Here is a 72,089-nt window from a genome sequence, read left to right on the forward strand (position 1 = left end):
AGAATAATTCATGAAGTTTTATGCATGACTGATATTCATTAGAAAATTTCAAAATGAATAAAACATTTTCATTCATTTTGAAGAATTTTAATTAATATCAGTCATGCATAAAACTTCATGGATAATTCTTGACACATTGATCATGAACAATCATGAATGTTTCATGGATTCATAAAACTTCCTGAAGAGTTCATGGGAGTCATTTGATAAATAATCATGACCTTTTTTTCATGAACCACAATCTGCTAATATTATTGAAAGTTCATGAATCATTCATGAATATTCATGATGTCATGAATACCATCTCGCAGGGGGTAGATCGGAAAGATATATTCGATTACACACAAATAGCACAAATAGAAGGAATGAGTCGGTAACATTAACATTGTATCCAATATTTCATGAATTTAACATGGGAGTCTTTTACATGTGAATCACGACATAATAATGCGTCTCAAAGGTTAAAAGATACTTACTGTAACAAATTAATGTGTCGTGAGTACAGTCATATTTAACATATGGCTTAAATAGATATGTATTTCGCCTACAATTTGGTTCACTAATAAGCGCCCACTTTGTTACAATTGTAAATCCGCCTGGGGCTCATTACACGAATACCGTATTTGTATTAATAAACAAATGCAACCTCGATATTGAAATTGAAAGCATGTGCTTAGTTAATATTTAACTGTCAAACATTGTCGTAATATCTCAGCAATGGTAATTTACGCAGGAAATAACTTCTTTCATTTAAGTATTCTATCTATACTATCAAATAATCATAGTCTCTTGCTTTCTGTAAGAAATTCCCACTGTAACACAATTTCTGCACTCCGCTAGTTATTTAATGCACGAGTTCACCACAAATTGTGAAAGCCCGTGCCTTTAGATATTCACAAACAATTCTTTCCTAAAAATACAAGACTTGAGAATTAAAAAAAAAAATATATATAAAAAACTATTCACATGATTACATAATGACAGTTTAGATAAATACGAGACGTGTGCCTTTTTTGTCCAATAAACTTCCCTACACTGACTTTGTATCGTAAAGATAACCTTATCAGACCTCTGAACTACACATGTATCTTCTTTTTGAAAATCATAAGAGACACTGTACTAACATCAACTTATATTTTACAAACAATCACACGCAATATGTTATACTTTTACAGTACAGTAAGGGGACTGCATACTAATGTATTTATCATTTAAAATAAATGCTAAAAATTAGGTTGACAGGTAAACAATTGGTACAGTACTTGTATGGATGGAAAATGTTATATGGCTGGTAAAGAGCCCTACAGAATCTGTTTGAACACCACGTGAGAATCAAACTTTAAAAGATATAAGAGGTCATCTCCATTAGGATGGAAGGTCATTTGAAAGGTAAGACCGTTAGATGGACGTTACTGCAAAACCATAAAAACTTAACTCCTAGTACACATTGGTGGTAACATGATCTTTATGTATTCTCTTCCTTCTGACAGTATAAACGGGGCCGAAGGACAAACTAAAAGTGGAAACCAGTCAAGCGGCACGGGAAAAAGGTAACTTGTGAGATTTACTGTGCCCTTTGGGTAGTAATGCTCTGTAAATGATATATTATTTTACAGAAAAGTCGAGACAATTATATTTTGATCAAATGTCGGAGTGCTTATCAACGTCGAGATGTCATACATGTGAATCTTCTAATTTTATCTGCTGCTGTACAAAAGAGGTTGTATGTGTCATTTACCCTCATCCCCTGCAAACATAAGGATGGCAACCTCAACACGTTTATGCAGGGATGTAGTTGGATACCAGCTTCACCATTGTTATACTGTAAGTAGTGTATACTGTATATACATAAAATCACAGGTATCCTTCGTAACTGCCCAATTCGTGTGGTGGATTTTGTGTTTGTTTACCACCCGTGTACATGGAACTGAAATCAAAAGTACTTCGGAACGTTGAATGAATATTTATTTGATTTTAAATCCTGTCAACAGGTTCCCGGTTGCACATAAAACAAATTACAACTTCTAATTACTTAAAATAAAAAGTAATGTATTTACTCTTAAATAATACTTCAAGAAAAGTTGAGTATTTGCTAGTAAATTGATTTTAAGTAATTTTCAAGTAAAACAAATACATACTACTGAATTTCCACGGGCAAGCGAAATTTCGGTATTTGTTTTCCTTATGTAAATATAAAGTAACTTCTAATTCATTACCTATAAAGTAGCTTCTAATTCATTGTAATTGTCTTACAATTAGTAATTGTTTTACCTGTTTCTTGGTATTTACATATAATTAACTCATATTCTGGTACTTTATTTACTTGGTAATTCATTTTCGTATTTTCAAGTAATTGATTTATCTTATTTACTTATACTCTGCTATGTTTACTTGTGTCCTGTTTATTCATTTATGTGGATGGTATGGCGCAATAATTTTACTTCTAAGCATTACATTTTTCTATTGTATATATCCCTTCCTATAACAATTGATTACTCTCGTTTACTAAGATCCACACCAAATTGTTGGTTTATCATCTGTACCGTTGTTTATTTGGTCGGGTGCTTATGTGATTGTGATATATCAATTTATTGCTGTTGTTTATAACATATAAAATTCACACCAAGTCGTTGGTTTATCATCTGTACCGTTGTTTATTTGGTCGGGTGCTGATGTGATTGTGATATATCAATTTATTGCTGTTGTTTATAACATATAAGATTCACACCAAGTCGTTGGTTTATCATCTGTACTGTTGTTTATTTGGCCGGATGCTGATGCGATTGCGATATATCATGCACAATGCTGTTGTTTATTACATCAAGAACCACACCAAGTCGTTGGTTTATCATCTGTACCGCTGTTTATCTGGTCGGGTGCTGATGCGATTGTGATATATCATGCCCAATGCTGTTGTTTATTACATCAAGAACCACACCAAGTCGTTGGTTTATCATCTGTACCGTTGTTTATTTGGTCGGGTGCTGATGCGATTGTGATATATCATGCCCAATGCTGTTGTTTATTACATCAAGAACCACACCAAGTCGTTGGTTTATCAACTGTTCGGTTGTTTATTTGGTCGGGTGCTGATGCGATTGTGATATATCATGCCCAATGCTGTTGTTTATTACATCAAGAACCACACCAAGTCGTTAGTTTATCAATTGTTCGGTTGTTTATCTGGTCGGGTGCTGATGTGATTGTGATATATCATGCCCAATGCTGTTGTTTATTACATCAAGAACCACACCAAGTCTTTGGTTTATCATCTGTACCGCTGTTTATCTGGTCGGGTGCTGATGCGATTGTGATATATTATGTGTATTGCTGTTTGTTAATAAGATGATATAATATACAAAATATACGTCGTGAAATAGTGGTAATGATACCACTTTCATTATTGTTGTTTATGCATGCTCCACATAAAACTCGACACAAATGTGTGAATTGAAAATGGCCATCTTATAAAGATGATAACATCTTATATAAGATGACGGTTTATTAAAACTAAACCATGTTATATGTGTAAAAATCACATGAAAGTTATCAATTAACACATACAAAATAATGGAATGGTCATAACATCATAATAATTAGTACTCCATATCCAATTAACACATACATTGTAACTGGAGACTCTAAAAATGACCATTCCAATAAACATAGCTGTTCTCTTACAAATAGAGAACAATAAAGATAAAAAAATTAAAATTTACAAATTATTACAAAATATTTTCCCTATTGTGGGGATTCGTCAGAATTACGCCTCAGAATTACGCAAAAGAGTCAGATTCGACAGAAATACGCCAAAATGACGTCACCCAAGATGATGCAAAAGAAAAGCTTGTATTAAAGGGAGGGAAGTAGGGTGGGTTTAAAACTTTCCGAAATTGTAAAAATTAATCGTAAAATGAGGTGAAAATGATGGCGCCTGTGAAAATTTTTTGCAGAGATGAAGCTTAATATAGCAACCAATCAGCAATCAGTATTAATATAGCAGCCAATGAGAGAGCGCCTTATATTGGGGCTCTACACAGGGTAACTATAAGAGGCCACATAAAGGGTGCACATATGTATATATGGCTTAAAACAGAAAAATACAAACTTTAATTATCAATAATAATGGCATGTGTCGCTGCATAAAATAAGCTATATGCATAGCTCGCATTTATGCATGCTCCACATAAAACTCGACACAAATGTGTGAATTGAAAATGGCCATCTTATAAAGATGATAACATCTTATATAAGATGACGGTTTATTAAAACTAAACCATGTTATATGTGTAAAAATCACATGAAAGTTATCAATTAACACATACAAAATAATGGAATGGTCATAACATCATAATAATTAGTACTCCATATCCATCAATTAACACATACATTGTAACTGGAGACTAAAAATGACCATTCCAATAAACATAGCTGTTCTCTTACAAATAGAGAACAATAAAGATAAAAAATTAAAATTTACAAATTATTACAAAATATTTTCCCTATTGTGGGGATTCGTCAGAATTACGCCACAAAGTGAAAATGCTGTCAATCTTGCACTTGCAAAAGAGTCAGCATATTCACTGCCCCACAAAAAAGGGGAATATTTATAAAGCAAGCAACTGAAAATTGACAATTACTGAAGACAGTATAAATTATATAAAAAATTATCAAGTTATAACATTTCCGGAAAGACTGGCCAAAATTGGTCAGTGAGTCTTTAATTATAAAGTCTTAATGAGTATACATGTACAATAACTGTACATAGCTGCCATGAGACCAAGATCCGAAGAAGAAACATGACGTGTCGACGTGCCCAATGAAATACTGAAGCGTTAAAACAAAGTTCAATGACTGCATATGTATAACTGACCGGCTCAAGCAAGACAGTCCACAGTTGCAGTAATGCACAATCATATTGTAACCGCAAAATTGCATAAATGTTTATAAATGGACGTCTGGCAAAGTCACTGATGCAATTGCACACATACACAAATGTCCATAATTCTTTGCGTGTTGATAACTTCTCGAGACAGGTGCCATGATAATATTTATAAAGTAATGAGAATTACACAATAAGAAACAAAATAGGAAAAAACTGAGATTATATATAATAATCATAATGCACATATAATGAAACATTTATACAGCAGAGATGTACACATAGATCCGAGACCGGCTCAAGCAAGTCCCAGGATCACACAAGAAAATAAGCAGACAATTCACAGTAAAATCATTTTGATCCTAAGAATACTAATACATGTATAAAAACATATCAAAGAAAACAGATAAAGTTAACAAAATGTACCTCAAAAATTAAAGGTTTCTAATGCAATGACCGGCTCAAGCAAGTCAAAGCAATCACAACCATGGACCAACCAATAATAACCCGCTTTCAAGAACCAATATATAGTTGTAATGATTACGTAACTATATTAGATCTGACATATTTCCTGAACGCGGCTGATTTCCAACGACCCATTGAACAAATCTTGGCATCAGAACACCCCTGCTCTGCAGCATATGAAGCTGCTCCTATTCGAAAACTATGCCCCTTGTATCGTGAGCTGTCCAATTTACAAAACGCTAAGCAAGCATGTAATTGTTTGTCAAATTGAGATCTGGTGATTGGAGAATTATCACTTCGAACAAAGAGTGATCCCGGTTGGTTTCCTCTGAGTGCTAAATACTGTATTAATGATAATGCTGCTGACACACGAGTTGGACCATGACCAAATACAATTTCATGTCTTGTGTTGTTAGTGTTATGTTTGAAACGTTGGAAAATGACATGGATCTTACTGTTATGAGAACCGCCTTCAATCTTAACATCTGACAGAAGAAGATTATTGGAAGAAGACGTTGAAAGTGTAATTTCACCTATTCGCGCGAACGCATTAAAAGCAAAAAGGAACATGGCTTGAAACAAAATCTTAAAATATACAGTAGTAGAAGTCATAGATGCAGCATGAACTATATCATCAAGAATGTGTACAGTGATTGGCAAACGCATATCAGCAGTGGGATGCAAGCGACGAGCTCCCGAGATGAGTTTTTTAACCAAAAATGAAGATGTAGGGTCAGCATTGTGCAAAAGTTTATGAGCATAGCCTATTGCAGATAAATAAGTTGAAATGGTTGAATGTGCAAGCTTTTGATGAAATAAATGTGCTACAAAAAGTGCTATATGTGATGTAGCAACATTATGACCAAATGGGTCAAAATGGTGAAGGAATGCAAATGTGTGGAAAGCTGTTAGGGCTTTATTGTACACTATTTGAGTAGCTGGAGCTAAGGACGAATTCAATAAGTGTCCAATGATGGAAAGAAGTTCTCGGGTATCAGGTGGACTGGAATTGCAGTCGCCAGTGGGTCTGCTTTTGGAGCAAGATCCTTGAATCTTTGTATCTGTAACCGAGAAAGGGAATCTGCCATAGAATTCTTGTGACCAGGGACATGTTTGGCTCTAAATGATAAATTTATCTTTAAGCATTTTAAAACTAAGCATCTAACCATCTTTAAAAGCATGTTATCCTTACTGGTTTGCTTATTTATAACTGAGACAATGGCCTCATTATCAGTATAGAAAATTACCACATGATTTGCCCAGAGATGACCCCATAAAAACACAGACAGTAGAATTGGGTAAAATTCGAGAACAGCAATGTTATATTGCTGGTATTTCCCAGGGAATCTACCACATAGCCACTTGGATTTGAAAACCGCTCCAAAACCAACAGTAGTAGAAGCATCAGTATATAATTCGAGCATAGCACTAGTTTGAAATTGTTCATTCATAAAAATTGTACGCCCATTGAATGTTTGCAAAAACTTCAGCCATAGTAACAAATCAGCCTTAACTTCAGATGTAATCCTAATATGATGAAAGGACTTAGGAACACCTATAGTGAGATTTATTAGTCGTCGCAAAAAGGGACGCCCTGGTATCACTACTGAGCAAGCAAAATTCAGAAGCCCTATTAAAGATTGAAATTCCTTTAGAGTGGATTTGTCCTTTTGTAAAAAGGACTCTACTACATTTGTAGCTTTAAGGACTTTATCCTGTGGTAGGGATGCGGTAGAAGTGAGGCTGTTAAGCTCTATTCCTACAAAGGACATGCACTGGCTAGGAAGAAATGTCTTTTCTTCGGCTAATGGTACACCTATGATTTCACACATATGCATGAATGAATTGAGGGAAGACAAGGCTTTCTCATATGTAGCTTCAATAAAGAAAAAATCATCCAATATATGAACCACGTGAGAGCAACCTAACTTATGAATTGCAACCCATTCAAGTGCTGAGCTAAATGTTTCGAAAATTTTGCATGATGAGGAGCATCCCATTGGTAAACAAGTGTCATAATAGAAACTGTTACGGAACGAAAAACCTAAAAGGTCATGATCCGATGGATGGACTGGGATGATTCTAAAAGCAGATTTTATGTCTGTTTTCGCCATAAAAGATCCTGAACCACATTTTTTCAACTGATTAATGGCATCCTCAATGCCAGCGTACTGAACAGTGGAGAATTCTGAAGAAATGCCCTCATTTACTGAAGAATTATCTGAACTACACCTAGGGTATGACAAATGGTGTATCAAACGGAATTCACCCGGTGTCTTTTTAGGGACAAGGCCAAGGGGAGATAACTTAAGATTTGGCAGAGGAAGAGAGGAAAATGGACCCTTAATTCTGCCTAAATCAATTTCTTTAGAAATTTTTTCCTGAACTAAACATGGGTTATCTAAAGCAGATTTTAAATTTGGGCTTTGTTGATATTGTCTCTGACCTTGATATTGTAAACTAAAACCTGATTTAAAACCATCTATCAAATATTCATTGATTGATTCATCATATCCCTGTAAGTAAGAAGCAAGCTTTTCTGGATTTACTGGGGTAACAGTACAGTGTTCAGAAGAAGAATCGACCAAATTTTCATTTGCTATTGTTGTAGCTTGGTTTTGAATTGGAAGACTCAGAGTGTTTTGATTTTGTGTTGTCGCATTTAATTGCAGAGTGTGCTCCTCCACATTTGGAACATGTGTGTGGATATCTGCAACCTCCACAGTGGACCCCTTTGTTAAACTTAAAACAGTAGCCGGTTTGGGGACGAAAATTATTGTTTTTACCAGAATTGGTAAATTTGCGTCCAGACGATATTGTCTTGTGACGCGAAGTCATTGCTACGCAATACAGCTCTTGTTCTAAGGCCCCCCATTCCAAGTCCGAAGCTGTTTGCTTCAAACGCCTAAAATTAACATCATAAGTATACCAGCTACCGCCTGAAGTAGCGATATTCCTGACCACATGTTGGTATGTGGCCAGACCCTCAGTACATTCTGGATATTTCTGTCGATAGACAGACGAATAAATGCTAAAAGCATCTGTCCACCTTTCGATGGTCAGATACTTTTTGTTTGAAGCCTGAGACAGACCAACACTACCATTATTGTCCAAATGAATGGTGTATTTCAAATCGCCAGCTGGCTCTTCTAAAATCTGGGACATTTCAATAAATTCCCCATTCCAAATTTTTTGTTGGAGTTTTGGAGCAACCTTCTGATATAAAGGTCTGCATGAAAGTTGTGGTGGTCTGGCCACAGGCTCGACAAAAGTATCAGTAATAACATGATTAATCCTATTACTAGAGGCAAACTGATCATTGGCACCTGTCTCATTTCTGTCTTCAAGTCCAGAGGTAGGTACCGGTTGTGATGAAACGGAGAGCCTGGCTGTCTCTACAGTCTGATCCTGAGTAGCTATAGTATTAGCATCTTCAAGCTGTGATGCAGATCCTGCAGCAGCTGATACAGGAGCAGATGACGAGGGTGCAGCATTACGACGCATCTCCTGTAATACTGCAGATGTGACGTCTGCAGTGATTTGCTTAGTCACAGCTGCCAAGGTTGCCACGGTAACATTATCGTTATCAGCCATGGATGTTGCTTTTCTTTTTCTGGTGCTGGCTGGGGCTGTTTGCTTCTTAGGAGCCATAATCAGCTGTTAGAAGAAATACAGAAAATAAGATTTACAATTAAAATGCATACAACTCAACCGAACTTGGAGAATTGTGTGTATTACACTAAACACATAGTACACTAATGACTAATTAAGTCAAATTAATAAATATGACTGTGAAACAAGCCATATATATAAATATATATGTAATGTATATATACAGTCACTGTGCATAATTAATCTTTCTGAATTGATTACAACAGAATAAAATTATGAATTAAAATTACTGCAGGAACTTAAGACCTAACGGTGTCCTGCAGTTTGAAGTATATATATCTTACATGTATACAGGAACTTAAAACCTAGCGGTGTCCTGATCATGATTATTAATATATAAGCAATATGGATATACAGGAACTTAAAAACCTAGCGGTGTCCCAATTGTTAAATATATATAACAGGAACTTACAACCTATCGGTGTCCTGTATGGTATATAAAAACATGTAAACAGGAACTTAAAATTTAGCTGTCCTGATCATGATTTTTAATATATAAGTAATATGGATATACAGGAACTTAAAACCTAGCGGTGTCCCAATTGTTGAATATAACAGGAACTTAAAACCTAGCGGTGCCCTGAATATTTAATTAGCTAGCATTGTAAAAATGTCAGAAATATCAGTCATATCATGTTACAGGAACTTAAAACCTAGCGGTGTCCTGATCATGAACATACAAGTGATAAACAGCTGCTATGCTGAACATGAATTGTACATCAAGGCCTATGCGATTAACCACATAAGCAAACACTAACTTATATTTAGGCCTATAGGGCCTATATAGCATGGTTAATAACGGACCGTAAAGTTATTAATCAATTATAAATAAATTGTACGGTTGGTATATAAGATATAATACGTAACAGAGGTATGAATAATTAATCAAAACCCACCTAACGAGCTAAATTGGGAACATGCATGCATAAGAGCCAGGCGTATGCTACGATAGAACTTCTTAGTCCCTTCTTTGTTTAGGTGGCAAAGGTCATCTAAAAATAGATTCAGCGGACTGTCGTGAATCCTCCTATGTCCCCAGAAGAATAACCCCGGATATACATGCACCGAATCTTTAAGTATACAGTTAGTAGCAGCCCTCCTGTTCTCATAAGAATTAGGGGAAATTCCCCTTGGACCAGGTCGTCTAAAAATATCACAAATAAACACAACCGGAACTCCAAAGTTATCACGTAAACACAGGGAGAAATCAATGATATCCCTCGCTATTGAGTGCGGAGAGCGACTCTCTGTACATAAATCATTTCCACCGACTTGTAAAATTACAATATGTGGCTGCCAACGACGAAGTACAGATGCTAATTGCTGAGAAGTTTGTAACTTAGGGACAGTACCCCCTGAATATCCAAACATTTGAATGTCACACTGACACAAATCAAAATCCGGAGAAAGGGTTGAGTCATGGTGCATGCTATCGCGTAATCGTCTCACAAAACTATGTCCAATAACAAAACAACGGGGTTTGAAATGTGCCATCACTAGCAGGTGAGGAGGAAACACATGCGATTAATTAAATCAAATACTTATGGTATGTTCGTAGGCAGGTCAGCAAGTGGACTGTGTCGTCGACATCGTGGTCAAAATGTAAACACACCAATCAAGTCTTCCACAAATTCCCGAAGTTCTTCAAAATAAGTGCTTCATATCGCTGATCAAAGTTCTTACAATAACCTATGATATAGGTAATCACCTCCGTAAGCAGGAAAGATTGAATATTGTTTTAAAACTTTCCGAAATTGTAAAAATTAATCGTAAAATGAGGTGAAAATGATGGCGCCTGTGAAAATTTTTTGCAGAGATGAAGCTTAATATAGCAACCAATCAGCAATCAGTATTAATATAGCAGCCAATGAGAGAGCGCCTTATATTGGGGCTCTACACAGGGTAACTATAAGAGGCCACATAAAGGGTGCACATATGTATATATGGCTTAAAACAGAAAAATACAAACTTTAATTATCAATAATAATGGCATGTGTCGCTGCATAAAATAAGCTATATGCATAGCTCGCATTTATGTCAGAATCTTGTTAATTGGTTTATCATACTATAATGTTGATTATTTCAGCGCCGTGTTGCTGTTGTGATGATCTCTTTAGCTACAGTGATGATCATAGGACACATACATACGACCACCACCGTTGATAACAAACTACTGGATGATTCATTCAATGAGACATTAGAAAATATGAAATGTTTTCAAGAAGTAGTCATCACATCAGACACAACTGAAAAAGAGACCTTACCTGGTTTGTCAGTGATTCGAGAAAATAACCATGACACAAAATACATCGTGTATGACTGTAGTGATAAAACAGGTGTATGTGGAGGCTGGTCCGATAGAATCTCGGGTATACTAACAACATTCATCATATCCCTACTCACACAAAGACGGTTCTATATCAATTTCAACAGTCCGTGTACATTGCAGAATTACCTCATCCCTGCACAGTTTGAATGGAGGTACGACACATCTTTTCATTCCAACAGAACGCATTTTTATCAAGATCTTTTCTTCCATGAATACAAAAATATAAAAGCTTATTTCAATGGCAGTAAGGATATCAATATGTACTTCAAGCATGATGTGAATTTTCTTCGAACGAACTGGGACTTTACAGAAGACTTTAGAAAAAGACCAACCATTGGATGTGAAGTTCCGTGGATAACGAAGCTCCAATATGCTGATATGTATCAACAGTTATTCAATTTATTATTCAAACCCGCACCAGTTCTAATACAGGCTTTGCGAGATCATAATTCAAAGCAGCGTACACGTCCTAAGCTTGCATGTGCTCACGTACGTCTAGGTGGTACGAAATTCATGGCAGATGACAAACGAGAGGACAGGCCTTTAGGAGTTTTATGGAAATATTTTGACCAGCTGAACAAAACAGAATATGATATGTTTGTTGCCTCCGATACAAAAATGGTGAAAGAGTTGGCTAGGAGACGATTTCCAAGAAATATAATAGATACTCCGGGGACAGTAACACATATAGATAACCCTGATAACGACCATCCATGTGAAGGATTTCTGAAACAACTGCTGGATTTTTATATATTGGCAAACTGTGATATACTCATCATTACCAGAAGTGGATTTGGTATGTTAGCAGCCTATGTTAGAGAGGTTGATGCAGGGTTATACTGTTGGAGTGGAAGGTATCTCAGACCCTGCTCTAGACACACCATCCATAATGTATTTCCTGGGGAAATGTTAGCACCTTCTTGATACCACGGAAGGTTAAGCAAGCAATCCTGATTCTTTAGGATCGTTTATACGTCAGTGCTTTTACTGAGAGTTTAGACATTATGGAGCAGTTTGGACCAGGATCTAATAGATGACAATCCCATTCTGGTAAATCTATGCTGTAGGAACCCTGACATAATCCACTGATTTAAAGTTGTATAGTCTATAACTTTCGCTCTTTTTGTGATAGTGAAAACTGTTTTAGTGTTATACACATTTTTCTCCGTCTGTTTGAGTTTAAACTTTCTAAATTTACCACATTTTATTTAATAACGCTGCAGCACAGGAAGTATTTTTGATTATAAAAGTAAAACATCTTTTGAATGTGTACACGTGAAAAATAGGCTCGAAAGAAGCCGAATCATTCCGAACTCTTCCGAACATCGTCACGACAATTTCGAAGTAAAACGAGAGTTGTGAAACCAAGAGAAAATGTCAACAATTGTTCAGAAACAAAACATGTGGTCGAACTCAGCAGACTCTATCTACAAGGAAAACAATACTTGCACATTACAATGTTTGATACACACAATATTTTACGGCAATGTGTAAATTTGATGTTACCAGCATGATTTTCTCATATTAGCCAGAAAGAAAACGTAAACAAACACATGTGCGCTTACGCTAGTTACCTGGCTCACCACGTACAGGTCGTGTCGAGCGTCAGACACGCTATACGATTCTGAATCAGACAAAAACCGAAGTTTTTTTAACCTGGCGGTGATTGAAGGCGCTTTATTCAAAACCAGGAATATATGATCCCTAGATTTCGGCTCTCTTATAGGCCGACATATGCTTTCGGGGAGATAAATCATCAAGTTATATGTCAATGTTTAAATATCAAATGTTTTTGTTACATATCGTTATAGTGAAATTAGCAGCAGTATAACTTTAACAAATACTTCTACTAAAATTGATAGTATCAACTAGGAGTACAATAACTGTTGATCACTTACTTACTAGGTAACAAATACTACTACTAAAATTGATAGTATCAACTAGGAGTACAATAACTGTAGATCACTTACTTACTAGGTAACAAATACTACTACTAAAATTGATAGTATCAACTAGGAGTACAATAACTGTTGATCACTTACTTACTAGGTAACAAATACTACTACTAAAATTTATAGTATCAACTAGGAGTACAATAACTGTTGATCACTTACTTACTAGGTAACAAATACTACTACTAAAATTGATAGTATCAACTAGGAGTACAATAAATGTTGATCACTTACTTACTAGGTAACAAATACTACTACTAAAATTGATAGTATCAACTAGGAGTACAATAACTGTTGATCACTTACTTACTAGGTAACAAATACTACTACTAAAATTGATAGTATCAACTAGGAGTACAATAACTGTTGATCACTTACTTACTAGGTAACAAATACTACTACTAAAATTGATAGTATCAACTAGGAGTACAATAACTGTTGATCACTTACTTACTAGGTAACAAATATCAAATATAAAATCATTAATTGTAGAACATAAACGGACCGTACATTCGTGATATCATTCTTATAAACACAGGATGATACTATTGGTGAATCTGAACATGCAATGGTTAAACAACAGAGTATATTCAAACAGATATATTATGTGCATCTTATAGAAATTGTTTGCACCCATTAAATAGACAATCGGTTCTGTCAAATTCAAACTACGAAAGCATATCTACATAGAAATATTGAGATTACATGATTGTATGTATATATATGTATATATATATATATTTGCAATAAAAAGATTAAAAAGATAAAAACGTTTTTCAAAACCGTTCGTTTTACTGTGATATAATTTTATCGTGAATCACAAATGATCAGTATGAACATGTACAGCAAAAACAATACTATGTATATCATGTATATCATCTAAAGTTCATGCATGATTACATAGGGGGCACTACAATGTCATTTGCTTTATCACCAACTGGGTTATAAAATGGTACATTACTTTAAAATATAATTTGATACAGTATCTTACCAACTGGTTTATAAAATGGTAAAGTATTTAGTATGTTATAGTTTTATTTCATATGTTACATACACATCCCTATAGGTTAGATTTTTTAGGTTATTTTTCCATAGACCGAAATAATTGTAAGTTAAGTTTTCTGACGCCATACATACAAAACGTTTTCACGGGAAATTTAAAAGCGGCACAGTCACTGGTTAAACTGAATTATTGGATAAGATGTCAATGCGCCAATGAGTGTGATAATGCTTAAATATCTCAAGGGATATAAAATGGTACACTATTTCCAAGAATTAGATATCACCATTCAGAATGATTCACTACTTTAACATCAAAATAAGATTGTTTCCTGTTGATTAAAAGCGTGTTTATAGCATGTAGTATGCGCGATTGTTTGATTTCACAAAAGCATACACATTTGTCAGGAAAATATCGGCTGTAGATTATCACATACAAATATGGCATATATGGGACGTTCAGATTGATACCAATGTGTAACACAGCAATCTACGAATCAACAGTAATATTCAAGTACATCGGTACTTTAACAAGATTTAAAGTCAACTAATTTTTCATTTGTTTCAACCTTATACGTCCGTCAAATAGGTGCTCTTGCAGCAATTATAAGGAACACGTTTATGACGAAAATCCTTACAACAAATCCGTGGTCATAATATGTGGTTTTATTTCCCGTCAATGTTCTTAAAATATGTCTGTACTATGTGTATAACGAACTATGCTTCTAACCCGTTGTAATTTTATTGGTCCCCAGAAGTTTGTTATATCCCTATAACTAGTGAATATACAAAAAACACACACCAAAATCATGAAAGTGTATACAATTTAAAATGAGTAAATTAGTATTATAAAGATAAAGAAAAAACCCACTATAGGATTGTTGAGGAAATGCAATAAGGAATTGATTGTATTATTCTTTGTAGATCCTCATGAAATGCGACATTTTAATTAGGAAAAAAACCAATGTTCAATATTCCCAGATGAAACGATAAAAGGAAGACATGATCAGAAATAATTTGGATCACCAGTACGCTAAAAATGCCTAGTTTGAACAGATCGCCTGGAGGGGAGAATACACGATCTAACGCTAGAGACGGACAACGACAACCCGGCAAACAGTTTAATACCTCATTGATTATCACTATTATTAAAACATATATGATCAATTAAAATTGATAAATATCAAATATTTGGGTGTATTATCTCCCCTGACGAATGAGCAAATCTGGTGATAGTTTGTACACTTAGAAGCATACAAAATGATGCTGGTGAACATATTTGATTGATCGTTTGCTAGTACATGTAATCTTTTTACACAATATTATGAACATGTATTATAATCAATCATTACCTTTGATTTTGGTAAACATTTATTTGACGTGATTCTACTACAATATATACAAAATTGTCAACACTTTATGGTACCTGATAACGTGTTAGTATCACACAAGTATGTCCTATAGGGAGGCATTTTAACGATTAAAATACCTTTCGTAGACATAGATGTGTTTCGAACTCAACAGAATAGAGTTTTTGAAGATATAGTTCAAACCCTATATTTGTGTCATGCAGATTTATAAAACAACCCATGGCCACTGATACTTAAACTCTGTGGTATCGTTATTTCTCTGTATAATCGATTTCCTTTTATTTAGTCTATTTCCTTTAAATTTGCATCGATCAGATAAATTATATGATTCATTTAAACGATACTGATGACTGCGCAGTTTACTTGTTGTCAAAAAGTTTTAGTTTTGTAGTATTTCTGATGTGTTTATGCGCGTTATACAAAGTTAGTGTATACACTGTAGCTTAAACGGGTCGTAAACCTTAATTGTAAATATCACGAATGTATTCATGTTTCAATCAGCAGCCGTACCAAAGAGTATTGAAACCGGGTATTAGAAAACACTTCGTGAAAATATTATTAAAGAGTTACTTTATTGGTCAAGTCATCGTCTTGTGAGCAAAACTCACGTCGTTTTCTCTGACGTTATACTCTCAAACACATGACGTCATAATCAATATCCATTCGTTAGAAACGATAACTCTCTAATATGTTAATACCGAATCCATGGTGTTAATAAACAGATCTAAGGTTTTTGATGGTGTTGTTGTTAGCCACAGACACGACCATTCGTCCAGATGTAGTATGTTAACATGATGACTTGTAGAGTATTTCATGATTTGTGATTCTGATTTGTAAAGCAAAAACGCACTTCCACCCTATTTAGATCAACCACCAACCCATTTTCCTCGAAAACAATGAAAAAAAAAACAAAGATGCTACAATGTTTGTTTCCTACTTTGAAGTTATAAAGTAAGAAATTAGACAGGCGGAATCCACATAAAACCAACTAGGATATATGCAAACAATACTGATTTTATTGTTTAAAATATTGTCGTGACAAACAAACAACCTGAATCTCGAATCATATCGTGATACTCAGACATTTTCTTTTTTTACAGATATGTTGTAAATAAAAAGACGTTACCAATGTGTAAATGTTTAAAGATAACATGCTATTAAATGTGATTCTTTATTCCGATTTTAATAAATAAATATCATTGTTTTAAACAAGGATATACATGTTTATCATGGTCATTATCCATGAACATTCAGACTAATATATACACTAATGATTTAGACTACCTAAGGAATGATATAGAAGTTCGATATAATCATAAATATTGATAATGATATAATGATTTACAATTATGTTTATTGACAGTAATATTATAATTTGAACAATGATTTTTAATGATAATGATATCGCAATTCGCTATAATGGTTTATTTTGACGATTATGTTATAATTAGCTTTTGATGATGATTTATATTGATAATGATGTTGTAATTTGAAACAATGAAAAGTCGAATAATTCGTCAATCACGATTTAGACAATAAGCGTATGACGCAGCACATACAGAAAGAAAAGGTGTGTGACGTAGGCATTCAACCAATAGTAAAGTATATCTAGCTCATAAATATATACAAAATAGGGAAGCCAAATAATGCTTATATAGATGCAGTTACGTAGCATTCCACATATGAGGGCAATTGACAATCAAACCTTATCAGGTTGGAAAATGGTTGGTTCCTATTTTCCAATCAACTATTATTGAATTCATTCATTAATCCATTATGTACACTGTAAAGTGCTTTTATTAGGCGGGGATTTCTATGTCGCTATGTTCGCGATTTGTTTCAAAGCGCGGTGTCAAGACCCCAGAGAAAATCAATAAATAGTGAATGCACCTACATTGTACATGTAACAAAAACGATATAGCGCGAATTGGAGACCCCGCTTATTAGAAAACGCGAATTTATACATATAGTACACAATTTACAAACAACATTTAGAACATTTTGTAAAGGAAAGCAAATGAGAGAAATTACCTAAAACATGTTACACTTTACTCTACTAGATGTAACATTCTTCTTGGAGTTAGTTTCGGTCAATTAGGATGCTTCTCAATAAATCTTTGATACCTTCGTTGGCAAAACATTCAAAGAAAGATAATTTCAACCTGATTCAACATGTAAGTAAGATATGACCATTAGCCTGATAAAGTCCCATACATTCCGACACAATTTCCGTCTTGAACAGGCCTTTGTTTACTACGTCATCATATCCTAGTTAATGAATAAACAACTTAGTGAAGGCAAAGATGACGACTATTATGGGATTGTGATATGCAGTGCTAACATGCGCTGTAGATGCCGGTTCTCGATACTCGTGTCCATAACATATAGGGGGCGTTATTCCTCGAAGGAAGTTCCCGATGATGTCACCAGTCTTTTGGCCGCACATTTTCGTAACCGGTTCTGTACTGCACTTATATGCCATTTCAAAATTTCTACAAAAGTAAAACTTATGTAAAAATATATTCTTAAGCAATGAAATCAATGAATATACTAGGATATCAGTGTTTCATTTCAGAATATTGTATTGCCTGGTTATATGACAATAGGAATTGCACAACAGGTTAATCCTATAAAAACCCTCTTCTTATAGAACATAATTATATGCAATAAAATATACAATTGAATATATAGAAATGAATATTACAATAAAAAACCATTTGACCACCAATTTTACTTGATAACATAATTGTTTCCAGATCCATGAAATAATTCTGAAAAAAGTTACATTTACCTACAAACCAAATGAATAGGTCTGAGGGGTGCCAATGTTTTCCTCTCATCCGTGTGGCAGGCGTGAACAATCGCTTCCTGGGCGGAAATACATCCGCTGTTGGACCTATATACTGTAAAACACGTCACACAATTGAATAAGTAGTATGGTTATCATTTGGGTCTCATATAAAATAACCAAGAACAATTATGTGATTAAATACGGATATACACAAGCTGAGAAAGGTTTGGTTTTTAATGTCATCCTTAAATGAAAATGCATTTAATATAAATCAAACCAAAGTAGCGTTGTTATCAAAAGAATATGAGAGACTTTTAGATGATCTGGAAAAATGTTGTGGGGATTTCTCCTACATTAATTTGTGTATTAATCCATTTACTCAACTGGCATCATAAAGAGATTTTCAACCTTTAATAATATGATAAAAGTTTTAAAATCATAGGAAATAAATAAAGAAATATCATGATATCTACAAACTGCATGGAAATACATTAATGTAGAATGTCGAAAACAATTATATATAATGGATCACTGGTTTGATTTTCATTCAAAAATGTAAAATCGACCCAGAAAGCCCCCCCAGAATATTAACAAACTACTGTCTTTTACCATCCAAATCTGCACAGAACAGCGCAAATGTGGCATTCAGTCTCTTTCTGTCCACAAACTTGATAAGGATTTGTCTGTCGTCTGCTTTCGTGCAGTTATCAAACAAATTGGTAATGCAATTTAGCATACCGGCAGAGCCTCCAGTTCTATAAAAATACAAAATAGTAACTATATATGACGGCAATTGATCATTTTGTATATGATAATGATATATTTCAATACATATTACAGATACAACTTCATTTGCTGCCCATAAAAAATTACAGGTTGTGTAGGAGACAATATGTAAAACCTCATATATGAAAATAATTGTTTTTATTCCTATTTCTAGTTACATGCTACATAACTTAAGCTAATTCAAAAATAGGAATTTGAGATCATTCAACCTAAATAATGATGCCATTTGAATAGCTTCTGCGACAGTTCCTGAAAATGTATTCATATTTCCATAACCATTATGTCGCCGCGGGGCTAGACTACCGATAATTAGTCTTAAATTCCTTAACAAAGTAGGTCAAGTGCAAACCAGGCTCTGGGGTCAACGAAAAAAAGCGTGTTTCCATAATTGGTCGGATATAGGAAATCAGCTACAGTTTGCATCAATAGACTCTTTTAATTACCTTGTCATGCCAATTTCTAGTGAATTAAGCGACGAAGGCGATGTGTCTATATAAGTCTTCGCCTTTTCTCTAACAATCTCCTTCCTCATCCCGTATTCATGCGCGCTACCTACCGACAGTACTTTTCCATAGCCCCAACGTCTCGGCCAGATAATAGCACTGAGCTCGACTCTTCATGCTGGTCAACCGGACTGGTCAAGCAGGCAATAACTCTCCCTATCTTGTCTTCAGGACATCCATTGGCTCTAACAAGTGAGCACGCCGATCCTGTAGAAAACACATAAAGAGGTGACTTGGAGGTATATTGCTGACAATAATGAGACACCCATACTGGGATCAATATACCAGCGGATCCCGATATAGCCGAGACTATAAAATACAGGACTTTTCTCATCCTAAATTGTCGTTTTCGTTTGTCTGCTTTTACTGGGATGTAGCAACTTCTAGGAAAAGTGGATAAAAGTACCAGTAATGACGACAAATAAAAAATTATAACATCTATTGTATTTTACTCGTTTACATTAAGTTTCCGTAATGATATATTGTACATCTTTGTTTTTTCTTTATTGTTTTTTTTTCTAATTTAATTTAATTCTGCGAGGAAACTATTTCATAATCTCCTTTTTGATACAAATCTACAAGAAATTTATATTCCCAACTGAATGTCAACACAATAAATTAGATCAAGACATTCATAGACAAAATTAAGAATAAATATGCGTTCAAGGAATATTATTTAACGTTTAAATCCCAAATATAGTCACTTCTTTTGTTTTACAATGGAGACCACATTTAATACACCAAATATGAAGGATTTAGATAAACGAAATAACACATCCTCCTCAAAATAAGACACAATACAAAGCGATTCTATAAATACAATAGCATTTATTCCGTCTTTGCATATTACTAGAGTTAACTCCATTGTGGGTACGTACCGGTTGTTACGTCATTATTTTGTGAGCGCAATTCACGTCGTATTCTCCGAAAAGTATGATGTAACGCTCGCAAACACATGACGTCACAATCAATACCTACCCACAAGGACAGATAACTCTGTAATATGAATATACTGAATAGACAACACTATACATATTTACATTTATCTTGCATTGATCTCCGTCATATTGCCATATTTATCATCCACATGGTTTATATTCATATTGATTGTGTAATGGTTTAGTTAAAGTATGACTTTTAAGTTCTTTATAGTCGGGAAGCTGGTTGTGATGCATTAAAACTATATGCGAAATGAATATTAATGAAATACGTCAACAATCTACAAAGTAATGAAGGTACGGGACCAATAGATCATCATTAACATTATTAACGGCAATAACTCGGACATTATTAGAGCTTCTTTATATGCATGATCGTTCATTTATCACCCGAGCTTAAATGTAAGATTACATGTGCCGTAATGTTCATACTAGTACTCACGAATCAAGAAAAGCAATTATTATGGTATTCATTACCAACAATTACCAAAATTGTAAGATAAGAAGTTGACACTACATGGGTTTTAATTTTACACAGTCAAAACAACAGTTAAAATCAGTTTCATTTCACACTGTAAAAGTGACTTCTGCAGATATGTTTTTCATTTAAACATACACAAAGTTTAAAAATAATTTTTACAGTGAATAAACTATTTGTTGTTGAAAATCCGTCATACATGTTTCTCTGTGTCTTAATTATTTCCACAGATTAATTCATTAAGATTTGTGGTTTTCAATGTTTACTGAAAAAACCCCGATATAAAATATTTTCGCCCAGTTATGGAGCATATAACTTTAATGTAAAGTTTAACAGTAAATACCGTTCATAAGAGCACAACGCTTACTACTTTGGAATCTTTCATTCTTCTTTTTAACAGAGAGAAGACTTGTGTAGCCAATGTCTAATGCTTGACATTTGTATGGTCAATAAAATGTTTAATTTTTTTTCTCTCGCTTCGTTCTCCTTGCAAACTAGTTCGCAAAGTTTTTGCCTCCTGCAGATTACCCTCGGGTTTTGTTATACTGGTATAAGCATTGATTGTATCATTAATTGTATTGTCGACAATTCTCAATTATATCGTGTATATTTATTAATAGTTTAACTTCCTGGGTCGCTGCCGTAAGGGGGTGCACTTTTCGTTATCAATATATGTATATATTAAGCTTAACACTCTTTTCAAAATAGCGATGAAATCAGCGAAAATGCATTAGTCGAAATCTTCAGATTATATCACTTTACATCAACTGTTGTCCAAATTATTGACAATTCGCAAGAGGAAACCTAATATCGTCAGCGTGATCGAAATGTATCTAACATAGCACCATGCTTTAGGAAATTGGATATACACAGGCAAAAATATGAAGAACATTAATTGCTATAGGGTTCGTTTGTAAACCGCGTGAAAATTGTATTTTGTCATCAACATTTGTGATATCATCTGCTTTGTACTGTATGACATGAAATAATAAGCACCTGCAATAACTGGATTTAATGACTGATTAGACGGCTTAAACATTTAAATGGTCTTAACACGTACTGGATATAAGATTATGTCACTATTCCAAATATAAGCACCATTTCTTTTTTTTACGTATTTGCAAATTACAAGTAATCTCCCTTGCGGAAGGGTGTTGATTGTGACGTCATCATTTTCTGAACGAAACGCATTCCGTTTTCACTACAAACTGTTATGTTGCGCTCGCAAAGAAATGACGTCACAGTCAAAACCTAACAAGAACTGAAAAGACAGAAAATGTTATTTATAGATACATCACATATATACATATATATACATCAGGTACAAATAAACACTGAATATTTGATATATCATTTATTTAATGGCTTGTTTGTTAATGGTTTTATTCTTGCTCTTTATCCGGGCATGTTGTGTTAAAATACTTTAATATGATATTACCTAAAGATGTGCGTTAGGAAACGGAAAGACATTTTTGATTTACAGCACACTGGGAGTGATATTGACATGCACGGCAATCCTTAGTTTAAAATCCCGCTGTGGGGATTCTATTATATAACACAAAAAAACATTTCCATTCTTTTTTTTATTGGTTTCAAAGCAAAATGCAGATATAATGAACTAAAAATTGATGTCCCATGAAAGCCTATAAATAGGAGCAAAGATCAATACTCAATGTGTATCATTCTATCAAAAATACATAAATAGTGACCATCTTGATGAATAACAAAGTGAAACGACTAGACAATTAACAGTTCAGAATAATGTGGCAAATTCGATTTTACATAAATCAGTTGATTTAAACTCAACGTTTTATTAAATATTCTATTCTTTTAACAAATCAAAAATAAAATTCAAGAATAATGTACATTTTAACAAAAAATAATAAAATTCATAATGGATTAAAACACTACAACTAACCTCTAAGGACCAATGAAGTTACATGTACTTCGTTATAAGCATAATTCGCCATACACATTTAACATACATACAGGATAGGAGCTTTAATGGGAAATGACACGTTCTACGCTATATGAATCTGTTGAATCTGTATTCATTCTAAATCACTTTGCTTCTAACATCTATTAAACAAATATACAAGTTATGAAAGACAATAAATCATTCAAATATTTTTGAATCTTACGTATGTATTACCTTTGCAGGACAGGCTGGAGACAACCTTTATATAATACAGGTAAAAACATAATAAGGCATGAGGAATAGATGGTTCGTGAAAAACGAAAAATTTCAATTGTCGTCGAAAAAGATAACTCAATATCATATGTACAAACATATTTTCTTTAAGAAGAAATTTTGCCTTATCTTTGGAAAGCATTTACCAAAACACATTTAAAAAAGGCCTAGTTTATATATCAAAGCCTGATTACATTGTTAACGGTTAGGTTATTCTGGATCATTGACTTCGTAGTAGAACTGATGACTTGTTCCATATTCAGTTATATTGATTGCATTAGTTTTCACAGTCGTTATACGCCATATTGTCACTAACACTTTCCCTCATTTAAAACAATGAGATTCTCCCAGTTGGTGTTTATATGTATCTACACGGGCTGATGAGATATTGACGAATTTACGCAACAAAGTTACATGCAATTCGGTACCGGTTATCAACAACGCATGTTCGGGAGAGTTACTTAAATTTATCCATTGATTTCATGACATTAATGGATGCTAAGTTTGGATAACATCGTGATTCCTTGATAAATGTGTAAAATGGTAAGACAGGTTAAGCGGCATAGCGCCGACTTGCTTACGTTTTAGATTTATCTATCATCTTTATTTACATCTCAACGTCAGAATGTACTGAATTGTCACATGACGTTTCTCCAACAATCGAAATACATGTTGATCGAAAATATTTTGCAATACTTCTGAGTCATGTAATTGCTCGTTAATACTAGCTTTATAACATGAATTGTAAACAAGCCTGTGTAGACCTTTATTCCTGCTAGGAAAATCAGTATGAAAGTGAGTTATATACTATTTTAATATATGTAATGCCAAGTTATGTCAAGGCCACGTTTACGATAACATAAACGATATCGAGGCCATTTCTTTAGTCCCTTCGAAACATCAATGCAAGCATTACAGTAATAAACCTGATCAGTGCATCAGTACACTTTAATAGATACTCTCAAGACCGTCTCCAAAGTAACATAAATCATTTCGATGTATACTCGATCACACGAAATAACCATGAGTACTTTCGGGATTTGGATAATTTCGTAAGGTATTCATTTTAAATTGATTTCATAGTGCCGTCTATTGTATAAAACCATTAATATGTTCAACAAAAACAACGAACATTTCATGTTTAACAGTATCTAAACCATACCAATATCACATTAATGTCGAGGGCATTGTCTGTGATATTATTGTGCGATTGGTTTTATAAATTATTTACATTCATTATTTTTCTTCAAAATCAGTTTTAAATAAATATTTTGCAGAGAACAAATGTAATATCAAGGTCATTGTGACAGCTAAATTTATGTAATAATTTGCGAGGACACTTCACATTAAATGTAGCGCATGTAATATCTCGGCTCTCTATTGATCTATATGATTATCCTGTCCCTTGTCGTATTAAGCTCCGTGTAATAGAAAGTTAAGTCTGTGTTCTATTAGCTGCCACCATGGCGTTCCATATCGCTACTGGGTATACGACCAACCAGGCGACAAAGAGTTACAAACAAGCTTGCTTAACAGGCCTGAATGGGACATGTGATCAACGTTTACAAAAAGCTTGTACCATTGTCATATCTTATGTAAGGAGAGCATAACGCTTGCATGGTTATTAAAAAGTCTTGAGTGAGTTAGTAACCCGAATCTTTAAACATCCACAAGCAACATTATAAACGAAAGAAGGCTTCAGAACGGTACCATGGTCACACTCAAAGTCAATTCAAAATCTGATAAAACAACAGTGGACACAATATGCTTTGTTAGATTAGGTATAATATGCTTCATCGATTGCACCTCCATGTCTGGGCAGCAATTAATGCTTAGCGATGGTACTTACAGAGATTCAATTAGGAATTTAACGTTTTGTCTATTTTCTGAGCGGATTCGTTTTGCCTATATCAACTCCTACACAGTTACCTTAATCGCTCCTCTCGGTAGGCGGGTGTACCTATCGGGGGTAATGTGGGTTCTGCTACATTGCAAGGTAAACAACCCGGTTATTACTTGATATCACGTAAATAACTTTTGCTGTAAAATCAGAGAGCAGTTACCTGGTAACCACATGGTCCCCAATAATGGGATCATCACATGATAATTATCTGATTATTACTCGATAATCACATGCATATTTTTCACTCGGGTAATTTCCCAGGTACATATCTGGCAACAAAGTAAGGTAGATAACTTGAAAGTTGGGTACAATTTAAGTGAGATTTGGATGGAAAATATCAGTTGAATTTATTAAAAGAAATTTCACCTGTGGAAACAATGTCAATAAAAATTGTCAATATTCTTGTATTTTTATCGCTTTGTCGAGATTACTGAAATCTGTATTGTTTACAAATTTACAGGAAATATTGGTTTCATATAGGATAGAAATAAAAATCGGATCATGATCATCAAGTTAAGAGTTAAACTATGACATAGTCCTTACCCCAACATTTTCTATATATCTACCAACAACAGATATCTGTGATGAAATCCTTGCTTTAAAAACAATGGTATGACTAACATATCATCACATCTTGGTTATACGCGGATTCTATGAGTTCGCCGTAATGCTAAAGAGTCTGAAGCGCCCTGGATTTTATCGCAAAAGCCAAACAAAAACTGTGTGTTAGAAATTCAATCATCGTCAAGATACTCTCGATTTTATCTTAAGTGCGGTTTCTATTAAATATATCCTCGTGTCGTTCATATATGATGTACCTTTATCGCCGCTTGTCTCTCAAGAGAACGAAGCCGTTTAATAGATTTGGGAACACTCTCTTCAAACGCAGAGGTTTTGGATGGTATCTCGTATATATTCTCTTAAAAAGAATGCGATCTATGAAATAATAAAGTGAAATAAAGAGGTGATAGACAATTGTGAAATCTAATGCGATTAAAACAACACAATTGTAGCGACAAAATTAAGTCACTAATGCAACGAATTTCAATATACACATTTTTTTTTTAAAATTGGAAATCTTGAAAAACAGAGATGGAAGCCTTACATGAAACGTTACTTAAAATGTAGCTATTTTTTACGTATAAAACGCACTTTGTAATTTTGACTCTGATTAGATAATACAGGTTACCCCAAGAAAATTTGAATTTCGCGAAATTGTAGATGGAATTAGAAAGTATTGACCGCTGGTCGGTGATTTTCTTTGGGTAACTATGCTTTCCTTTACCACTTTAGCCAGACATGTCTTTGAATGACCATAGCTGCCAATAGGTCAATAGGTCGCTAAACAAATCAACCCAATTATAAATATATACACACCCTTATGATGTAATTTGCACATAGAAGTTACACAATTGGAGTGGTTGTTGGATATTAAATTTATTCCATACACGTTAGTTATTTATTCAAAGTTATAAAAGACACGAGCTTTAGCGAATAACTTACGAATGTGGAATAAATTCAATATTCAACAACCACGAGTAGTGTGACCTGTTTCCACCACAATCATATTTGTTTTAGCCGATAGAAATACGGCAAGGATACGGCAACGTGTGTTTATTGAAATATGCAAATAAGGTGTAGTAATATTTTTATCAGCAAAAAACACTAATTAGTATTCAAAAGTCATCGTTTGCTAAAGAATCCATCGATATCAATTTCCTCTAATTAGGAATATCTTTAGGGTTCAATAATACTCATTTAACGTCTTATTGAGTTCAAAGCATCATAGTTGCTTCCAGAAAATAAAACTCAATGAATGTCGGACTACATATATACATGTAAAAACATTCGCACGACACGACATTGTCTATTTCCCGCCAAATAATCATCAAGCCATTAACATGAAGGTCAAGTTCATTTCATACACGTTAAATCTACGAAACTCATCAGTAAAATTCTTACCCGTCAAGATGTATTATTAGTACTAAAAGTCAATTAAACATGTATGAAAACGTCACGTATTTTGACACAATGACCACGACGCATACGCTTTCCAACAGCGGTTTTGGACGTCAAGCGGCGATCAGAACATAGAATGACGTCATTTGATTATTGATGACGTTGACAATGATGACGTGACACTGAAAAATAAGTAGTTCGGTCAAAGTTCACCGTGTCAGCCAATCAGAATGCGTGCAGAGTTTATACCACGTGTAATATAAACAAATTGTTAATCAACAGCTACAATATTTATTCAATGTCCTCAGAGTTGAATGAAACCACATATTGTGGTAGAAACGTATACATGTATAAATTATATATGACTCCGAAACAAATACAGTTATCATTATATAGATACATAGATTTAATGAAGGTACTTTTGAATGCATGATATTTAAGAACTCTGAATCGATATTGATTATTCAAGATATCTACATTATATCTTTTTTGTGAGAATGTATATTATAATGCTTCTTTATAAACATCAGTAACACGGAATAAAATCTGAAATTAACAAATTTGTCATAGTTGACTATAACTTTCCAGTAAACACGAACAAACCTAACGATAAATATTGTCATAAGTTAATAATTCAGATGAAAACGACAAAAATGTTTGGAATATTACTTTACACAACCTTTGTAAATGCAGCTGTTTGTCTTATTATGTTAAATCAAACAAGGGGCTTGGGGAAACTAGGAACAATGCTATGCAGAATAAAGCATTAACAACCGTGGCAGGATTTATTCATCATTAAGAGCGGGAGACATGATACATGTAAATGTAATCTGCAAATTGTAAATTTCTCGGTACAAATATATCAAACAACAATATCAAATTGTTTTAAACCTTCATATTTGCTAACGGTTTAACTTTGCGTCCCAAATAACTAAATAACATTAATTCTGAAGACTAATATTGCGGTATATACTACTAGCATTTCATATAATTGTATCGACTATTACACATCCATACACATAGTCGTCTGATAATAGTTTTATCATTTTTAACATTAGTGAAACATTGGTTTGGATAATCGTTATCTACATGTAGCATATCGTTTTTCATAAAGTGAGTTAAATAACAACTTTTTCATTTCTGTATTATGTTTAGTTTTTATGTTTGTTGGCTATTTTTTTGGCTTGCGATGTGCGCCTCTGATAGCGAAATATGACAACTTTTGACTTAATACATGTGTTCAAGTTTGAGGAATTCTACAAAACTTGTCCGAAGCAGCTAACACTAATTGATCATCAAGAACACATTTGATGTCTACATGTATGTAATCACAATAAACTTACCGTAAATAATCACTGTCGTTAAGAACCGTTGCCACAAGACGTGTTCAAACGCCATATCGTCTGCAAGAACGCCAGGAAATGATCCGTCACGTGTGAACCTCACATGGAACCGTGGATAGGTATCTCCAGAATCACAAACGATTTATGGCAGATTTTCACGAGGTCATATTTAAATCCGTGTACCTTCTCCATAATCGAGTCCTATTGGGCATCACAAACTAGTACTGTGGCATTGAACGCATGTCTGGCCCCCCTTGCTGCTTTGTGGTATGTCTCGAGTCCACCGGTTGTAGTGAGCTTCAATAATGAGAATATATAGATCTGGGAGTGGTCGTCGAATGAGTGGATTCGCTATAATGGTTTCAGATAATTCAAAGGACTACAAATACAGATTTAGATAGATGTTGTGTGTAAAACTAGTATCTATGTTTTCGGTTATTACTGAATTCAGAAAATCAGATGAACAGAGAAGTGGGTTCTCTGTTATATGGTTGTTATGGTTATTCTATGAGACAGGCAGATATGCAGAGTAAAATGATGACCCTGTCCAACCGTCTGACCCCTTATATTATTTATTTCAAGTCTTTTTTGTCGAATTCCAATCAATGTTTATTGTAAACGTTCAAGCCGTAAATAGAAAATACTGACTGACAGAAAACTTGGGCACCGTATATTATGTAAAAATGGTTCAGTTGTTACAAAAAATGATAAGGCTAAGAAGATATTTTTTTTAACTCAAGAAAAATATTTCTTTGTATACAAATTGGATAGATTTCATATGCACTCTATTCTTCACTTCCTTGCCCATTTTAGATAAGATGTTATGATTTTGCAGCATATGATAAAGGAAAATTTCACTGATCACTGATTAGGCTAATCGTCTGTTGACTAACAGGGAGTTGGTTTATTGTTTATACTTTCATTACAGTGGAATTTTGTGTTAGTTTCAAATCAACACAAATGTTTATTTAATTACATTTCATACACAAAAAATTAATCATCATTTCATCATTATCTAGCGACACTATTAGAATTCTGTTTTGCTCTGCAACACGCTTACAAATAGTATACATCTACACTGCTGCTTGGCACTTCAGGCATCCAGGTTTGTAGACTAAGACATTTGTTACATAAAGATCATCATATTAGTTTTACAAATCTCATTAATTTTGCATTAGTTGCGACCAAACTCATGATTCATTGCCCGTCTCTTAGCCACTAATTAGCCCATTTACACCACTAGCCAGCATGCTTATTCCCATCTTCTAAAATTATCTGTTGTTTTGATATATTCGTTCTATCGCAGGATTTTTTTGTCATCCAGCAAATATATGCATGCCTGAGACCTTAAAATTTATGAAAGTTTTTGATCTTTAAAAAAATCAATATTTAAATTAATAATATACGAAAATAATAAATAATTCGAAATTGATATAGAACAAAAAATATAAAAAGAAAAGAACAAGTTACATTTTGATGAGTAAAATTTGTTTTGGATAAAAGATGAACAGGCGTCACCGAGAAGTACTTTGTAAATTCCTTCCGGAAATTATTATTGACGTTATTAAGAATTAGCGACCACAGAGTCATCACTGAACATGGTAACCATCGACATCTAAGTGATAGAAGAATGGGGGCCAATGCTGTCACAGAGTGCTTCAACACATTTCCGTCTCAAACGTGCACGCATTATAGGATTTCCAGTATTGACTACTAAGAACCTTTCAAGCGGGAGATTAGTGATCGTTCGAGGTCCCTATTGAGTACTGTCCATGTTGCATTGTGTTGATGTCTTCAACTTTCCTTCGCCATTTATATACAAACTGGTGTTTGACAAAACAAAAGGGAAACCAATTATGTGAAGAACAATTGGATGTTTCGATTGTCACAATTTTCATTGCATCAATACTTTAACATTTGACAATAAAATATTCTGAAATTAAATGAAAATGCTCATGTTTACCTAATTCAGTTACAAAATTAAATACTGTGTGTGCATACGAACATAATTTCGCCATAGGGTGAAGTTATCGTGTAAGCTTCTGTTATAAACTACAACTGGTTGGCACTTACTATAAGAAATGTACAGAAAGCATGTACTGTATTAATAGATTATAGGAGGGGAGGTAAATGTTCTCTTAGACCTATAAATTTCGGCAAAAGACAGACAGAATAATTTCCTGCTCATGACCACGTCATTCTATCTGTACCAGTCAGTTACCATTAAATCATATTGAACACAAGAGCGGATTCTATGTCTAGCGTGTGGAGAATTAAAATCAGATACTCGCCCAGAACAACACCCATCCATCCAATGCGTTTCTCATCAACCTTAGCGCACATTGCTACATGCATCACAGATTATAATTTACTTTTCTTCCAAAAAACCCAAAGACAAATTAATTCTAGTCGGATTCAATTAGATTCTCCTTGTATGCTTTCCCGTTAAGATGGTGTGTGGATGTTCTTGCCAATTTGACTATCTTTTGTTTCCACAAGATGATCTCTAATGTCTTTTGTCGTAGTAGCATGTTTCTGTTAGGGAATCGTGACATATGTCAACACGGTGAACCACTTTGTTTCCGCGTTTTTGTTGCGTTATTTCCATTTTCACGAACACATCAATTCGCGATCAAAGGCTCCTATTGACAATCGTACTTTATAGTTGTTCAATTTTGCGGCTGTAAATTTTAAGATTTCTTGTTTTAAGCTCAGTCGCGGAGGCTATTTTACAGTGTAGCAAGTCAGACAAAATCGTAAAAATATGATTTTGATAAGTTTTAAAAAAAATCTGCGCATTTGGGTGGAACAGCGAATTAAGCAAATTAAACCCACATAAATATATAATTGTCCGCGAGACATTTGAATTTGCGTTCGATCTCTTAAAATACTTTTTCGACAGAAATGAATTTCTTATTTTAGAAATATTGAATTTCGGAAATAAATGAAAATTCTTAATATTCAATATTTTTGGTCTTTGTTGATATACTTGAGATAAAACGTTACATGTTCACGATCCACTCCTTAATTGGCTTTGTCAAAAGTGAACTGTAACCATTGAAAAAGAAACACTATTAGTCTCAAATATTGCCGAAGGTGACATACAAACAGAGATGTTTAGTATTTATAAGAAAACAAAAGGGCATTGTATATGATGAAAACTCTGTAGAAGCCAGATACACTGTACAACGAATGCCGGACTGGAACCTTGTTGACGATGTTAAGCGGTGTAACTACCTTAGACCGAGGTCGTCTCATTACCACAAAAGGTACAACTGTCAATCATGGCAAAAATGTAACGGTTTAGACGATAAGTATTAACTTCCTGAACGACTCCTCTGTCAGACGGATTGGTTCCAGGTCTGACATGCAATCTTAATAAACCAGACGACAGGAACAGGAATGGAAACAGGAGTAGATATATCGAAATTGAACAGGTACATTGATAGTCTTTATTGTCTCTGTCTCGCAACTGAATCACGAAACAGTTGGTTTAAAATTTGTTTCATTCAATTGAGATATGTTCCATACATGGATATGATGATGAGGAAACACTAGTGTGCGTAACCATAGTCCATCTCGTCACGTGACTAGCTAATAATACATTCTTACACGTTTTAAAGAATAATCGGAGTAAAAAAAGGTTAAAACGGTAAATCCTACGATAATACGGTTTTTGGTTTTCATTTTTTAATTTCAGTTTGGTCACTGACTGAATTTCGCCGAAATCACACTAAAACATAGATTAAGCTAATAGACTTTGATATAATGGAACGAAAGGAAGGCGGTGGATGCTATAGGAACTAGTGATAAAGAAAATTCAGTTTGTGTAAAGAAAAAGAAACAGTTACTATATTTAGTTTATTACTACAATTGTTGTTACATAATCATTGCTAAATGACAAATGGCTTTCAATCTAAGCAGATTAGTGTAGTTCGTTTTTCTTTTCCTAAACGTAACAATTAAATGTTTATCACACCTTTCAAAAATCAAACAATACATTTGAATTTACCCCGTATAGTAAAGCACCAAACACTGAACCCTTGAAATTAATTTACCCCGTATAGTAAAGCGCCAAACACTGAACCCTTGGAATTAATTTACCCCGTTTAGTAAAGCGCCAAACACTGAACCCTTGAAATTAATTTACCCGTATAGTAAAGCACCAAACACTGAACCCTTAAAATAATTTACCCGTATAGTAAAGCGCCAAACACTGAACCCTTGAAATTAATTTACCCCGTATAGTAAAGCGCCAAACACTGAACCCTTGAAATTAATTTACCCCGTATAGTAAAGCGCCAAACACTGAACCCTTGAAAATAATTTACCCCGTATAGTAAAGCGCCAAACACTGAACCCTTGGAATTAATTTACCCCGTTTAGTAAAGCGCCAAACACTGAACCCTTGAAATTAATTTACCCGTATAGTAAAGCACCAAACACTGAACCCTTAAAATAATTTACCCGTATAGTAAAGCGCCAAACACTGAACCCTTGAAATTAATTTACCCCGTATAGTAAAGCGCCAAACACTGAACCCTTGAAATTAATTTACCCGTATAGTAAAGCACCAAACACTGAACCCTTAAAATAATTTACCCCGTATAGTAAAGCGCCAAACACTGAACCCTTGAAATTAATTTACCCCGTATAGTAAAGCGCCAAACACTGAACCCTTGAAATTAATTTACCCCGTATAGTAAAGCGCCAAACACTGAACCCTTGAAATTAATTTACCCCGTATAGTAAAGCGCCAAACACTGAACCCTTGAAATTAATTTACCCCGTATAGTAAAGCGCCAAACACTGAACCCTTGAAATTAATTTACCCCGTATAGTAAAGCGCCAAACACTGAACCTTTGAAATTAATTTACCCAATATAGTAAAGCGCCAAACACTGAACCCTTGAAATTAATTTACCCCGTATAGTAAAGCGCCAAACACTGAACCCTTGAATTTAATTTACCCCGATATAGTAAAGCGCCAAACACTGAACCCTTGAAATTAATTTACCCCGTATAGTAAAGCGCCAAACACTGAACCCTTGAAATTAATTTACCCCGTATAGTAAAGCGCCAAACACTGAACCCTTGAAATTAATTTACCCCGTATAGTAAAGCGCCAAACACTGAACCCTTGAAATTAATTTACCCCGTATAGTAAAGCGCCAAACACTGAACCCTTGAAATTAATTTACCCCGTATAGTAAAGCGCCAAACACTGAACCCTTGAATTTAATTTACCCCGTATAGTAAAGCGCCAAACACTGAACCCTTGAAATTAATTTACCCCGTATAGTAAAGCGCCAAACACTGAACCCTTGAATTTAATTTACCCCGTATAGTAAAGCACCAAATACTGAATCCGCGAATAAATTTACTCCGTATACACAGTGTATGAACGGAAGTGTATATTATAATCATTAGTTGCTTTTTGTATGGTCACTTGTGAGTATCGAAGCGGGATGAATGAAAACAGGCATGGCATACAGGTCGGTAAAACACCAAATATCGCCATTATTCGTAACTACAAATATGTTTAACATTATAGATGTCCTCATAACATGTATATTAACAAATTCATGAACATGATTTGTAAAATAATGTTAGCAATAGATAAGAATCGAAGTGTAATCACTGAATTACGATCAAAACTGCGATGTGTTTTCGGAGGAAATTGCTTTCCCCCCCGTTTTTCCTTAAATATATGTTACAATTGATACAATTTGATTATTTAATTACAGTTTCTTTATTCTACATCATTCGTAATTAGAAAGCGGCTAACACATCTCTTAAAATATGCATACACGAAATAGTTTTGTATAGTCGCTTGTTACTTTACTGTATAGCCGCTTTTTTAATTAAAAAAATACTGTATAGTCACTTGCGCAAACATCTCATTAAAAATCGCTCATATTTCTACTTTTCAGCAATTTTCCAGCAAAGGGAACTTGCGTTAATATAGTATTTTTATGATTTGATTAATGGAAAGCTCACTTTTTTTATCACGTGATTCCCGGGCGACAACGATATTGAACATGTACATACCAATCGATACAGACGCATAAGGGTAGATTAGATGCTCATCACTATCATCACTAATATCAATCAGCCTATATATGTTATCAATTTATATTAAAAAATGTGAGTATGTGTGCATTTTGACCATGACGTCATTAAAAGAACATTTTGTTTGTTCTGGCCCATTATCAAGACACAAAAAATTGAACATTATTTTTTTCTATACTAATGGAATTATTCTTTTCCCTTTAAGGTATATTTGAAACCAAAAGATGTTTACGAGTGCGATTAGATTTTACATATTTCGCTGGTGATGTACATGTAAGAAATTGCGAAAATCATTCGCCGCAACAATGGCATTACAGTAAAAACAAAAGTTTAAATCGCGAAATTGAATCCCCCGTGGAAGAACGTTAGACACGAAAATATGAAAATAATTTTGTAAGTGAATAGCCATTTCCGTCGTAAGAAATATGGAAAATGACGTAAGTAATTTTCTTTTATGGTTCTTGAAGGATTTTTTTTCTCCGTAATTCTGACATTTTTTTAAAAGTAATGACTGGTCCATGGAAATCCAATTTATACCTGAAGTATCAACGTGGTGCATTCTATTGCATTTTTGTTGCATTTACTCCATCTTAATTGTAAATGACTATATATGATCTGTGCAACAAAGTTGACTAAACGTGTCAATTGATAGTGTATTTGATAACTCTGTTAGACTGATGTTAGACTGATGTGTTTAATTTGTTAGCTTCAGAGACTTTTATCACTGAATAGATTCCCTCTTTATAACAAGTGACTATACAGTCTCCTTACAAGCAACTATACATCGTCAGTTTCAAAACAATGCAAGTGACTATACAATTTTAACTGATCATCCTACAACATCAAAATACGATTAAGAAAAAGATATTATATCCATTAGTATGTATGTATGTGTTTTATATTGTTGGATTCTTTTATAAACCTGTGATGGTGTTTTAAATAATGAAAGCCACACAGAATACCTTAAAATAGTGCAAAATATTAGGCGGGTGTCTCAATTCTTTTTTTTTTTTTTTTTTTTTTTGATGATGAACAGCAGATCAACTCACGAAAAGTGTCTGAAATGTTAATGCTGGTTAACCTTCAACATTTCATTAGTCATTGGTAGTTCAAACTGCTATCCATGACGCCGTTTATAACTGAAGATTACAACAAAAACGTTTAGAATGAATGAAATTGGCAAAAATGATTCACTATCCATTGTTTCATTTGTCTTAGCAAGTGATCGAGTACCGCTATACAGACTCCCAACTACGAAATTAAAAAAAAATACTATACAATTCCGTTCATACACTGTGGTATAGTAAAGCACCAAATACTGAACCCGCGAATTAGAAGCGCTATACAGTATAACAACGACAGATCGTTCAGGCTTCTCCAGTGAGTGCACTTTGGATTTTAATATTTAGTTGTCGTAGCCCCTATAAGCTTACATTTGCAGTAATGTGACAACAACTAATCCATTTTGACAGTTCTTTCATAAGAGGTTAAATTGCAGCGATCCCGTAACATGTCTGAGCAAACCTAATACACACTAAAGAGCACAAATATTCATTAAAATCGCAGTAATATTATCTTTGTTCTAATATGAAATGATAAAATACTTTTTTTATTACAATACCTGTATTGCATGGCATATTCCGTTCAGCTAATGGAAATTTCCGAGGAAAACCAGCATCTGGTTTGTAATAATGTAACAAGTGAACTATGTGATAAGCTCGCCGACAGCTGTCTTAACAAACTGAACTCTCCTCCGTATATGTTTATCTTCCATAATATCTTTCCTGGGTATCTTATGAATATGTAATCAATTATATATCTTTTAAAACCTTGAAGTTTGCAATATTTTGCTTTGAAATAACATCAGATCTGTACCTCTCTTTTATGCCTGAAAAGCGTTTGGAAGGAAAATGGAATAGTCGGTCTTAAAAAACAAATACTTTAAAACATTGTCCAATTTGATAAAAAATCCATGACATAACCCCTTGTTGATAAAATAAATTAGGATTTTAGATGTGCATATTTATGAACTTAGGCTTTAAAAATGTAGAAATGGGATGCCAATGCCAAATTTAATTTTTCAATTTTGATCATAAAGCACCAGAATATCATTTGTAACCTCCATTGATCCAAAATGATTTAAACCACACAGGTGAATATTTTTTCTAATATTACTGCAGATATGTAATTGGTCCGTATTGTAGCAACAGAATCTAGTCAAAATCATATAATTTCATTGGCATATCAATATATTCATAGATAAATCACATTCCATCTTTGTAAATTACAACATTATCTACCTTTCGCTTAGCTATCGACGGCGACGTCATAACTTTGTGAACTACGTCATTTTTTCTTAGAATATTACGTTGAACACATATAGACTTAATGTAACTGAATCAATTTCTATCTATAAGGGCAAATGCTGTAATAGGAAAATACAGAATATAGGGTTAACGTGATCTCGTTAGCAAATTGTCTATCCGTAGGATATTTCAGTCGAAAAAAATATCAAGATCATTGGTGTTTCTTCAGCATCAGTATTAAGAATCAATTCAGTTGTGTCTCGATCAAACGCTCGAAGTATGTTTTTGGTATAATTGTTATGTGTTATATTATAAATGTATAAGTTTGTGAGTCTGTGGTATGTAACATAGTAGAACTCTTGTTCTTTCTACCACTGCTGTCTCAAGTATGCTGTAAAAGGTACCGAACGCCACATTTCACCAAACAGCCATCCAATTATATTGATGCTTGGCGTTAAGCACGAATTAACAGACCCTACCACTTTTACAAGCTATGATATATCTTGGCCAGAGGATAGAACACAAGAGCATTCTACAAAGTGGTGAAAACTCAAGTCAAGGCTAAAAACAAGCGAGCGTCAAGGTCACAAATTTAGTCGTCCAGGGATGGATATTACGTCAGTGATAATAACATATGGAGTACCGAGGGTGAATACTAGAGGGAGAGTTCATTCTTATAAACCAATATATTTTCTCCCTTTACTAACAAGTACAAACAGGAAGGTGATTGATCTTGTTAGCAAAGGGAGAAAATATATTGGTTTATAAGAATTATAATGTCAAATCAATCTCAAAATGATATGGTACACATAACGTTCAACCAGCACCATCATATCAGTATATTGACAAATGGTAAACGGCATAAAGCTGAAAGAGATAAAACTCTCTCATTTCAATTAAAATATAATCGATGTTTACTATTACAAATATTCTGTTAACAACATATCTGCAAAATTTCAAGGTTCAACCAGTTAGCCATCAAACACAGTCTCGAGAGAGAACGCCTGTCAAAGTTTGGTTTTGGTTTTATTTTCCTTATGTACATCAACTACCAAGTGATGGGTGTGTGTATTACCATCTATAAGGCTATATTTAATGCTAAATCATACATTTCATATATCGTTTCCCACAAAACATGCAAGTCAATTTAGTCTGGCAACCTTCCAACGAAATAGACACCGATGCCAATATCAAGAGCATGACCTCCATTATGTTGACAACACGTCTATGTAGGGTTTCAAAAACCGCTCTGTAGAAGCTTGACGAAATCTAAAAAGTGGCCATCGAAATGATTTCAATGGAAAGAGAGTACCACAGGATGTTTTACTTATACCTATAGTGATTTTGGATGTCTTCAGGTGCAAAATAAGGACGGATGTCAGATTCTGATGGAATGGGGGGATACATAATAGTGAATCTGTCTGAATAAATCGCATATATAGATGAATTTTTAGTCCTAACATTTTGCTGTAATGTAGTGTTAATCACAGATACATGACATATGACAATGAAAACACACATATCTTAAAAATATTTATTAGGTTAGATACCTTTCTATACTTAAGAGTACACAAACATCTTGAAAGCGTCCTATTTATCCGTCTATAATTCCACAACAACATAACAAAGTATTTGATAAGAAAACTCCCTCTTGGTAAGCTTATGAACGTCAACTTTATCGAGGAAGATTCGTGATTTGAAAATTTGTCGTGAATCGTACTAGATACAACAGAAAAGTGAAAGCAGTAACAAACACCTGGCATCTGAGTTTGTACTAATACTGAGTTTGATTGTAACTACTTCACATTTAATTCAAAGTTATTTACATCCTGTTAAAATGTTATCGTCTAGTTCAAATGCATTTTATTGGAACCACTTGGAACGAAACACTTTAATCCCTATATCTTGTTATGGTGTTTACAGTTAACTTAATTGCTAATCATCGTGTTCTAATGCCAAATCCTTACTTCTGTACAAGCATTTTCTTACGCATACTTCCATCTGGTTCAAATGTTAAATGAGTTCTGTTTTTATTTCACTTTGCATTGGCGAGAATTTTGCATTGGCGAGAATTTTACCTCGTTAGAATGTATACGTTTTATTTGCATACAATGTCTTCTAGGTTTAATGTTTAATACAATGGCTAGGAACGGACATGAACAACTGAATTAAATGCGTGGGAACAAAATATTATTGCATGGCAAAGAAACAATTATTTCCTGGGACCGAAATATCAATGTAGTTGAACAAAATGTTTCGTTTCCACATATTATTTCCTTGGAACGGAAAAAATATTTTATAAAAAAAAATGAATAAAAAAAAAATTTAAAAAAAATAGAAAAAAAATATGTCCGTTCCTAGCCACCGTAGATAAATCTTATTGGAATTTGAATCTGTTTTTACATCTAACAAGTGTGAATTTCATCTTTGTAAAACATATATAACATATTTCAATTAATCTGAATAATCTAAATACCAAAATATCTATCTTGCAGACATTACTGTTACATCCCGATCAGTTACAAAATCTTACTCGAATGGTATACATGAGAGGAGTGAAAACAACTTAATCTACTTCCTCTGGGGTTTTTGTCCCCAGAAAAGCCATGCCATCTCTATTGCCTTTATCCAGAAATGTCCTCGACAAATGAAACACAAATGAAAAAATCATTTGTATGAAGCTTATAACCAGATACGTAAAATGAGTTATCTTATTGTATTAATACATATTTCACTGACTCCACATTTAACAAGAGGCCCGTGGGCCTTAACGGTCACCTAATCTATGAGTTCTGATACAGAATGAAATACAGACATAAACACTATATTGGCCGATTACACCAATGAGGCTCTTTAGAACAGTCAGTGATTTTAACAATTTGACCTTTTATTCCACGAAGAGAATTTGAATCTATCACGTCCGTGAATGCAGATGAAGATTTTTGCGATTTTCGTCATTTTGGCCCCTTTTGGCACCGCCCCTCTGGTCCCTGGGGGTCAGCCAATACAAAATTGCATATGATGTTAAAATGCTATTTCAGGCTAATAATTCTAACAAAGTTTGACTAATTTTCATAGAAAATTTAGCAAATAATGCTAACAAATGTGTTTTCTCTATAGAGGCTATAGAAAATATTCTACCATATCTGCGAGTTGCGATGAGAACATTTAAAATTTTAATCAGTTTTACACCCTTTTTGCCCCTTTCAGTCCCCTGTGGGTTGGGGCCATATAATTCGCACTTTAATTAGCCTTATGCCGTAGAAAAAAATTTGTTTGAAAAAGAAGTTGAAAATTTAAAGGACACACGAAGCATGACAACAGGCGATTAGATAGAGGATAGTACTTGTTCCTTGATGTATACCAGTTATATTTTATTGAGTGAGTCGAAAACTTTGATTCGCGCACAAGTGAAAAATAAGAAAGTTTCCACGTTACAATATAAAGTTTTTTTTACTGGTATTCATAAATGAACAAGGAATATTCTTTTTATTAGATTTTTTTTCGCTTCCATTTCCACTAGATCATCACTACTGCCATCTTCTTGATTGGTCCAAAAATGCATTATGCACAACTAGGGCCCAAGGGGACCTACATATAATATTTAGGACAGATCCCTGGAGTACTTTCTGAAAAAAAACACGGTAACAAACTCTATTAAAATCCAAGATGGCTACCTGGCGGCTGTCTTATTGACCGATCGGTCCAAAATGCAATATGCCAATAAGGTCCTATGGAACCTAATATGAAATTTGAGAAAGATATCCCTTCAGTCCTTTCTGAGAAATAGCGGTAACAAGAAATGTTAACGGACAGAAGGACGAACCACGGACCACTGACGAAAGGTGATTTGAATTGCCGACCATCTGATGATGGAAAGCTAATAAAATAGGTCATTTAAGACTTCGTCTCAGGTGACCTTAAACTTAACCTGACGCCGTGTGCTCGTATCTGAGTCCGCAAAATGTTCGATGATATATTTTCTCAATAACTTGAACTTTGCTGAAGTAACAAAGTGATGTTTATATTTGTCTCCCGAATGAATGATCTATTCTCATACATTTTTGTAATGTTGTCAAAATTGATCATTGGTAGATAATTGATGATCATTTGCATAAATAGAACAAAGTTTGTGATAGATAATCAGCTAAATACGCCGAGATGATCATGTGAAATATAGCCGAAGTTGTGTTGCTTCTTCAGCCATGTCGGCTTCGCTTCGTATACCAGTTTCCATGTCTTTATCGTGGTGTTGTAGCTGGAAAAAAGAAATCCAGTTAATGACAACAAAACAAAACAACTTATACGACAGAGAGACCAAAGCAGCGTTGCGACTGAACAGCAAAGACACCATAACGACACCTTCAAAGACACCTTTAAAGACAACTACATGTTGTCTAATAAAAGTTTTAAAATCATGGAAAGTTTACTAGTTCAGTGGGCCATTATTAAACATTTTAAAACATTACTTTGAACTTTCAGAGTGCGCCATCGACATCATATTACATTTGATTCAGCAACTTTCATTTCATTTAGTTTTAACATCATGTTATATAAGCTAAAAGAAAATCACCTTTTCATATATTTCGTCATTTTGCTCGAAGTCGCCCGCTCTTCTTGGTAATATATGTACATGGACATGCTAGAAAAGAAAAACATTTAAGCTCTCCCAACACTGATACCTAATATTTCTCATTGATACAAAATATGTCTCATTCTAAAAGATTAGTTTCCGAACCCCTGTTATAAAAGGCAAATGGATGTAATATTAAAATCCACATTGGGCGGGTATTAATAGCACATGTACTGGAAGGCATCAAGATATCGCCAAGGACAAAGTCTCGCTAATTTTTGTATAATAACCTCCAAAATGAAGATACCTCTAAAAATGAATTCAACAAAAACTGTCAAAGAAGTTCTTATGTATTCAAATATATGCATTGGTGAGAATAACAACTTTGCGAGAAGCTAGCACAGCTTGTCTTAAAGGGACAATTCAGTATAAGTGTACATTAAAACTTGTACATATTCCGGCAACAAACCAGTTCTAATGGAAATAAGATTAGTTGGTTTTACTGTGATATGCAAGAAAAGCCCACTGTAGTGAAATGTATGTGAAATCTTCAATCGCAATTACACATAGTCTTGTATGCCGATCCCTGACCCTTGCCTGTATAGTAAAGAATTGTTTGTCTATAACTACTCAAATCGCTCTTGCAGTTGTATTAGCATTGTTAAATGAATGTTCTTGTCTAAAAATAATTTCATCAACTCCTCAGTGGTTATGTATTGCATTTGTTTAACGTGCGTTACTTTGACTCGGGTATGGGTACAGCGTACATGTTGTACCTGCGTAATCGTATTGATCAACGATTTGGAATTTCAATGGTATTTATCAAAATACTTAACAATGTTGTGGAATTTGTCACTATTTCGTGCCATATGTTTCATAGAATTTCATTGAATGTAGATCAATACATTTATGTCAAATTTTGCTTCGTGGTTATGTAATGAATTAGCCTCACTGAATTGTCCCTTTAATAATATGGATTTAACTTTTATAAACAAAGACTGAAATTATTATGTTCTAGTGCTTGACAGCGCCATTATAATCTTTCAAAGATTGCTGTTAAATATTTCGTCGAGATAGAAATAATGTATAGATTCTATTTTATTTACTTTGACTGTCTGGCCAGCCTCTGGACCGTCCTGAACGCTAACTGTGAGGGATGTCGCCTTATAATGCTCCTCGACGATCCGCGCCACCTTCTGTACAGTCGAGAACAAGTCTGATAACTCTGCTTGTGACAAGTCTCCGAACCTCTCCACGGGTCTTATGGTAGATACTAGTACATGTGCTTAGAGTTAAAGAAATAAATTCATTGTCTCGAAATTATTTTTCTTCTTTTCCAACCCTTTTCATTTCATGTAGGTTCAATATATAATACGATAGAAATAGACAAAATCTTATGGGTGTAAATAAGACTTGCAAACAATAATTGGTGAATTATGACTTCCGTAATGAAGATATCGTTATCCCTCCCTTTTGTGCCTAAGATCAGGGCAAACATATTAAATGCCTAACATCAGAGTCTGAGGCATGTTGATGTTAAATTAGACTTTAACTAGGCTATTTAACCCCAAACAAAATCATAAGAGTGAAATGCTAATTATGGTTTTCTTTTAAAATAGATATTACAATGAACGTATGACAACAATGCATAATAGGTTTATAAGATATTTTATCGTTTGAGTGCTATCCGGCTATAATGTGAAATTTCTATTTTGTAAAACAAAGCTTTCGACGGTTCTACAGCTCTTGTAAGCAAAAAAAAATACTAGTATAAAATGCTAGTAGAATTAAAACAAAGTAATGTCTTCTACTTTGTTCGCTATCGTTATCTGAGATGACTGAATCAGCTGTGCAACATGAATAGAGGAAAACGATAACCATTGATCACATATTGCTTAAAGAAATCATGAAACGAAAAAAAACATAATTAACGACACGTACAAAGATATACATGTGAAAGATATCGCAATACAGGTACATGTGTGATGTGTTCGATTGGTTATCGATGCCCGGTATCTGAATAATAGCATGTATCCATTAATCTACCAACTGCTTTAACGTGACAAGGAAATATGCTTTTATCAAACCGTCTGCGACATTATCAACGGAATATGCTTAGTCATGGAATTCTGATATCATCTGGCGGATTCTACGTTATTGTATAACTCGAGGCACATTGCAGGTTTGTTAATTTCTGCTGACGTATAACATGAGAGAGATATTTGCTCTTGTGTACTTTCATGTAGGTATGAGGTATTGTTCTTCACATAAATATGACTTCATCGATGTAACAATGTTAGTCGTAGGTAATTTGTTTCATAGGTTCATCAATATGCGTTTCACATTATTGTGCATATAAAGAATCATGAAATCTTCCATTGATCTGATCATTTTTCACGAATGTATTTTCAGGGAAAACATTGATCTAAGTAAAAGGTTGCAATTGTTGTCTATTATTATATGTATCTATCCATTTCATTCTCACCTCAGAGATACTTCATTTTTATACCCTCAATATACTGACGCAGTGAATTCACGAAAGGGAAGTCAATTTCATAGATCCAAATGATATACTATGAAGCGGTAAGATTTTTTGTTTGTGTAAATCCGGTTTACAAGGTTCACAATGTGATGAGGACGATTATAGACATTTTAGAAATTTACTGTTTTAGATATCAAAGGATATGACCAGGTACAACTGGTTTGATGTTGACAAAACAGAAACATGCAGGGGAGCGGTAGAAGACACACGAACTTTGAATTGGATGTCCGCCAAAATCGTATACTTGTGCGTGTTCGACGGGATCTGTAACGTAAGATAAAAATATCAATTTAAAAAACAAAATCAATTATGACATATTTCTAAACATTTTTGTTCAGGCTGGAAAGTATGGTATTTATAATGATATCATTACACAACCAGTGAAAATTGTATGTGAGAAATTCCAATGACTGGCGCGATGTATATGTGTGAGATTCCAATGACTAGCACGATGTATATGTGTGAGATTACAATGATTAGCACGATGTGTATGTGTGAGATTCCAATGATTAGCACGATGTGTATGTGTGAAATTACAATGATTAGCACGATGTGTATGTGTGAAATTCCAATGATTAGCACGATGTGTATGTGTGAAATTCCAATGACTAGCACGATGTATATGTGTGAAATTCCAATGATTAGCACGATGTGTATGTGTGAAATTCCAATGATTAGCACGATGTGTATGTGTGAAATTCAAATGACTAGCACGATGTGTATGTGTGAAATTCCAATGACTAGCACGATGTGTATGTGTGAAATTCCAATGACTAGCACGATGTGTATGTGTGAAATTCCAATGACTAGCACGATGTGTATGTGTGAAATTCCAATGACTAGCACGATGTATGTGTTGTGTGTATGTGTGAAATTCAAATGACTAGCACGATGTGCATGTGTGAATTCCAATGACTAGCACGATGTGTATGTGTGAAATTCCAATGATTAACACGATGTGTATGTGTGAAATTCCAATGACTAGCACGGTTTGAATACAGTTACTTTCATCAGACATAGCACGGTTTGAATACAGTTACCTTCATCAGGCATATGACCAGTCATGGAAAGTCATAACAAAATTGGCGTTGGTTGTGTAACAATTACATTACATATATTCAATTAATTACATATTGATATTCACACGGGCAAATCATTAATTTTGATATCTATCGTTGAACAATAAGGAAATATTGATTGTCCATTAATGGAATATGTATGATGATAGATTATCGCAGTTGTTGGTACACGTTTAATAACATGGAATTCAATGCAATAGTTGATACACAAAAATACCAACTGTTCGGATACAGGTCTAACATCAGCTAGTCAAAAGATATATAAGTAATACCACAATCTTCTCTTCAGACTATAATTCTTACATTTTTTTTTGCAATGAGACTTCTGGGGTTTATTTGATGAAATGCTTCACATGGAAAATAAATTAACTATCATTTTGCATGACAGGGTTTCCTTGATTGTCTGTTACCTATATAATGTTTTTATGCACACAAATAATACTTGAGACATCTATTACGTATATTTTGTGTTTATGCACACAAATTAACATTTGAGTCACCGATTCCCTCTTTATCTTTACGAAACAAGTCACTGAAAGAGTTTGGTGGTCTGGGTTTATTTCTTAAAAACGCACAAGCAGAATGTGTTGTTTATCGGCATACATAACAGATAATACCTGGTCGAGGAGGGGCGATTATATTAACTTAGAAAATAAAACCAAGAAAACTAAAAAGTGTGAAATAAATCAGTTATGTAATAGGGAAATGATTGACAATTGCTAATCTTGGTGCCTCAATATCTTAGTCGGTTATATTTCCATGATAAACTGAAAATAAATCATGTTAAGAATATAACTGACCTAATTATTATAACAATGGATGATAACTCACGGAGTTTGTTGATGTTAATTGTTCCGTAAATGTCGTGTCGGCGATGGTTCCAGACCGGCATATCTCTGCGGACCTTACGTATATACGCTAGGTCTATCTCCGCTACAACAAGTCCAGGACCCTCACCACACTCCGCCACCACTTTCCCCCAGGGATCCACTACCTCAACGAATAAACAATAGATCTACTTTTAAAACACCTTTCTTTCGTAAACAATTTACTTTCAAAATTCTAACTTCTTAATTTTTTTTCTTCGCTAATACATCTCAAGGAAATACTATTTAATTTGTTTTATTCTGCGAAAGTCTATCTCCGCGAAACAACAACAGAGTTAACTTTAAAACTCATTTTTTTCGTATGCGATTTACTTTCGTTATTTTCACTATCAATCCGATTTTTTAACCTCTGCAAATAAGTTTGTACGTCACATAACTCCTATTGCAAGGCAAGTCAAATTATTGTTTTTATTATGCAAAAGCTTACCTCAGCGAACTTTTTATCATTTAGAAATAGTGAAATTTAGTAGCCGCGAGTGAAAGTTAGTTTACCATATATATTCCACATATAAAGATCACGTGACGTTAAAATTACGTAATTGGCCAATATGTCGAAGGTTCGGCTACAATAACATGTTACCTGCCCTACTTCAAAATAACCTTAACATTTAGGTAACCTCTCCGCAAACTTACCATGGTATGGCCGTACGACGCACGTTTATCATTGTGCTTGCCTGTTTGTGCTGCGGCTACTACGTAACATTGGTTCTCTATTGCCCGACTCCGCAGCAACACCTGAAGTCATGGTGATATAAAAAAGATGGTATTGTCGAAAATGTGTTCGTTCAATTGTTTTGGAACTGTTTTGTAGAATGTAGAATTCGTAAATTCCATATCAAGTAACATCCAAATACTTATAAAAAAATGACACCTCCAATAAGCTCGCCCTGTTTTCATCGTAAAGCCTAAAGTGTATGTAAGGATTATTAGGATATAGGCTCTACCTCCTTCGTCCTAGTAACAATGTACATATACAATGAGAAGGGAGAAGGGTCATGTGGGTACGGACAGACGTTATATTTACATGTACCTTCAAATCAGCTCGCCCTATTATCAAAGTTGAAGCGTGAATAAGAATATACGAGGGATGCTCGTAAAGAATATTGCTTCTTTCTATCTCGAAACTTCAAACTTTCATGCCTTCAAAGTACTCCAAGTGGCTAGAAATGAAATGCAAAGTTTCGAACAATGTGTTCGGCACAATACTAAGGTACTGATGAATGACAGATCCAAGTGCTTGTTGGGACTGGTATTTCCGCCCAGCAAGGAATGCTTTCAATGTCGGAAACAAAAATCACTGGGGAAAGGTCTGAAAAATACGACGATGAGGTAAACAGTAACCGTTTCTTTCTTCAAAACATCGTAACTATTGCGAAGGTATACGTGGAAGCATTGTCGTGTAGAAGACTGATCCGTTTACAACCAGTGGCAGGGCGTCGTTTGAGATAACACTTTTTCAGTTTCTACGTCTTTGTAGTACTTCCCGGTGATGCTTTTGTTTGTTTTGCAATTATCGAGCGTTTGCCGTGTTAAGTGGCCTATATCGTATTGCTCACTATATCTGACGGGCTCAAAATCATGGACCCATGTTTCATCACATTTGACCACATGTTGCCTTTTTGGTCGTCAGTCAACAGATATGACACCCATCTGGCAGCAATATTTCCTACTTTCAAATGTGTGTCCCACAAAACGATCCTACATTCCGTGTACTATGTATCACGAACTGTAAATATGGCATCTTTTTTTTCATCCATCTAAGGCTATACATACATGGATAGCTACGTAGGAAGATGAAACGTAATGGGGGGGGGGGGGGGGGCAAAGGTCCTCAATATTTCTTAACACCCCCCCTCGCGCGCCCCGCACCCACAGGAGATATACTTTTTCATGTATAATTACATATAATCCTTGTACACATCTAATAGACAGTGGCTGCGCTACCTGGAAATAATGAATACACAAATTAGCGTGCGGGTTTGGGGGGTCTGGGGTATCCCCTGGAAAAACATTAGGATTTAGAATGACTGAGATGAGTTTTACAATGTATTTTGATGCTTTTTCGAGCGCCGAAGGCGCGAGATTTTGTTGTTTTGGGGGTCCGGGGGTCTCCCCCGGGACATTTTTTGACAATTTAGAACGGCTGAGATAAGTTTTACGTTGCATTTTGTTGAATTTGCGAGCGCCGTAGGTGCGAGATTTTGGGTTTTTTTTGTGGGGCACGGGGGTCTCCTCCTGAGAAAAAATATTACGATTTTGTATTTTGATGATTTTAAAGCATTCTTAACACGGCAATTTTTCGATTTAAAGTTACCTGCATTTAGAAATGATAATTGTGATTGTCGTCATATCATTATGCAACCCAGCTCGATCTGAACATACCGGATTCACACCATTGGCACATTGTTGTGTAACTCAAAACGATATGATTTGATTGTCTTGCCAAGATATATAAAGAAATTCATCTTTTATTATTTTTTGAAAGAGCATAATCCCTTAATGGATGTTTTGAGTCTAGTTCGTGTGTATTGAATTTTCATTATTAAAGGTTTGAACATTACGCGCTTGAACATTTTAGGAAAAGCGCTGCGCAGCGGAAAATTTTCAAAAATGAAGTATAAAAATGTGCAGGACCCTTTTTTTCTTTCAAATGTGCAATTTTAGAAAATTTCACTCAGCGAAAATGGGGGGGGGGCAAAAAGACATGTTTGCCCCCCCCCCCCCCCCCCCATTCTGGCGGAACGGGGGGGGGGGGAGGGGGCAATTGCCCCCCCCTGCCCCCCGCTTCCTACGCCCCTGCTACCTCTCAATGAGCTCTTCCTATACAATGTACTTATAAACTGTGAAGGAAGAATGAAGATCACACCTACCTCCGAATAAGCATGTTCTGTAATCACCGAGTCTGAGAGGAAGCCTAAGATATAAACTACACCTATCTCCAAATGATCTCTCCCTGTAGTCACTATAAAGGCTGAGATGTAACCTAAGATATATAAACTTTACCTATCTGGAAATGAGCTCGCCTTGAAGTCACTATGCAGACTGAGAGGTAGCCTAAGATGTAAACTACACCTATCCCCAAATGATCTCTCCCTGTAGTCACTATAAAGGCTGAGATGTAACCTAAGATATATAATTTTTACCTATCTCCAAATGATCTCGCCTTGTAGTCACATAATGAAAGGCTGAGAGGTAGTCTAAGATGTAAGGTATACCTGTCATCATATGAGCTCGCCTTGTAGTCACTATGAAAGGCTGAGAGGTAGCCCAAGATATACGCTACACCTATCTCCAAATGAGCTCGCCCTGTAGTCACTATGAAGACTGAGAGGTAGCCTAAGATGTAAGCCATACCTGTCATCATATGAGCTCGCCTTGTAGTCACTATGAAAGGCTGAGAGGTAGCCCAAGATATATACGCTACTATCTCCTGAGCCTCTCCTTAAAGTCAATGAAGACTGAGAGGTAGCCTAAGATGTAAGCCATACCTGTCATCATATGAGCTCGCCTTGTAGTCACTATGGAAGGCTGAGAGACTTAAGATATACGCTACACCTATCTCCAAATGAGCTCGCCCTGTAGTCACTATGAAGACTGATGGTTAGCCTAGATAAACTTTACCTATCTCTAAATGTGTTCACCCTAAAGTCACTATGAAGACTGAGAGGTAGCCTAAGATGTAAGCTATACATGTCATCATATGAGCTCGCCCTGTAGTCACTATGAAGGCTGAGAGGTAGCCTAAGATATAAACTTTACCTATCTCTAAATGAGCTCGCCCTGCTATACTTATAGCTATACCTATCTCCAATCGCCCTGTAGGTAGGGCGTTAGAATTGTACCTGCTGCCCCTATTGCATGATCATAAAAGGCGACTAAATTTAGGATCTTATTTTTTCTCTACTTCTTAACTGACTTTATCTTTCCTAATGCCTCACCTGGCACCGCCTCACTTTTGGCCTTTGAGTTGAGCGTTCGCCCCTGTGAGGAAGGCTATAGGTTCTGTCCCCTGGCCGAGACACACCAAAGTCTATAAAAGTGGTAGTTTCTTCTCCTGCTTAGCGCTCAGCATACAGGGAGTGGGACGACTGGTTCGCCCGTTGTCAGTATAATGTGACCGGGTGGGGTGTGTTGCTTGGTGTCTTCGGCGGTAAGCTTCAGTGATGTAGCACTATAAAAAGGGCAACAGTTCCACTATACAAGAAGAAACAACGCTATTATACTGCTGTCTCCCCAAACACGCATCTCTCACAACATACACGCAACACATCGCATACATGGGAGGCCAACCTTACATGACCATAGCTGTTAATAGGACGTTAATTAATCAAACAAACAAACCTATCTCGAAATGAGCTCGCCCTGTAGTCACTTTTAAGTCTGAGAGGTAGCCTAAGATGTAAGCTATACCTTTCTCCAAATGAGCTCGCCTTGTAGTCACTATGAAACTTGAAATGCAATCTAAGATATAAACTATACCTATCTCCGAATGCGCTCTCCATATTGTCACTGTGAAGGCTGATAGACAACCCAAAATATAAATTATACCTTTCTCAAAATGCGCTCTCCATATTGTTACTGTGAAGGCTGATAGTAACCTAAAATATAAACTATACCTATCTCTCAATTTACTCTCCATATTGTCACTGTGAAGGCTGATAGGCAACCTAAGAAATAAACTACACTATCTCCAAATGAGCTCCCTAGTCACTGTGAAGGCTGATAGGCAACCTAAGATATAAGCTATACCTATCTCCAAATGAGCTCCCCTGTAGTCACTGTGAAGGCTGATAGGCAACCTAAGATATAAGCTATACCTATCTCCAAATGAGCTACCCTGTAGTCACTGTGAAGGCTGATAGGCAACCTAAGATATAAGCTATACCTATCTCCAAATGAGCTACCCTGTAGTCACTATGAAGGCTGATAGGCAACCTAAGATATAAGCTATACCTATCTCCAAATGAGCTACCCTGTAGTCACTATGAAGGCTGATAGGCAACCTAAGATATAAGCTACACTATCTCCAAATCTCCTGTACACTAAATAGGCAACTAGATATAGATACACCTATCTCCAAATGAGCTACCCTGTATCCTATAAGGCTGATAGGCAACCTAAGATATAAGCTACACCTATCTCCAAATGAGCTACCCTGTAGTCACTATGAAGGCTGATAGACAACCTAAGATATAAGCTATACCTATCTCTCAATTTACTCTCCATATTGTCACTATGAAGGCTGATAGACAACCTAAGATATAAGCTATACCTATCTCTCAATTTACTCTCCATATTGTCACTGTGAAGGCTGATAGACAACCTAAGATATAAGCTACACCTATCTCCAAATGAGCTACCCTGTAGTCACTATGAAGGCTGATAGGCAACCTAAGATATAAGCTACACCTATCTCTAAATGAGCTACCCTGTAGTCACTATGAAGGCTGATAGACAACCTAAGATATAAGCTACACCTATCTCTAAATGAGCTACCCTGTAGTCACTATGAAGGCTGATAGACAACCTAAGATGGAAACCTAAGATATAAGCTACACCTATCTCTAAATGAGCTACCCTGTAGTCACTATGAAGGCTGATAGACAACCTAAGATATAAGCTACACCTATCTCTAAATGAGCTACCCTGTAGTCACTATGAAGGCTGATAGACAACCTAAGATATAAGCTACACCTATCTCCAAATTTACTACCCTGTTGTCACTATGAAGGCTGATAGACAACCTAAGATATAAGCTACACCTATCTCTCAAATGACTCTACCCTGTAGTCACTATGAAGGCTGATAGACAACCTAAGATATAAGCTATACCTATCTCTCAATTTACTCTCCATATTGTCACTGTGAAGGCTGATAGACAACCTAAGATATAAGCTACACCTATCTCTAAATGAGCTACACTGTAGTCACTATGAAGGCTGATAGACAACCTAAGATATAAGCTACACCTATCTCTAAATGAGCTACCCTGTAGTCACTATGAAGGCTGATAGACAACCTAAGATATAAGCTACACCTATCTCTAAATGAGCTACCCTGTAGTCACTATGAAGGCTGATAGACAACCTAAGATATAAGCTACACCTATCTCTAAATGAGCTACCCTGTAGTCACTATGAAGGCTGATAGACAACCTAAGATATAAGCTACACCTATCTCTAAATGAGCTACCCTGTAGTCACTATGAAGGCTGATAGACAACCTAAGATATAAGCTACACCTATCTCTCAATTTACTCTCCATATTGTCACTGTGAAGGCTGATAGACAACCTAAGATATAAGCTACACCTATCTCTAAATGAGCTACACTGTAGTCACTGTGAAGGCTGATAGACAACCTAAGATATAAGCTATACCTATCTCTAAATTTACTCTCCATATTGTCACTGTGAAGGCTGATAGACAACCTAAGATATAAGCTACACCTATCTCTAAATGAGCTACCCTGTAGTCACTATGAAGGCTGATAGACAACCTAGATATAAGCTACACTATCTCTAAATGATAGATATAAGCTACACCTATATCTCTAAAAGGATTACCCTGTAGTCACTATGAAGGCTGATAGACAACCTAAGATATAAGCTACACCTATCTCTCAATTTACTCTCCATATTGTCACTGTGAAGGCTGATAGACAACCTAAGATATAAGCTATACCTATCTCTCAATTTACTCTCCATATTGTCACTGTGAAGGCTGATAGGGAACCTAAGATTTAAGCATCACCTATCTCCAGATGTACTCATCGTGTAATAATTGTAAGGCTGAAGGAAAATTTAAGCATATCTAGAGGATATTCTTTGTTTCTTGATGAATAACAGTTATATACCATAGAATTTATTGAAACTCTACCTCACAACATGAAATATAACTGATTATTAAATAAAAAATATCTAATATTCTATTCATTGCACTTTGGCATCCCTATTCTAGATCTAAACTAGGCCAACTGATACCAATAATTATATTTTAGACAGATGCGATTGTCCTGCTTACTAATATAGTTTCACACATGGGGCACAAATTTTGAGGAAAAATAACATAAGATAATATACAATGTAGTGCAACATATTTATGGCTAAAGAATTAAAAATTAATAGGAAAGATGCACGTAATATTATACTTTTGGTTTGATATTTCAAAAAAAAGATATTTCTGCCACAACAGTATTTTCATTGTGAATGCGTGCTGTTATCTAATTGGTCAATATTGAGTGAAAATATCAAAAGTGATATTTTCACTCAGGTGAAAAATACTGCATATACAATTAAATGTATTTTCACCATTTAAGTTTATATACTGTACATATTTCACTCTGAACAATGTAATAAAAGATGCACCTACCTCCCAATGTGCTTGTCCTGTTTTCACCGTAAAAGCTGAAGGGTAGGTAAGGATATCAGCTCCTTGCTGTGTTAGGGCTATAGACATCTCAGGAAATCTAAGATCATAGCACTTAACTGAGTTAAGGACATTTATTTGTGACAAATATTGGCTACCTGTAGAAATATATTACAGCGGATTTTTTTCTTTTCTTCCAAGTACATTTTCGCAAAGAATGTCCCCACTGAAGTTACAGTCAATATGAATACATCAACTATGGTTTAATTAACCAGAAACAAACATACAAATGTATACTGTAATATATGGGATCATAAACAGGAAAACAAAGATACAATTCCTAGTCCAATATTTCCAACTGGGCTGGAAACAGGGGAGGTAATTCCATTGCCAGGAATGGTGTAGTCACTCTCACAAAGCCTAAGGTCACCAAGGTCAAGGTCGAACAAATGTATCTTACTATAGGTCGCCCTAATTTCTCCTTGGTTATCAATGACAACATGAGTGTTCAGAACACGGTCAGTATAATTCTCATGCCCCTGTGGAATATTGAAAAAGATTGTTAGATTTATTATAGTCTATATGTATTACTAAAGGTACATTGAATATGATGAGCATGATCCTTCAAAACCTTTTAAAAATGCACAGCAATTTTGTAAGAAAAATAAAGCCAGATGTATGCTGAAATTCAAATTTTTTGTGTTTTTTGTTACATGTTGGAAAGTCTTTCTTATAGCAACTAAAGGGATAGTAGTAAATAGGTACTTGTTCTTATTTTCATCCTCAGTTTTTGTGGATCTCAAAATCAGATGAAAATGTTGATGGTAACAATATCAATAGAAAATTTGATGCACGATGTCACAGTGATAGTAGGACTATGACATTATGATTTTATTTCTAGATTAGATCCTTTATTAGATCTTTTTATGATAAATTTCTATGTCTATGTAATAAACATCACCTGAAACTGATTTCCCTTAGGCATTAATTACTGTATCCTCAATACTCCAGGGGCTCCAATCACTTAAAATCTCTACATCCCTGGAATATCTCATAGTAAAACTGAAGGCAACAGAACAGAACAGGTAATTTAGTCCTTTGATGTACATCAAAAGAGCCGTATAAGGGTTCACTGTGATTGACCGTGTGGTTTTGAAGTTGGGTGTCGCTTTCTCCGTAGTCTTCAAAGAATCATTTTGCAGGCCTGTAGTAATTCGTTCCGATTTGTTCCCAGGAGCTGCCTTCACTTTTACTATGAGATAGTCAAGAGGTAAAGAGATGGTAAGTGATTGTAACCCCTGGAGTATCAAGGATGTAATTACTGTAATAATACATGTATATATATTTTTTTAACAATTTTACCTTATGATCCCCATCCGAAATTTTATTGCAAAAAGGACATAAACTTGCAGGCCAAACTTTTATTAAACAATATCCTTTTTTCAATTTATTCAATTCCAGCAGAGTTATTCCCCTTTATGTTATTTTTCAACTAAAAGTTGTTATTTTCAATTTGAGCATTTTTACAGCCTTGTTTCATGTCTTTAATGCAATCAATGCTTGATATTTTTATGAACTTGAATCTTAATGTCTATGGCTTTTTTATGAATTTTATGAGAAAACACAATTTTTTGTGAGCAATCACATTTACAAGCAGTGAAATGATAATTTCGTCAGATTCAGTGAAATAATGTGTTTTTACCTGTTGATGAAACCCTCCTATAGAAATCCAGAGACCAGCATCTTGGGCAAGTTTTCTGTAACCACTGATTGTCTCCCCTTCCATACTCTCTGCCTTCTCCATACTTTTCTGTTTCGACTCTCCAATAAAATCTGCAGCTTCGGGTAAAAACACCATCTGTAGAGAAGTAGTTTTAGATGGGAAGTTTTTGTATATAAATATCAAAATATTGTATCAATATAAAAATGAAATATAATGCAATTCAGCCTCAACCAAATTTCATTTTCATATTTAATTGAAAACATTTAGTAAGAAATTATTACAGCAAATTCAAAGAAAGAAAACATTTAGTATTCAGAAAGTAATGGAAGATCTGGTTTTTATTACATGTAGATTAAATCAATCAAACAATTATAGCGGTTATAGTGAGGGTATCGATAAGTATCAGGGTATATATAAGTATGTCATTGATATGGTAAATAAATAAAGTCTTCAAACAGATAAACGATAGACAGAACACCAGACCACTGAAGGCAGACAAAATGGCTAAAATTTGATCTTGGTCAGGTATTATAGATATTTACATACTGAGACTGTGAGATAAACTACATGTAGACATGATGATTGTAAAATATAAGGGTATGTTTAACATGAAGTTAAAAATACACAAGATGTTAAAACATAATTCAGAAAAAGATTCTACAGTTTACTCATGAAACATGATTATTAATTGAAGTGTAGTATATTTTTATTTAATCTGTCAAAGAAATCTATAATATTAATAAATTCATTGACAGAAGTCAGAGAATGTACATGATAACAATAGAAGTTGATAAGACAAAGTGTTATATCTGTGATATCTGATTTTCTTTTCAATATGTAAATACATTATGTAAGCTCTTGGATAATTAATATACACAGGAATACATTCCTTCCCAACCACCTCAATATAAATACCAACTATCTAATAAGATCATTTTCTTTTGACTCTCAATGGTAAATTCCAACACAAGTAGACCTGTGTAAAAGACCAATTGTCTATAATGGCCATTTTTCCTTGCCATGAAGAAGGTCTTTATAGACAGGTTTTACCTCGCATGCATGTCAAGTTTATTATAATGACAGAAATGTGTATGATATCCTACCTGGACATCTTCATCTTTGGCTTGTTGTATGAATTGTTTACAGCTTTCAATATTACTCTGTTTGTCTGCAGTACAGGTGAGCTGGATCACTCCAATTTTAGATTTTACTGTGGCTACTGGTTTGGAGACTGTTTCAGCAGACATGTTGGCTTTCAATATCCTAGACCGGGTTTGTTTTACAGAAAATGCAGTCTGTCTAGCAACACCAGACAAACTCTGTCTGATTATACACAGACACAGGCTCATGACATGCCCAAAGTTCTATCTGTGGAAAGAAAATCACAACTATTTATTCAGCATCATGCATACAAATGTACATGTGTACGGTCACTGACTGTACATATACATCTGCACATAAACATATAATCAACAAGCCATATCAATGCAAACCCCAGAAAATTACTGGTGATATCATTTTATGATAATTTGATACGCAATCAACACGTATTGAGTAACTCGATTGTGCGTTTCTAAAGCCAGAGGCATATACAAATACAATACTAATGAGTAATGCCAAATGTACAGTTTTACGCAGCCTACAGCTGTTATATACAACAATACTATATTTATTTGATTTAACGGTTATTAAAATTTGGCTTCATTCTAAAATCAGACAACAGTGGTAATAAATGATAATGGCGTGTTTTTCAAGTTCTAATTAAAGCTAGATCTACTTACATTCTTCAGTTCTTCCTCCTGTTTGCTACTGTGGTCAAAGTGAAAGTCACCTGGAACTCGCGTCTAACACTACTGATCAGTGATGAGTTTGTGAGAGTAGCCTCCCTTCCTTCATCAGCTCATATATCAACTACACTCATAAAAATCTACTAGAGTAAGTAGTATAAGTTTTTACTCTTCTTCCTGTCACATTCAAGCTTCGCTTTAGCGTCCCCCCTTACAAATACTTGTGTGTTTCTGAACTTTATACTGATCAAAATCGTATATAGTAGTGTATATAAAATTTTCTAAATTCTAACATTTCCATATAATGGTACATTTGTACCATAAGTGACGGTAGTAAGGTCAGACGTTTTCTTGGAATTATCCACTTGTGTATGATGTTGGCATTGGATGATACGTTAAATAAAAGATGTACATTTAAAAATATGCTTAAATTTAATTACTTAAAGTAAAGTGGGGTAGGGAAGTGTATTAAAACAAACTTGCGTGCGCATGTGGTCTGACCTTTCTCACTTTTCTTTTAATAGTACCATCTGACCTGAGTACCATCAGTTTTATTTTAATTCAGTTACTTCTTTCCTATCAATCGTCACTTCCTTTTAATAATATTTCTAACCTTGTTACCATCACTACCCCTTTTCTACTAACTGCTGACCCTACTACAATCACTTTCTTTTTACTAGTAAAGTCTGACCCTACTACCGTCATTTTCCTTTTACTAGTAACGACTGACACTACTACCGTCACTTTCCTTTTATTACTAACTGCTGACCTAACTACCGTCACTTTCCTTTACTAGTAACGTCTGACCTAACTACCGTCACTTTCCTTTTACTATATAGTAACGACTGATTTTATTACCGTCACTTTCCTTTTACTAGTAACGTCTGACCCTACTACCGTCACTTTCCTTTTATTAGTACCTTATGACCTTACTACAGTCACTTTCCTTTTATTAGTACCTTCTGACCTTACTACCATCACTTTCCTTTTACTAGTAACTTCTGACCTTACTACCGTCACTTTCCTTTTATTAGTAACGTCTGACCTTACTACCGTCACTTTCCTTTTACTAGTAACGTCTGACCTTACTACCGTCACTTTCCTTTTACTAGTAATTTCTGACCTTACTACCGTCACTTTCCTTTTACTGTACCTTCTGACCTTACTACCGTCACTTTCCTTTTACTAGTAACGTCTGACCCTACTACCGTCACTTTCCTTTTTAGTAACGTCTGACCTTACTACCGTCACTAACTTTTACTAGTAAGTCTGACCATATTACCGTCACTTTCCTTTACTAGTAACGGCTGACCTTACTACCGTCACTTTCCTTTTACTAGTTAATTCTGACCTTACTACCGTCACTTTCCTTTTACTAGTAAAGTCTGACCTTACTACCGTCACTTTCCTTTTACTAGTAAAGTCTGACCTTACTACCATCACTTTCCTTTTACTAGTAACGCTGACCTTACTACCATCACTTTCCTTTTACTAGTAAAGTCTGACCTTACTACCATCACTTTCCTTTTACAAGTAACGTCTGACCTTACTACCATCACTTTCCTTTTACTAGTAACGGCTGACCTTACTACCGTCACTTTCCTTTTACTAGTAACGTCTGACCCTACTACCGTCACTTTCCTTTTACTAGTAACGTCTGACCTTACTACCGTCACTAACTTTTACTAGTAAAGTCTGACCATATTACCGTCACTTTCCTTTACTAGTAACGGCTGACCTTACTACCGTCACTTTCCTTTTACTAGTTAATTCTGACCTTACTACCGTCACTTTCCTTTTACTAGTAACGTCTGACCTTACTACCGTCACTTTCCTTTTACTAGTAAAGTCTGACCTTACTACCGTCACTTGACTTTTACTAGTAACGTCTGACCTTACTACCACCACTTTCCTTTTACTAGTAACGACTGATTTCACTATAGGCACGTCTCTTTTACTACTAACGGCTGGCGTTCCTACTGTTACTTCCTTAAAATTACTAGTAGGGTCTGACCTTTACGGCTGTTACTTTACTTTTATTATAGTACAGTGTAACGTTATCGTCACGGCTTCCTATTTATAAATTGTTACAGTGTACTTTTGTCGCATTCTTAACTATGACTGGTGTTTTCTGAAAATCCATCTTCTGACACTATTTTTCGCGATTTTTGCTACTGGTGTTTTCTTATTTCTAATAACCACCAACAAGATGACGAAACACAGTGGATACGAAATAAAACCTAAAACCCTTAGTAACTACTTTCACGATCCCAACTAGAAATCCAACTATCCAATTATGTCCCAGCATCTAAGCTTTCTACGCAAATGTGGTCTCGCTCCCAGCGAAACACTACTATCACCAAGTACTCAATTAGCCCCACTCCCAGGGCAAGCACTACTTTAAAATCCGGTCAACAAAAGCCCGGGTCCCAGGACCGCAGCCCTTTTTATACACATTCATTAATAAGCTCATGCATGATAATAATCTATATCTTAAAAATACAAATATAGAATCTACCAGCATCTAAATTAAGGAGTCTTAGTAAAGATTTAAGGAAATACCCTTAGACTAAATATAAGCTCAGCCGAGCATCTAAATTAGAGAATCTAAGTAAAGCCTTCAGGAATTTCCCCTATACTATATATACACTCGAAATATCCAAAATGAAGCTAAATATACTTTCCATGCAAAGCTAAATAAAGACTCCAAGTGACCCCTAAAATAATTTATTGGATTCCCCTTAACTAAATATATACCATGCCATCTCTCTCAGAAGTAGGTCATTTTCGCAATTTTCACTTCACATGGAAAGGGCTAAATATTATCGATTTTGCTATGTGTCTTTAGCAAACCATATAATTAAATAGATTATATCATGGCCAGTTGATCACAAAATATAATAAAGAATTGCAATACTGCAATCCTGCGAAAACTACATGTTGTAAATGTAGAAGTGTGCGGCGGCGTATTAGGGCCACTATATAAATTCATTTATCTTGTACGTACAAGTTAGTATCTTGTACGTACAAGTTAGTATCTTGTACGTACAACTTAGTATCTTGTACGTACAAGTTATTATCTTGTAAGTACAACTTAGTATCTTGTACGTACAAGATAGTATCTTGTACGTACAAGATAGTAGCTTGTACGTACAAGTTATTATTTTGTACGTACAAGTTGCTATCTTGTACGTACAACTTAGTATCTTGTATGTACAAGTTACTATCTTGAACGTACAAGCTACTATCTTGTACGTACAAGTTACTATCTTGTACGTACAACTTATAGTATCTTGTACGTACAAGATAGTATTTTGTACGCACAACTTAGAATCTTGTACATACAAGTTGAGTTGAACTGCTGTTCATCACCGCAGAATTGAGTCACTCGCCTGATATTTTTCGTAATTAAAGATAGTCGGTCTACTTTGCATTGCTTCCAGCATGATCACAGGTTTATTAACTTATTTGACAATATCAAAAATATAAATATATATTATTGAGGACAATATCTTTTTCACAATCGTAATTTGAAATTGCCGGATTATGAGTTGAAACTGTATAGTCACTTGCATTATTTTGAAACTGACACTGTATAGTTCCTTTCGAGAAAGCTGTATAGTCGCTTGTTTTATAGATAAGATACATTTAGTGATAAAATGGATATGATACATCTCCGATGAATGATAAGTTTTATCTATTAAAAAGAGGAGCAAACAAATTCGTAATTTTCTTCAGTAATAAAAGTTAAATACTTCACAATGGTGTCATTATTAGAAATGTTTGAGCATTTACTTTACTTCAGAATAGTAGTATTGAAAATAATTAACTGCCTCCGAAAAAAATCCTAGGCATTATGCCCTAATTCGAATGAGTTACTGATTGCACAGACAACAAAAGCAAAACAAATTATTTCGTATGTGTTTTTGTGTTTATTAGACATATATACACACATCAATTATTGTCCAAATGATGATCATAGTTAATACTCTGTTATAAACATTTACATATATATATATATATATGTTCGGAAACTTATCACAGCATTACAACTCCACAACATGTCGCAAGGTATTCTTTTTTTCCCTTTGGCTTAAACAAAGGGTACGTAATATACGTATAGCTTCATGCGATGCCATTGTAACAGTAAATTAAACCAGTCACAGCCTTTAATACCGAGAGTTTCAACATTATACTATCTTGTACGTACAAGATATTAACTTGTACGTACAAGATAGTAAGTTGTACATACAAGATACTACCTTGTACGTATAAGATATTAACTTGTACGTACAAGATACTATCTTGTACGTACAAGATACTAACTTGTACGTACAAGATACTAAGTTGTACGTACAAGATACTATCTTGTACGTACATGATACTAAGTTGTACGTACAAGATACTAACTTGTACGTACAAGATACTAACTTGTACGTACAAGATACTAACTTGTACGTACAAGATACTAACTTGTACGTACAAGATACTATCTTGTACGTACAAGATACTAACTTGTACGTACAAGATACTAAGTTGTACGTACAAGATACTAACTTGTGCGTACAAGATACTAAGTTGTACGTACATTATACTAAGTTGTACATACAAGATACTAACTTGTACGTATAAGATATTAACTTGTACGTACAAGATACTATCTTGTACGTACAAGATACTATCTTGTACGTACATGATACTAAGTTGTACGTACAAGATACTAACTTGTACGTACAAGATACTATCTTGTACGTACAAGATACTAACTTGTACGTACAAGATACTAAGTTGTACGTACAAGATACAATCTTGTACGTACAAAATACTAAGTTGTACGTACAAGATACTAAGTTGTACGTACAAGATACTAAGTTGTACGTACAATATACTAAGTAGTACGTATATGATACTAAGTTGTACGTACAAGATACTAAGTTGTACGTACAAGATCCTAACTTTTACGTACAAGACGTACAAGATACTATCTACAAGATACTATCTTGTACGTACAAGATACTAACTTGTACGTACAAGATACTAACTTCTGCGTACAAGATACTAAGTTGTACGTACAATATACTAAGTTGTACGTACAAGATACTAACTTGTACGTACAAGTAATAACTTGTACGTACAAGTAATAACTTGTACGTACAAGATAAACAAAATTTTGTAGTGGCCCTAATACGCAGCCGTAGAAGTGTGATGATGGTATAATAATTAATTCAGTTTTGTCTGGTGTAATGCATTATGCATAATTTTAAGCGTGTCCATACTCAGTACAGATAGCCTACCTAGATAGATAGATACTACCTTGTACGTATAAGATATTAACTTGTACGTACAAGATACTATCTTGTACGTACAAGATACTAACTTGTACGTACAAGATACTAAGTTGTACGTACAAGATACTATCTTGTACGTACATGATACTAAGTTGTTCGTACAAGATACTAACTTGTACGTACAAGATACTAAGTTGTACGTACAAGATACTAACTTGTACGTACAAGATACTAACTTGTACGTACAAGATACTAAGTTGTACGTACAAGATACTAACTTGTACGTACAAGATACTAAGTTGTACGTACAAGATACTAACTTGTGCGTACAAGATACTAAGTTGTACGTACATTATACTAAGTTGTACATACAAGATACTATGTTGTACGTATAAGATATTAACTTGTACGTACAAGATACTATCTTGTACGTACAAGATACTATCTTGTACGTACAATGATACTAAGTTGTACGTACAAGATACTAACTTGTACGTACAAGATACTATCTTGTACGTACAAGATACTAACTTGTACGTACAAGATACTAAGTTGTACGTACATGATACTAAGTTGTACGTACAATATACTAAGTAGTACGTACAGGATACTAACTTGTACGTACAAGATACTAAGTTGTACGTACAAGATCCCAACTTTTACGTACAAGACGTACACGATACTATCTTGTACATACAAGATACTAACTTGTACGTACAAGATACTAACTTCTGCGTACAAGATACTAAGTTGTACGTACAATATACTAAGTTGTACGTACAAGATACTAACTTGTACGTACAAGATACTAACTTGTACGTACAAGTAATAACTTGTACGTACAAGATAAACAAAATTTTGTAGTGGCCCTAATACGCAGCCGTAGAAGTGTGATGATGGTATAATAATTAATTCAGTTTTGTCTGGTGTAATGAATTATGCATAATTTTAAGCGTGTCCATACTCAGTACAGATAGCCTACTAATTTTAAGGTACTGTATATTGATGCAGTATTTTAATTTGTTTCATGGATTTTTTCCGCTCTGGTGTTTCCTGTTTTGAAGTTAGCTCTGGTCTGTCCGTTCTGTTCTTTCCTGTTCTGAAGTCCGCTCGGATCTTTCCTGTTCTGAAGTCTGCTCGGGTCTTTCCTGTTCTGCAGTCCGCTCTGCTCTTCCCTGTTCTGAAGTCTGCCCGGGTCTTTCCTGTTCTGAAGTCCGCTCTGGTCATTCCTCCTGGGCAGTTTTAATTATAAACATTTGTCTGACTTCAGCTAAAATTCACCGGCTACACACTTGCTTTAAGGACATATGCATGTTGATGTGGTCAGTCTCGTCCAATGAAGTTTCTGTGATATGTTTCAGGATAAGGTATGTATTAAATAGTACAATTAATGGAGGTGCTCTTAGATATAAATCATTTTATTTCATGTTACTGGGTCGCTGAGGGTATTGCCTAATATTTCGTTTTAATGGAACAGAACAAAATCGGAGATCTTTCTTATACATTTAACGTTAGCAACTTTTCGCTAATTTAGTCACACTAGACCTAGCATAACCAAATAAATAAGTAAATAAATATGAATAAATAAATAATAAGAAATTACTAAAACTGCCCGAATACAGTCGATAATTATCTTCGTATACGCATGAGCGAAAATGTTGACTTTGACATATGAATAGGCAAACAGAAGGTACATCAACAAGAAACTAAAGCAAAAGACAATTACATTTCTAGCTAACCACTGAAATGTAGTTTGATTTATGATCTCAAAGCCTGTACAACAGTTTATAATTATATCAATTCAAAATGGCGGGAAATCATATTAGTAAAATTGCAATAAAACGACGATATATAAGAGAAAAATACTCTTACATATTATGTATATGAAGGATAGGAATACTCTACCCTCGGGATCACAACTGTTGTAAAACGTTTTACAGGAAGGATATCTTTATCCTTCATATACACATAAATCGATCTTGCAAACGATTCATTATTATTCTATTGAGTATCTTTGTATTTTTATACAAGATTAATTTTTCACTATTCAGTCAGAACATATTTCAGTGTGTTTAAAACATTTATAAATTAACTTGGAATTATATTGTTTCTGACAACGTGATTTTTTTAATTTCATTTTGTGAACTTTTCTCTGCAGACATTTACGGTAACTCTGGTGTCTTCCTATTACACCTACATAAGTTTGTACGTGTACATGTGTATCATGTGGACTTCCTAACGACTGCTACCTTTATATTAATTAACCCATATAATTATCGCTACCGGCAGTTCATTAAACAGGTTCATAAAAACGATAGCTTGACGTGAAATTATGCGTTTAAGTCTAATATTTTTTGTACTTACATATGTACATGTATATACATTCACAAAACGTCTCAAGAAGAACAGGTATCGGCAAGAATCAGTATAGGTATAAAAACACTATAGATACATGAAATAATTATATGTCAACATCTCTTCACTCAACGCTAACCGTTTCCATCACGACCCGCACCAACATTGGCATTGAACACCGAAATTAGGCTGCAGCAATATTGTGGGACATTAAAGATAAGTACACACTGATGTTCAGGGAAAGTTCAGAATCAACCAAGTGTAGTACAGTGTACATATACTTAACTGGTACAGGTTAAATATTCATTAACGCTCATAGAGTAGCAACAAAGTACATATCTAGTCATAATAAGCTCCTACCTACCATTATTAGTCTTCTAGGTTGTAGAAAATTAATTACAAACCCTTTATTACTGTCCTTGTGTCAGAAATGGCACCAAGGATGTACTATCGACCGATCGACTTAATAGGGATCTGAGAATTAGTTACTGACAATACATATCAATTTGGACCCACCAGACTCCCGTAGACCATTTTTTAGACATTTTATGGGTCTAGATTACTCTAGATGAAATAAAAGTAAAACATATTCTAGATACACTTAGTACTATACAATATGACTATGTAGAATATTATTTTACAGAAATTTGAACTAGAACCCCCAAAACTTGTAAAAAATATTCTATGGGTCCTCTGGTGGGTCCAAATTGATATACACAGGAACTAGGATCCCTGTAATCGACGTCTTTGTTATTTCCAGGACTCATGTACCAGAAACACCAACTAATTACATGGAACACACTTCCATAATTAGATTACTTAAAAAACCAACTGGATCTGAAACACGGTCATACTTGATTACATTAATTAATTACCTGGTGGTTTTCAATATACAGTCACACATACGAGAAGAACTTTGATATGCAAGAAAAGTTAAGTAATTAAGCAGGTGTGAATTAATAATGTGATCCATCGCGAAACCAGCGAGTTTGTGTACATAAAATGTGCACGGGTTCACTATACGCAAATAATGCATGGTAGCATTGAACTTTGAACAGTGTATGGACGGACGTTTATAGTATTTTTTTAAATTTCTTAGTTGCGAGTATGTATAGCGGTACTCGATCACTTGCTAAGACAAATGAAACAATGGATAGTGGATATTTTTTGCCAATTTTTGTTGTTATCTTCAGTTATAAACGGTTTCATGGATAGCAATTTGAACTACCAGTGACTAATGAAGTGTTGAGTGTTAACCAGCATTAACATTTCAGACATTTTTCATGAGTTGATCTGCTGTTCATCATCGAAAAATCGACGCAACCGTCTAATATTTTGCACTATTTTAAGGTATTCTGTCTGGCTTTCATTACTTCAAGCACCATTACTGGTTTATAAATGAATCCAACAATATAAAAATCATAAAACATATTAATGGACACAATATCTTTTACTTAATCGTAATTTGCAGTTGTAGGCTGATCATTTAAAATAGTACAATCACTTGCATTGTTTTGAAACTGGCAATGTATAGCTGCTTGAGAGAACACTTGAAGGCTCTGAAGCTAACAAATATAACGAATCAGTTTAATAGAGTTATCAAACACACTAACAATATTAACGTTTAGTCAACTTTGTTGCACAGATCATAATAATACAATTTAGATGCAGTAAATACAACAAAATTCAATAGAATGCACTAAAATGGGATTTTCGGGTATAACTTGGATTTCCATGGACCAGTCATTACTTTTAAAGATATCAGAATCACGTAGAAAAGAAATCCTTATAGAATCATTAACGCAAATTACGTCATTTCCATATATTTACATTCTGAGTGTTTCGTCACTATGTTAATCAACCAACTGACGAAAACAACCATTTGCCTATGAAAACACTATGAATAAACTATGAATACAACGATTCTCGTGCATCGATCAGCTGATTTCAAACATTACGCCATTTTCATATCAATAAAAAATAATCCCCACAATACTTTAATGTATAATCTTTAATGTGTTGTTTCTTGATGTAAAATCAACTTAAGTTTGCTGTAATCAGTCAATCGAATCTTATTTTAATCATGTTGCTTGTTTATCGTTTATCATTTGCAATAAAAGGTTGAACGGAAGGCGGAAGCTTGAAAACGCGACGCTGTGGGACGACTATTCATAGCCGCCATGCAAATTAGAAAAAAATACATCCTCACAAGTGACGATACAAAAAGCAACTAACGATTATACTATGCACTTCCGTTCATACACTGTGACATTGTATCTGTGTCTGTGTACGTCCTACGATCGAAACTTTGGGGTGGGTGGGCCTGAGGCCCTCTGACAGAGGTCAGTTTTAATCATATCCTCTTGTCTTTGTTCTTTGTGACCACGTGTTGACAGTTACGCATCATCACAAATACATTGTATCATTGAATTCAAGGGAAGTTGTTCCATATATCGGTGCATTTACCGTAGATAATGATATGACTCCGAAGGATATACATGTAATATCGTCAAGTCAGACGACAATCTCAAATATTTTACAACTTCGGCGAACTCCAGTAACTGTATAAAGCTAGAGTATTGCTGTCTGGGATCTACTTCTTACAAATCAGATAAATCAAATAGAAAAAGTTCCAAGGCGTGCTGCAAGATTTACATGCGACCGTTATCATAATACCAGTTCATGATCAGTTTCAGTTTTCCTTTTCCCCACAAGCTATCTGTAATTGGACCTGCCTTTCACATCTCTTCAGAGACCGTGGACTCCTTCAAATCTACCAGCCCTGTCACATATCTAGCACTCGCATTCCAACAGCGCATGACATATAAGCTTCGTCTTGAAGGTTTGTCAATATCCCCGAAAAAAGAAGAAGAAAACGTGCGTCAGCTTTGCCTCGTGGCACAACGGTCACCGATAGTTCACACATATGGTCGAGTACAAATTACACAATATATTAACTTTCACAAAAAATAAATACATATTTATAGATCTGATCAGATTTAATAAAATTATCTCTGAAAATTATTTTGTTAGTCATGTTTATTTTACACCAAAATATTTTTGTCGTCGCGGATGAATTTTTCTACCGTATGTGAAGAGTCATCAATGGCTGTTCAATTGAATAAGCTCCTCCCGCTTATGACCGACTTTTATTGAATAATTTCAAATGACGATTATACTAGTATTACATAAAATTTAAATAAAAAGTAGCATGAGTGTAAATATAAGGAATGGATTTCGCTTTTATGTTAACCACGTATGGAAAAATTTCTCAAAGAATATGTCCAACATCGGGATATATAGAGGAATTGCTCAATAAACATAGCATATTTAACATAAAGGCGAAATCCAATCCCTATATGAAGTCTAAACTGTGCAATAACACATAAATATATAGCGACAGATACCCGGATAATTACGAACAATGTCACGTGACTCTAGAAGACGACAGGACATAATGATATATCGAGAGGGGTGTTGGTATTAGTTTAACGTTCTATGACACAACCAGAGTCTGTTGGTGGAAGAACGCCGGAGTACCCGGAGAAAAGCCACCGACCATTAATCAGACCCTGACGAACTGCCCTACATGGGAGGGATATCGAACATACGCGCCTACAAGTGATGATTAATCTTTTCAAGGTGCATTTAGATATTACCATGTTGAAGCAGATATCAAATATATATTTACACATAGAGGATCTTATACGAGATGTTCTATTAGATTTATAAATGGGTTTCCATAATCTATATGTCACGAACCTACAGACAAAGGAGACATAGGAGACTTATTTGCTAGAAGATTCCTCTTTCCTGATATCGCTTGGTAATATAGAAAACCATCATCATGCATGACTGGATAAGTGAATATAACGTATATCATATTATTTCATTCGTTTGTCTGATAATATATTGATAAACCTTGTGGTACTAATGAAGGACATTGATGTTCCATTTATAAATAATTCTTCATGATTGTACAAAACATATTTCAACAGTATGTGTCGCTCAAGCGATCAAGTGACAGTGTAGCAGGACCACGCTGTTATAGTTGAGGATATTGTGATAGTACATGGGAGTACTCTCTGGAGCATTAATAATACGGTGTGAACATGGATTAACAATGAACAGTGTACAATACGTTTGTTTCGTCATTGTATCAGTGTGGTTTACATCATATAAAGGTAACGTTTTATTTACTGTCAGTTTGTCTTATGTGAAATGTATAGGCACCGCATGACAATTGGAGAAGTTGATCAAAATAATGCTGAAGACTTGAATTTTCAGCAAGAATACCAATTAGAGTCGTGATAGGTAAGACAAATACATACGCGCAATTCTGGTATAAAATATGAAATAGAAAAATACTACCAACGTTTTAGTTTATATTATATTTATAAATATTTGTGGATTCATTTTTGTTTCAGTAGTCATTGGAGTTTTAGAGTTTATTGTTTATACATGTATACACAAGAAATAATCTCTAGATCCAACATGCTTCATAAAACATACATACTGTATGTATTAAATACATATTTTAAGAAAAATTCTGTGTATCATGAAAATAGGATCATGTGTATCGCAAAACACTTTTCTTCTTAAACAACATTGGCCATACAGAGCGCGATGAAGACCATATTTAAACAATATTCTCAATATCTTTTGGGGTTATGACGCCATAGACAAAAACCGGAAGGACATTCTTCATAGACGTCTATGAAAAAGACTATCCTTCCGTTTTTGTCTATGACATCATAACCCCAAAAGATAATGAGAATAATGCTTATAATTTCATTCACATAACTGAATCAGGTACTAATTAGGCATAAATTTTCGTAATTTTATTTTCTTTTACAATAAAACAAATTTAGTTGTGGCGTATTGATATCTTATCCAATAGTAAAGTTTGGCCAATGACAGTGCCGCTTTTAAAATTCCCCGCAAAAACGTTTTGTATTTATGACGTCAAAATATGTGACGTACAATTCTTTCGGTCTATTGAAAAATAAACTTAAAGATCTAACAAATATAAATGAGCGTAACATATGAATTTAAAATATAATACCAATAACTTTCGGGAACTGACCTATGGTACCTTTTTACTATGTATTACAGTACCAGTGTAGTTTTTGTCGATTTCATGTATGGTATAGCATGGCGAGGTCATCGTTCCAAAGCAACATAATAGGTGTATTTTTACTATATAATCATTCGTATCTTCAAAATAATTACTATTTTAACAATAACAGAAAAGCACTATGGTGATAGTTTAATACTGGCGTAATGCAATATATTTGTTTGTAGTTTGTACATAATTATAGCTTGAATTATCATTAAAGACCACTGTCATAATCTATGAGTTCGATTCAGAAAATATATCATGTTTGTATAAATGAAATTCTAGCCAGCAATGGTTTTGTATTTGCGAAAGCAAAATACCTTTGTTAAACCGTTCAAAAGTCCATCCATATAATTGAAATGTGGGAGCCAATTCATATTGCATTTGAAAGTTACTTCAGGACAGATAACCTTTTGATACATGACACGAATAATGAAAACCTCTGACCAGTCGTAATTTTACTTTAGGATGTCATCTTGATTATCGAATTTATTCATGCGAAGGTTTAAGTCATAAATAGAAGAGAATCCAAATGCAACTCATATAGTTATATCACTGATGTTTGTTGTTATATGGATAACATAGTAACATATGCTGCTATGATAATTGATGCAACAATTACCAGTAGTATGGATACAGTGGAGCTTGTCTAAACCGGATATGTCATGGATCAGCATATTTGGTCGGTATATCCAGGTTTCTAGATTATTCAGGTGTTGGTTTTGTTGAGAAAGAAAATAGAAGATAATTATGCCAGAGAACACAGGCAAGATTAGATAAGATTAATGGGGACGAATGTGGTAGAATTTGGTAGATAAATATTTATTTCTAAAAAGTGGTATTCTTTTTCCTATTTTCATTTGAGCTGTTTTGGAAGGTCGAGGATTAAGCAGCGTTTGTTGATGCATGTACTTTGCTGTCTGAGGTGTTAATCATGATACTAGCTTGATGATCGTTGCTCTGTTACTTCATATTCCATCTTGACTCATTCAGTATCGCAGGTTTGATTAAAACAAGAATATTAATTTTGGGCTATAGGTCTAAAGTGGTATATGATCGAACGTTAACCCTGTAATTCGTACTGGTGTTACTATTTGATTCAATATCATTTAAAATAATGGTAAAATTGGAAAGGCAGCTATTCTAAAACTAATTTTCATTATATCTAATAGTTATAAAATGTTTTTTATTAACCCGCCTGAGGCAAGGGCTTTTTTTCCTTCGTCTAGCCCGATAGACCCAATCTTTTCCTTATCAGGTCACTAACAAACTGTGTAACTAATAATATTCACGTGTTTACAATCCACATCCGGTATTTGTTGTCATTAATTATCTGTTTCCAATGACCTGTTTATATGTTGTAGGTGAGGATATACTTAAGGAGTCATACTTTGAAGAAGATATAATCTTAAAAGATTCAGACATTATAAATCCGCTGTTTAACAAATCGACTTCAACTTTAGCAATTTGTATAGCAAAATGTATTTTCACGAATCCATGTAGAGTTGTGTGTTATAACGAAGAAGACAAAAGTTGTACTGGACACGCCAGCACTGTTGGTAACTTTCACTCTGTTGGCAAACGTCTATGGAAAACAAAAGGTATAATTGATATCACACAATGTCACCACCTAGATATTCAAGGGGTTACTATCACTCTTATGATATCCATCCCTGGATTATTTCATAGCATACTGAAGGCTCTGTGTGCGAAAATATATGAGATTGGTCATTTGATAACATTGAAAAACGGAACACTATGGTTGAATGTGTGGCTTTTAGGTTGAGTACCATTGTCTCTATGATCACCGAAGGAAGACTTTATAGGCCTGTCATTGGTCAGTTATTTCTTGGCTGCCTTCAAATTTGCTATTTCCTATAACAGTCCAGAAGTGGATATGACGACAGTGATAGTAACCCCTGGGGTATCAAGGATGCCCTATTCCACTTGTAAAAAGATAACAGGATAAAATGAAAGACTTATGTCTGTGTTGTATCATTATTCGTTTTGTAAGTAAACTAATCGGACCATTCGGACACGTTAGTTATTCTCAAACAATTGAATGCTGCCAAAGTGATGTACAAAACGGCAAAACCGCGGTATGTGTGACTGAATGTACTTCCATATAAACATCAGTTTGGCAATGTACTTTTGTATAGGTGAAGTTTTACTTACATGGTGATTTTAATGTGAATAGAAATTTTAACAATTTGTTTATGTCGTTAAACAACCAGATACATGGTTTGATTTAGTATGAATTATTTTTCAGTGTCTCTTTCGTTTCGATCAACAGAGAGACAAAATACAAGCAATGTCTTATATGGTAATATATAAAACGTTTCTGAAGGTAAGGCTATGCAATGGCAGTCTTAAATATTTTTTTATTTGATATGCGACAATGAATATGTTGTATTTTAATTACTGTATGCAT

The 72,089-nt window shown here is 34.6% G+C and overlaps 4 protein-coding genes across 6 annotated transcripts; 1 reads left to right on the top strand and 3 right to left on the bottom strand.

Moving 5' to 3' along the window:
- Positions 1-1,534: 1,534 nt before the first annotated feature.
- Positions 1,535-14,033, top strand: LOC138336562 (uncharacterized). Its single transcript, XM_069286074.1, has 2 exons — positions 1,535-1,824; positions 11,106-14,033. The coding sequence occupies exons 1-2, from the start codon at positions 1,726-1,728 to the stop codon at positions 12,270-12,272; spliced, it is 1,266 nt and encodes a 421-aa protein (XP_069142175.1). The 5' UTR covers positions 1,535-1,725; the 3' UTR covers positions 12,273-14,033.
- On the bottom strand, positions 3,447-11,050 carry LOC138336719 (uncharacterized). 2 transcript variants are annotated; one of them, XM_069286274.1, is made up of 3 exons: positions 10,561-11,050; positions 8,674-9,004; positions 3,447-6,408 (listed from the first exon to the last, which is right to left on the bottom strand). In XM_069286274.1, exons 2-3 carry the CDS (start codon positions 8,996-8,998, stop codon positions 5,423-5,425), a joined length of 1,311 nt encoding a protein of 436 aa, XP_069142375.1. In that variant the 5' UTR covers positions 8,999-9,004; positions 10,561-11,050; the 3' UTR covers positions 3,447-5,422. The 2 variants fall into 2 exon arrangements, with proteins under 2 accessions (XP_069142375.1, XP_069142374.1); XM_069286273.1 differs by having other exon boundaries at positions 9,916-11,050.
- A 2,643-nt stretch (positions 14,034-16,676) lies between the features above and the next one.
- LOC138336755 (uncharacterized) lies at positions 16,677-29,044 on the bottom strand. Of its 2 annotated transcripts, XM_069286309.1 has the most exons (5): positions 28,562-29,044; positions 19,803-19,956; positions 19,070-19,215; positions 18,461-18,572; positions 16,677-18,161 (listed from the first exon to the last, which is right to left on the bottom strand). In XM_069286309.1, exons 1-5 carry the CDS (start codon positions 28,614-28,616, stop codon positions 17,942-17,944), a joined length of 687 nt encoding a protein of 228 aa, XP_069142410.1. In that variant the 5' UTR covers positions 28,617-29,044; the 3' UTR covers positions 16,677-17,941. The 2 variants fall into 2 exon arrangements, with proteins under 2 accessions (XP_069142410.1, XP_069142409.1); XM_069286308.1 differs by lacking the exon at positions 28,562-29,044 and having other exon boundaries at positions 19,803-20,289.
- Positions 29,045-40,701: 11,657 nt separating this feature from the next.
- On the bottom strand, positions 40,702-56,970 carry LOC138336722 (nitrilase and fragile histidine triad fusion protein NitFhit-like). The gene is made up of 11 exons (XM_069286276.1): positions 56,891-56,970; positions 56,213-56,477; positions 55,089-55,244; positions 53,722-53,925; positions 53,390-53,500; positions 46,654-46,755; positions 45,965-46,127; positions 44,202-44,318; positions 42,619-42,797; positions 41,513-41,581; positions 40,702-41,197 (listed from the first exon to the last, which is right to left on the bottom strand). Exons 2-11 carry the CDS (start codon positions 56,456-56,458, stop codon positions 41,105-41,107), a joined length of 1,440 nt encoding a protein of 479 aa, XP_069142377.1. The 5' UTR covers positions 56,459-56,477; positions 56,891-56,970; the 3' UTR covers positions 40,702-41,104.
- Between the last annotated feature and the right edge of the window lie 15,119 nt (positions 56,971-72,089).

Source organism: Argopecten irradians, chromosome 12 (genome assembly GCF_041381155.1).
Source record: "Argopecten irradians isolate NY chromosome 12, Ai_NY, whole genome shotgun sequence".
NCBI classification, from domain to species: Eukaryota; Metazoa; Mollusca; class Bivalvia; order Pectinida; family Pectinidae; genus Argopecten; species Argopecten irradians.

Bases quoted from the DNA above. Each gene is read 5' to 3' on its own strand.
- LOC138336722 (XM_069286276.1), bottom strand. From the start codon at position 56,458: ATGAGCCTGTGTCTGTGTATAATCAGACAGAGTTTGTCTGGTGTTGCT. The intron at 53,926-55,088 runs GTAAAAACACAT...AATATTCCACAG, and splicing joins TAGGAGGGTTTCATCAACAG to GGGCATGAGAATTATACTGA. The intron at 44,319-45,964 runs GTGAGTTATCAT...CTTACGTTACAG, and splicing joins AATTAACATCAACAAACTCC to ATCCCGTCGAACACGCACAA.
- LOC138336562 (XM_069286074.1), top strand. From the start codon at position 1,726: ATGTGTCATTTACCCTCATCCCCTGCAAACATAAGGATGGCAACCTCA. The intron at 1,825-11,105 runs GTAAGTAGTGTA...TGATTATTTCAG, and splicing joins AGCTTCACCATTGTTATACT to CGCCGTGTTGCTGTTGTGAT.
- LOC138336755 (XM_069286308.1), bottom strand. From the start codon at position 20,083: ATGAGAAAAGTCCTGTATTTTATAGTCTCGGCTATATCGGGATCCGCT. The intron at 19,216-19,802 runs GTAGGTAGCGCG...GTATTTTTATAG, and splicing joins GCTATGGAAAAGTACTGTCG to AACTGGAGGCTCTGCCGGTA. The intron at 18,162-18,460 runs GTAAATGTAACT...TTACTTTTGTAG, and splicing joins CCTATTCATTTGGTTTGTAG to AAATTTTGAAATGGCATATA.
- LOC138336719 (XM_069286274.1), bottom strand. From the start codon at position 8,998: ATGGCTCCTAAGAAGCAAACAGCCCCAGCCAGCACCAGAAAAAGAAAA. The intron at 6,409-8,673 runs GTGCCAATGATC...TCTCGGTTACAG, and splicing joins TGAAGACAGAAATGAGACAG to ATACAAAGATTCAAGGATCT.